General features: G+C 34.8%; 7 protein-coding genes across 9 annotated transcripts; 3 read left to right on the top strand and 4 right to left on the bottom strand.

Moving 5' to 3' along the window:
- Nucleotides 1-5,923: 5,923 nt before the first annotated feature.
- On the bottom strand, nt 5,924-7,551 carry LOC140892186 (uncharacterized). The gene is made up of 2 exons (XM_073300984.1): nt 7,212-7,551; nt 5,924-6,910 (listed from the first exon to the last, which is right to left on the bottom strand). The coding sequence occupies exon 2, from the start codon at nt 6,686-6,688 to the stop codon at nt 6,254-6,256; it is 435 nt and encodes a 144-aa protein (XP_073157085.1). The 5' UTR covers nt 6,689-6,910; nt 7,212-7,551; the 3' UTR covers nt 5,924-6,253.
- A 17,483-nt stretch (nt 7,552-25,034) lies between these two features.
- On the top strand, nt 25,035-27,887 carry LOC140890435 ((S)-ureidoglycine aminohydrolase). The gene is made up of 13 exons (XM_073298211.1): nt 25,035-25,210; nt 25,319-25,435; nt 25,537-25,624; nt 25,704-25,780; nt 25,856-25,895; nt 25,973-26,039; nt 26,247-26,332; nt 26,472-26,553; nt 26,633-26,689; nt 27,018-27,056; nt 27,310-27,380; nt 27,500-27,553; nt 27,632-27,887. The coding sequence occupies exons 1-13, from the start codon at nt 25,162-25,164 to the stop codon at nt 27,702-27,704; spliced, it is 900 nt and encodes a 299-aa protein (XP_073154312.1). The 5' UTR covers nt 25,035-25,161; the 3' UTR covers nt 27,705-27,887.
- Nucleotides 27,888-36,103: 8,216 nt separating this feature from the next.
- LOC140893139 (F-box protein SNE) lies at nt 36,104-37,107 on the bottom strand. Its single transcript, XM_073302205.1, has one exon. It carries the CDS (start codon nt 36,731-36,733, stop codon nt 36,251-36,253), a length of 483 nt encoding a protein of 160 aa, XP_073158306.1. The 5' UTR covers nt 36,734-37,107; the 3' UTR covers nt 36,104-36,250.
- A 4,840-nt stretch (nt 37,108-41,947) lies between these two features.
- Nucleotides 41,948-45,483, bottom strand: LOC140892205 (uncharacterized). Of its 2 annotated transcripts, none has more exons than XM_073301016.1 (4): nt 45,312-45,483; nt 43,960-44,260; nt 43,320-43,508; nt 41,948-42,463 (listed from the first exon to the last, which is right to left on the bottom strand). In XM_073301016.1, exons 2-4 carry the CDS (start codon nt 44,203-44,205, stop codon nt 42,380-42,382), a joined length of 519 nt encoding a protein of 172 aa, XP_073157117.1. In that variant the 5' UTR covers nt 44,206-44,260; nt 45,312-45,483; the 3' UTR covers nt 41,948-42,379. The 2 variants fall into 2 exon arrangements, with proteins under 2 accessions (XP_073157117.1, XP_073157116.1); XM_073301015.1 differs by having other exon boundaries at nt 43,960-44,242.
- Nucleotides 45,484-48,222: 2,739 nt separating this feature from the next.
- LOC140893465 (probable glycosyltransferase At3g07620) lies at nt 48,223-49,831 on the top strand. The gene is made up of 3 exons (XM_073302533.1): nt 48,223-48,458; nt 48,607-48,955; nt 49,077-49,831. Exons 1-3 carry the CDS (start codon nt 48,226-48,228, stop codon nt 49,746-49,748), a joined length of 1,254 nt encoding a protein of 417 aa, XP_073158634.1. The 5' UTR covers nt 48,223-48,225; the 3' UTR covers nt 49,749-49,831.
- A 2,228-nt stretch (nt 49,832-52,059) lies between these two features.
- On the top strand, nt 52,060-53,927 carry LOC140892462 (probable glycosyltransferase At5g03795). Its single transcript, XM_073301354.1, has 4 exons — nt 52,060-52,292; nt 52,405-52,613; nt 52,696-53,047; nt 53,196-53,927. Exons 3-4 carry the CDS (start codon nt 52,709-52,711, stop codon nt 53,865-53,867), a joined length of 1,011 nt encoding a protein of 336 aa, XP_073157455.1. The 5' UTR covers nt 52,060-52,292; nt 52,405-52,613; nt 52,696-52,708; the 3' UTR covers nt 53,868-53,927.
- Nucleotides 53,928-66,175: 12,248 nt separating this feature from the next.
- Nucleotides 66,176-68,513, bottom strand: LOC140890850 (uncharacterized). 2 transcript variants are annotated; one of them, XM_073298968.1, is made up of 2 exons: nt 68,394-68,513; nt 66,176-68,203 (listed from the first exon to the last, which is right to left on the bottom strand). In XM_073298968.1, exon 2 carries the CDS (start codon nt 68,172-68,174, stop codon nt 66,435-66,437), a length of 1,740 nt encoding a protein of 579 aa, XP_073155069.1. In that variant the 5' UTR covers nt 68,175-68,203; nt 68,394-68,513; the 3' UTR covers nt 66,176-66,434. The 2 variants fall into 2 exon arrangements, with proteins under 2 accessions (XP_073155069.1, XP_073155068.1); XM_073298967.1 differs by having other exon boundaries at nt 68,292-68,497.
- Nucleotides 68,514-72,089: the final 3,576 nt, after the last annotated feature.

Raw genomic sequence — 72,089 nt, 5'->3', positions numbered from 1 at the left:
TTCTTTTGGCGTCTTTACCAAATTCTTGGGAGCCGATGCGGGCAGCGGTTAGCAATTCTGTTGGAAAAGAAAAGTTACAATTCAATGATGTCAGAGATCGAATCATTGGTGAAGAAGTTCGCAGGAGGGATTCGGGAGAAGCAACATCATCGAGGTCTGCCCTAAATCTTGAAAACAGAAGTAGGGGCAGGACAGTGAAAAAGGTTCTAACCGATGGTGTGGCAGATCCAAATCAAGAACTGGAAAAGACAAAAATACATTTGAAAAAAAATTGAAGTGCTGGAGCTCTGGTGAAACTGGTCACATGAAAAAGGACTGCAGATCACCCAAGAATAATGCAAATGCTGTTACTGAGGATGCACATGATGCCTTAGTACTATCCATGGAAAGCCCGGTTGATTCTTGAGTTATGGATTCGGGAGCTTCATTTCATACCACCGGTGATCGTGATGTATTCAGTAATTACATTGCTAGTAATTACGGAAAAGTTTTTCTGGCAGATGGAAAACCGTTAAAAATAACTGGTATGGGTGATATCAGTTTGAAAATGTCAAACGGATCCATCTGGAAGCTCAATAAAGTAAGGCATGCACCAAAGTTGACCCGAAATCTGATATCAGTGGGTCAACTCGATGACAAATGTCATAAAGTGACCTTTGGTGATGGCTCTTGGAAAGTGAGCAAAGAAGCCATGATTATTGCTTGAGGAACGAAAACTGGAATCCTGTACATGACTTCCAGTTGCAGAGACATGTTAGCAGCTGTGGATGCTGGAGCTAACTCAAGTCTATGGCACTGTAGACTTGGACATATGAGTGAGAAAGAAATGAAGATGCTGATATCAAAAGGGAAGCTACCGGAGTTAAAAACTGTCGAACACAAACTGTGTGAAAGTTGTGTTCTTGAAAAGCAAAAAAAGGTGAGCTTTTCGAAAGGCGGTAGAGAACCGAAAGCAGCAAAGTTGAAGCTGGTTCATACTGACGTGTCGGGGCCATCTCCTGTGACATCCCTTGGCGGCTCACGATATTATGGCACTACGGTTGACGATTCGAGCAAGAAATTTTGGGTTTATTTTTTGAAAAATAAATCAGATGTTTATGAGACCTTTAAACAGTGGGATTTAGCCATGAAAGATGTGATGGATTCACTGTCATCCAATCACATGTGGGAGTTGTCAGAACTTCCTGAAGGTAAAAAGGTTTTACATAGCAAGTGGGAGTACCGGTTAGAACACGATGGTAGAAAGCGGTACAAATAAATCCTTGTTGTAAAAGGTGAAAAAGAAGTCATTGATTACACTGATATTTTCTCTCTGGTGGTAAAGTTAACTACTATCAGGACTGTACTTGGATTGATGGTAAAAGAAGATTTGCATTTGGAGCAGTTAGATGTAAAGACTGTGTTTCTTCATGGTGAGCTAGATAAAGAAATGAATCAATCACAGGGATTTGAAGTACGAGGGAAAGAGAAAATGATGTGCAAACTTCAGAAAAGCTTGTACGGTCTCAAACAAGCTCCAAGACAGTGGTACAAGAAGTTTGATGGTGTAATGAATAATGATGGTTTCTCGAGGTATCATGCTGATCACTGGTGTTATGTGAAGCTTGATGGTTCTTATATCATGCTACTGGTATATGTAGATGATATGTTGATAGCAGGAGTTTGTCTGAAAGAGATTGATAAACTAAAGATAAAATTTGCTATGAAGGATTTGGGTGCTGCAAAACAAATCCTTGGAATTGGGATCCTTAGAGATCGGGTGAATGGAGTCTTGAAGCTTGAGAAGATTCCTGAAAGTAAAAATTCTGCTGATATGTTTACGAAGGTGGTGACCACTGACAAACTGAAGTTGTGCTCGACTTCAGTTGGACTACAAGCGTAAATAAAGAAGGCATGAGCTGTTGCATTGACTGTGTGAAGCCATGATTGAAATCAAGTCTTCAAGTGAGAGAATTGTTAGGTGGAAAATGATGGTGATTGGTTGAAGTTGGGATGATGGCAGGTGGAAATAGGGGAAGCAATTAAATGCATCGGTATTTAATTGACACGTAGAGGACGTGTGAATGAGCTTTATAAATAGAGCTCCTTCCCCTTCAGTTTAGATATCCCACAGTGCAGAGAGCAAAGAAAAAGAAAGAAAAAAAGAGAGAGTTTCTTGGATTTTCTTGAGTGTTCTCTTGTATGAGTTAGAGAAATATTTTTTTCGGTAATACTCGGGTGTTGGGATCGTGTGAGAGATATAGTGTTTTGTATACACTTGTGATATTTCTCCGGTAATAAATATTTGCATCAGCTCCGTGGACGTAGCCTATATTGGGTGAACCACGTAAATCTTTGGTGTTCTTATTGATTATTTTATTCCGCAATTATTATCGTCATGATCACTCCGGCATAATCCATAACAATTGAATTCCTGAATTTCTTGAGTAGTAGAATATTGAATGTCGTGGATTTAGATTGAAATCGAGATGAATGATAGCTATAGATTATTTAATTTGGTATATATTTTATGTAATATTATATTTGTTGTGTTTCTACAATAATCAATGACAAGTATTCAATGAAAAATTAATAAATCATCGTCGAAAACTGAAATGAGTTAAATGACCAATTTCTAGTTAATCACACGAAACATAAATGATAAGAATAGAAAACTAAAAAACACTAAATTTACGTGATTCGGCTCAAAATTAGCCTACGTCCACGGGTGGAGAAAATCTTATTGAGAGACTGGAGTATTACAAGTACACCGTAAGTTACACCTTTAAGAACTTCAACACAAAACACAACTGAAATCAAAGCTTTGATTCCTTTGATTTCCATCTCAGTCGCTCGTGTTTAAACTGCTCTTGAATTCACTCACTCACCTGCTAAACTGAACTCTGCTTTTTTCCACACACTCTGTGCACGCGGCTATATATATATATATGTGAAAGGTGATTGATGTAGATGTGTAACTTCTTGAGTACCCTCCTGAAACATTATCTGACATTCTCTTGTTGCCCGTCGACAAAACTCTTACAATCGCCAACAACCTTGTGCTATCTACGCAGATGGACTGAGTAATCACTGGTTAGTTGACCAAACAGTCGAGCAGATGTCAACTGATAATTTTCATACTGATTTCCTCTCCTCAACTGACTTCAGCTTAGGAATACCAAGACTGATTCAGTCAATGTTATATCGATTGCTTTCCTTCTTCAGTTGAGTCTCTTCTTTCTTCAGCTACTGTCATCCGTTTAGTTTGGTGATCAGTTTCGCAATGAGTTTGGCTATCAGTTCAGTTCTGGGAAAGATACCAGTTCCCCACTTATCAGTCTATGTTCCTCAGTTCAGTTTGGGTCTCCCTCAACTGAGACCAGTCATCTTTGTAGACACGTCAGTTTAACAATATTAATTTGGTAAACTATTTCAGATTTAATTGATTATTGCAATAATAGATTTGATAGAATTTAAGAGAGTAACTCATTACGTAGGGAATAGTTACAAATTCAATCGGAAGGAATAGAAGAATTGCATGACAGTATAATAGATTAACCAAAACACTGATATATAATATTTTGTTATGAGGATGAACTTTAAATTTTGAACCACTTGTATCAACAACAACACAACAACTTAAGACTAGTCGAGGCGAGAGAATCTCTCTATCTGCAAGACGAAATTGTCCGTTAATAGTGCTCAACGTTGGCGGCAATCGTCTCTAATATACAACGACTTCTGGATGAGATATATCAGCACTGAAAATATCTCAAACTTCAGCGAACTAAAATAAGCAAAACTTTGTTTGAGAGAGAGTGGGGAGAAATTAGCAGAAAAACATAAATCTGATGTATATATGTTATCAGATGTCCAAGATACTTTTTTTTGCGTTATATCAATCACATATATAAACTGAGACTCCAAATAACACGTCTTATGGCCTAAGGATGCAACCCATGACAGAAGAAGCCAAAAAAAAAGACGTAACTTTTCGGAATACAGACAGCGCGCTTGAGCGGTAAGTTTTTATCGCTCGAGCGCCAAACGCTCTGACGGGCACTTTTCGGATGCTCGCTCGAGCGGTAAGATTTTACCGCTCGGGCGGCCAATCTTCTGTCCCGCAAGTGGAGTGTTGCGCTCGAGCAGTAATATTTATCAGCTCGAGCGGCAGGTTTGTACACAATAAAATAATAATAAATATTATTTTAACTAAATTTTATCCAAAAAGAATAATTGGATCATAAGACCCCACCCAACCTACCCGCGTCGAGCCGAGCCGGCCGCGTGCATTCTTGTTGCATCGTCTAGCGTCTTGTCTCTTTACTAAACATTTGGTGTCATAAGGGCTCAATCTCATAAATCAAATTTGGGTTATATAACTAGAGAAACTCATTGGAAATCTTTCAATGTGGGACAAGCCATTTCAAGTCATTTCAAACTCAAGCCCATTTCAAGCCATTTCAAACCCATAATTCATTCATTATTTTCCAACATATTTGACTAATGAATTTTTCCTTGAGATCTTTAATAGTTTTCGTTGGAATTTGATTGATTTCATTTCTTTTCTTTTAGTCGAATTTTCTCATTTTTCGTGGGTTAGTAGATATTGTCTAAATAATTTTATATCATAAAACTCGATGCTAATTATCTATTATTTGATTAATTAAGCGGAATAATTAAATCGTGTATTTAAAAATATGTCTTAAAAAATATCAGATTTATAGATAATCTTGAAAACATATTTGAATTTAATAACACATGGATATTTGAAATAAACTAAAAATGATTGAGCTAAGGATTTTTAATTGAATATTGAGATTTTAGAAATTTAAAATGCCTAAATAGTTGAATTTAAATGATTATAGAATTATGTTATGATAATAAAACTATTTAAATTTCAAGTTATTTTTCTAAGTTTATAAGAATTTAAATTATTGGTAATTGTTTGATTGAGGTACGTAAAGATCATTACTTTTAACGGTCTCAAAGAGGTGTGTGATGACACTGTGTATGATTTATCTGTTATTTTTTTAATTTTAGTGGGCATTATATGTTGAGTCATATATTATCAATTGGTAATTGATGTGTAAAATAATATAAAATAAAATAATTTTTTTTGTCCACACACACTTTTATTTTGTCAGACACTTCAGTGCCACTGAATATATCATATTAAGTTTTTCTGTCATTCACATCCAAATATATTTCGGTCGAGATCCCTTATATGATAGTATATCATGTCGTATAAATTTTGCGCACCTCGAATCGATCCGACTTAGGTAGTTGAATTTTTTGGTCTATATATCCTAACTTTTAACTTACTTTTCCCTTGTTTATTAATTAATGATAATTGTACAGTAAAAAAAACGTGATTAATAATGGACCCTCATTTTCTTCATCAATATGCTAAAACTTGATGCGGCACTCTTGCTTTTAGGATAACGGACCTCATTTTCTTGAGTATCAATAACCAAACAATCTAATAGGAAGCAGTTTGGTCACTGCAATAGCACTCAGAGCATTACCTTAATACTGATGTTGGATACATGAATCAGTGGAGCAAAACCTCCAAGAACTCATGCTGCATTTATACAAGAGAAAACTCAACATTTTATACATACATGAAACCAGATATTTCCATTTACAATATGATTATTGAATATTAGTTGCGCAGTGAAGAATGACCCATTTTGTTTCTCTGCCCACAACTCAAGAGACTAGAAAACACACGGTCCGTCCAAGTGAATTTTTTATCCGACAGAGATTGAAAGTAACCAGATTATATAAAGGTTAACTGATGATGAAAGAACGACATATGCTACAGTCGAAATTTCGAAGCTTGGAAAAAAGACTAATTCTTGCAACATTCAAGAATCATTTCAAATCAGATGTGTAATGCACTTCAGCTGCTATAGACATTAAAGTAAACTCATATATCATTGATCATTTGAGAAATATTTACAGTGAAGGCAAAACTTTATAAAGATAACAAGAAACTGAGATCGGGAAAGAAATAACAAAACTTCTACTGATCTAATCAAACCAGCCAACTAGTGTTGCTAAACTACAAGAGCCAATTCCTTATAATCCCTCCTGTGAACCAGATTTCGATTTTCAAACATTTCGAAAGCTCGCATTGAATTCCTTATCTTCTGTATAATCACAATATACAATCCACTTGAAACCCTCTGTACCCTAGCTAGTTTTTATTCTCAAGTTCCATCCAGCAGCCCATAAAAGTTAGAACTCTAAAATTGCAAATAATATAACATCAGTCATACTTCTCCCTCCAAGAATACACAAGATAGAGAACCCAAGAAAGTCCCAAAACAATGTCACCAACAACCAGTCGCAACCAATCCAGCCCGAGAACTTCAACCTTCCTCTGAAAGTATACTCTCCAAATCGCCATTGCGACATGGAGAATGACACAGCCTTTGGGGAAAAAACTATGAAACTCCCTGTCCTTCACAAAGGCCACCATAAACAACAGAATCCCAATAGCAAACAAGAGCAAACCGGAGAACGAATCGGATGTCCGAATCAACAGCTGATCATGGGGTGTTGAACCCAATAGCCTACTAGCATGCTCCTTGCCATGGCTAAACACAAACACTTCATCGCTATAGAACATCATCAGGCCTCCACAAGTTAAGGCCACCAAGGAATGGAGCATACAGATCAGAAAAAACCCGGGAGATGTCATTGAAACTAACAATTTTGTATCCTTCCGAGCCTTGTGTAAATCCACAAAAGATCCAATTTTTAGGCGTCAAACACGAAACCCAAATAAACCCTTATGCTTATTCCAAAAACCCAGATAAGTTTTCGCTCTGCCAACCTAGATCTAATATATCCACGTATAATTCTGGGAAAACAGAGGAGAAACTTCTACTTAACGAGTAAAGCTTGATCTCATTCAACATACCTGAACAAAACCAAGAAATAAACATTCCAATCAAGGGATTTTGGATTTAAAACACAAGGTACCCACAAGCCAGCTGATTTCTAAATTACAGTCTACGGATTACATGTAAATCAAAGAAATTGATATAAATAAAGGTGTTGAGGTGTGGTGTGTGTGGGAGAAGAATCCAATATATTGGAGCAAAATCATGTAGAATCTGAGGTGGAAACAGGTGGATAGAAGAATGTGAGCCTCCGAATTAGATAGCTTGTTCGAAGAGATGCAGAATACGATAAAACGAGAAAAGTTCAGGGGTCCTTACAGTTGGTGAATGGCTGTTCTTGCCGGGACAGTGACAGCTACTATGATACTATTATCTGCTGACAATTCACTCTAAAATTGAATATATGATAACTTTGTATAAATATAATATCATCCAAAAAGAAGATAGATGAAACTCAAAATAAAATAAAGAAAGAAAAGAAGATAGATGCGTTGGATCTTTCCGCTTTAAAAATGGCAGCGTAGAAAAGGAATCAAACCCCAATGAATCTTGATACTAATAAAAAAATAAATTACTATCTTCTGAAATTTGAAGATCGAAGGATGATGATGATATTACTTTGTAACGTTGGAAAGATATTTTTACTAAAACGCAAAGAAATCTTCCATCGGTCTCCCTTATCTACCAAATTGTGAAATCGACTTATATTTATAATGAAAAGTATTTTTTTATATAAAACTAATATTTTTTTGTTGATTAGATTGAATAGGATAATCATTTCATAAAATTTATCTATTAGATAGTCTTGAATAATATTTTGTAAAATAGAAACAAGTCATATCTTTTGATTTTAAAAAAAAAAAATCTTTTGACGAACACAATTGATACTACTTTTTAAAAAATTAATCTTTATCATTTTAAAATCTTACTACTAGTTAAAACAATTAATCTTTATCATTTGATTTTTTAAAATCTTGTAGTACGATATTCATTGAATTTTTTATACATATATTGGTTCCAAACGTTTTCAGTTCTATTTTTGGTCAATTTCCAATATAAACCCCAATGAAAGTTAGTAGTTGTTAACTTTATCAATTGAAATCAAATAATATCTAATATTTTCTCAAAAAGTATATTTATAAACACAACTACACAAGATTGATAAAATGATTTGGTTATTAATAAATCGATGTTCGCAACAGCTATCTTTCATTCTATTAGGTGCAATATCCCTTGTTAATCTTTTCCAATAATAATGATTATTACATTAATATTCCAATGTCTGTGAATAGGTAAATAAAACTTTCGATTTATGGTAAAAATATTGATCGCGTTTTAATAAAGTAATTAATTCTTAACTGCAACCTTTATCCCATTAATTCGAGACTCATATCACCATTTCCAAACATGGAGCATTTCAAAAATTGAAAGCATCCAAAATTTAAAGCTCTAATAAATTTTTGTGCCCAAAATAAAATTGGCTATAACAATCATTATTATATTTAATAGCATTAAGTTTTATGACGTTAATTTCAACCCTTTAAATTAAACTACTGTTGTTAGAGTATCATGCTTGGCATTTGTGGTGAGCTCAATTCTTTAGATGACGAGTGCCGAAGGATCAAGATTATTTGTCAACTTTGGAGAGAATTTTATTTGATTTTGTACTTTCACAATCTCAGTATCACTATCAATCAATTAAACCCTTCTTGTAGATAACGATCTCACGAATTAATTTTGTTATATGAATCTATTATTTAGATCACGTATGAAAAAAATATTACTTTTTGTTTGTCAAAACTTAGTTTTGTTGTAAATATGGATAGAGTTGGTCTTTTGTATTCGTGAAACTTTCTCAAAAGATACACTTACTCATTATAGATAGAGACGAAACAACAAATTTTTTTGGTAAGCTAAGTAAAATATAAGTCATAACTATGTATATAAATATAATTATGGTTTTTTTTTTCCAAATATCAATTATTCTCGTTCATTTTAATATTTTTCCAATAATTACTCTTTATCGAATTCAAACTCGAATTACATGACATATTTTCGTCTTCATCCGATTCAAATTGATGGAAAAATATGTCAAATAATCTTTTTTAAAAAAAATTAAAATTAAATATTATATGTTAATTTAGGCGGCCTCCAAGGCGGAGTTTGAGGCGTCTAGGTGGATATTAGGCGATCTAGACGGTTAATTAATGTAATAATTCCCAGAAGCTTCAACTATCCAAAAATCGGGACGGCGTTCTTTTAGAATACAGATATATAGTTCATTTAATTTGAATGAAAGCGAAAAATTGTGAATATATAAATATTTATAATTATGTTAAGGATTAAATAATTTCTATTGCCATTCTTTGTTTGGTTTATTAAAAAATTGGAGATAAAAAGGTTGAAGAGATAAATTAACGTAAAATAAAAATGTTAGGTTTCAATTCATCAACACACCAAATTATTTGATATAGTGTATCGATATATATGAATTATTTGATTAAAAAACTAATAAAAAAATATAGAACAATATATAAATGTAACATAATGGAATTATGTTAAAGATATATATATATAAATATTTTGTGGAGGCTAAACAATCTTTTCCATAAAAAAATGTTTAAAATGCACACTACTAAACATACCGATTAATCACATCTGACATCACGTCATTGCCCCTCCAAGTAGGGGTGTTCAAACTTCGGATAAAATCGAAAAAATCGTAAATTCAAATCGAAAAAATCAAACACCGAACCGAACCGAAAACTGAAATTTTAAATTAGGATATAAATGTAAAAAACCGAAATTTATTTGGTTCGGTTTCGGATTATATATCTCAAAATCGAACGGACCGAAAAAAATTGAAATTTTATTTATATAATTGTTTATATTATATATTTTATGAGATTATATCTATTGAATAAAGAATCATCTTTATAATTTTTAATTGATTGTTGTTTATTTAAGTCATTTAGACTTTGAATTTAAAGGTTTTACAAAGAATCATTTAAAAGATAGCATATTATATTTTAAAATATATTTATAATATTAATTAAAATAATTATATCTGTTGGGCTTTGGCCCAACTATCATTATAATTACCCAGCCCACTATCAAGCCTTGTAGTTAATCCCTTTTTTTCTAATATTCTAAGTGAGCGTTAAATTTATTTTCTTCTGCTTCTTTGTGAGGCAGCTGCTTCGTGAGAGATAATGCATGTGAGCGTTCCATTTTCCTTGTTCTGCTTCTGAGTGAGGCGTCCAAGAGAGTGATTGAGTGAGAGCAAGAAAGGAGTGAAGCATAGCGTCTCTTTGTGTGTGTTTCTTCTCTTTCTTCCTCTTTCACGTAGGTTTGGAATTTACTACTATGTGTAGTGAGGGCAATGGGCGTGTGGTGTAGTTGGGCGTGGGAACCTTTGTGGTCTTCGCCTTGGTTCTTGGTATGGTTTCGGAGAAAAGCGTCTGAGCCTCGGTATCCTTGAGGCAATCTTCATGTTACTGCACTTGTGTTGGTTTCTTTGTGTTTTTGTGTTCCACAGATTAGTGCCGATTAAAGAGAGAGAAGGCGATCGAAATCGAAAGCAAGAATGGGATGGGGACGTGTATGAATACTTAACAGTGGTATCAGAGACACGGGTTGAAGCAGTTCGTCGTCCCGTGCCGCTGAATGCTTGGTGTTGTTCGCCGCGCCGCTGCAGTGAGCCGCCGATGCCGTGTGTCGGTCGCTGGTCTTACTGGTTTGTTGGAATCGAAACTCTTGCGATGAGTTTTGCTCTATATATTGGTTGGAACCTCTTTTACTGCTTTAGTAGTATAACAGCTTGGTGCGGATGTTATGTGCTGGGATTATGTGTTGGTAGAATCATAGGATTTATTTTTGTGATTGGTTATTGTTGTGTTTCCATTTTTTGTGCCTATATTTATTTTCGTTGTGTTCTCTATGATTTGTGCGACTTATCAGATTTCTGTGTGAAAATTTATTTTGTGTGGTTTACTGTGTTTCTTTGTGATTCACATGTGTCTTTGTGTGTCTTTGTGATTATTTGTTTTTTTTTTCTGTGTGAAATCTGCTAGCTTGTTTTTTTCTATTTTTATGTGTGAAAAATAGCTATGACTGGATATTTTTTCAGAACTTGTCTCGGCTCCAAACAAGATAGAGCATTTACCTGATTCAAGTCTTGTTTCTGAAAATGTTGAAAAGTTTAATCTTTGTCTGGAAATTTTTAAACTTTGAAATTTTTTACAGATGTGTTATGTTTCAGTGCTTTGGTGTAGCTTACTTTGTGTTTGCTGCATATTATGTCCTTGTACTAACTTTGTGTTTTCTGTGTGGGGCGATGATAATGTTGTAGGTGATTCTCCAAAACCAATGAACCAGTGTTGGGCCAAAAGATGGAGATTGTTGGGTTTTGGCCCAACTATCATTATAATTACCTAGCCCACTACCAAGCCTTGTATTTAATCCTCTTTTCCCTAATCTGCTAAGTGAGCGTTCAATTTATTCTCTTCTGCTTCTGTGTGAGGCGACTGCTTTGTGTGAGAGAATTTGAGTGTTCCATTTTCCTTGTTCTGCTTCTGAGTGAGGCATCCAAGAGAGTGATTGAGTGAGAGCAAGAAATGAGTGAAGCATAGCGTCTCTTTGTATGTGCTGCTTCTCTTTCTTTCTCCTTCACGTCGGATTGGGATTTACTACTGTGTGTAGTGAGGGCAATGGGCGTCGGGTGTAGTTAGGCGTGGGAACCTTTGTGGTCTTCGTCTTGGTTCTTGGTGTGGTTCTGGAGAATAGCGTCTGAGCCACGGCCCACGGTAACCTTGAGGAAATTTTCATGTTACTGCACTTGTGTTGGTTTTTTTGTGTTTTTGTGTTCCACAGGTTAGTGCCAATTAAAGAGGGGAAGGCGATCGGAATCGAAAGCAAGAACGGGACGGGGACGTGTATGAAATCCTAACAATATCAAAATCGAAATAACCAAACCGATTTAGTAGAAAACTGAACCAAACCAAATGAAAACGGTTCGAATATCGGATTATATATTTCTAAAATCGGAAAAACTGAAATAAAAAACTGAAAATTGAACCGAACAGGCTGGTGAACACCCTTACCTCAAAAAATTTTCATTTCATCTAACAAATCTCATTCCAACCTCCAAGGAAGATCTCAATTATATTGGTGAACTTTGCACACATGTTGTTTGTATATAATGCAAAAAATTGAATTATTTTTTCTACATGTGTATTTAATAATTGGAGTAGGCGGTTTGACAGATAACATAATATTAAAAACGTAATTTTTTTAAATATGTGAATATTTGAAAATTTGAAAGTAGATGAGATATGATAGTTATACTTAACTAAATTTTTTATTAAATGAAAATATTAATTTTTGAAGGTGATAGGGGCATTTTTGTAAAAGCTTATTGGTGTCATCGGGGATGGATTTAGTGTATATATCACTCACTTTAGCATATTTACTTTAAAACCCTCTTATCATTTTTTTTAAAATTTGAAAAGTTAGCATCTTTTATTTTAAACTCTCTTGCAACTTTTTTATTTTTTATTATTTGAAAATTTACCAACTTTTATTTAAACCAATAAAATGTGATTGCCTTGTGTGGAGCATATTCCATGCTCTGGGGTTGGTTTGTTGTTCCCACCCTCAGGTCCCTGCCGCTCGTGTACATCCCTTGATTTAACCCCGTATAAGCCAATGTGTCTCTAACTCATGTGAAAAATGGGTCCCCTTCAGGGTCAACTCTTTGTTTAATAAAATGCGATTGATTTGTAATTACTTAAATTTATTATTTTGCTCAACTTCAATATATAACATCTTGCTCTATTTTTCACATAATTGATATCATTTTAAGGTTTGAGATTTTGAATTTTTTTGTTTAAACCAAGTTTGGTAAATTTTTGGTTTTTCGTAACATCAAAATCTGGTTATGTTTTTTCATTTGGTTTCGTAACTTCCTTAATTTATTTATTTATTTATTTTTTTTGTGTTCTATGATGTGTTTTATTTCTTTATTTCATCTTGATTTTGGATCTTGTAAATTACCGCTTGAAGTTGTGATAGATTAGTATCTTTCTGCATGCGTTGCTTGCATTTTCAATTGAAATAATTATTTAAACATATAATTTTTTTTATTCTCGGAGTAATAAATTTTAACACTTTTTTTATTAAGGGAGTGATATAACCATTTAAAATTTAGAAGTATAGATATAGATTTTAAAAATATTTGAATAATTTAAAAGATTTTGAAAAGTGGATAATGTTTCATCAAGACCAAAAGTTGTTACTCAACGGGCATGCTTGGTACAATATCATGCTTAGTTTAGCATTGAAATGAGAATGTTCATTTTCATTAATATGAGAATATTCATACAACCCATTTTGGATGAGAATGACCATTCTCACCTACAGTTCTTACTTTTGTACAATTTTTTTTATATATATTTATTTTGTTTCAAATAATCTACACTTATATAATAATAATAATATTTTATTATAATAGTATATCTAATCTAAAATTATAAATGATTATATGATAATTATTAATAAATAGTATTTATTTAATATTATTTATCGATGTTATGATTTATTTATTTAAATATAATTATTTATTAAAATATTAATAAAATTTAAGTATTATTATTATTGATAATTATAAATATTATTATTTACAATTATTATTATTATTATTATTATTATTTTAATTATTTATTTTTATTATCATAATAAAATTATTGTTATTATTATAAAAATAATAATGATAATAATAATATCATTATTATTATTATTATTATTATTACTATAGGTTTAGATTAGTTATAATTTTATAATATTTAGAGAATTAATAATTATTTTTTATTATTTAATAATAATAACATATTTGAGTAGCTATTATTTTTATTTGTATTTAAATAATATTTAATTATTAAAAATAGTTTCATTCCTTTCCTTTTTATTTCTTCTCGCAGGAATTATTAGAGCATGATTGGTACATTAAAATGGAATAAGGAAGGAATTGAATCAACTTTGGAATGAAATAATAATAATAGGAATGTAATGGTACTTTTATTTCATTCCAATGATTATTATTGAAAAAAATGAAAAATAATGGAATGAAATTATTTTAATTATCAAATATTTTTAAGCAAATAGAAAAAAATAATTACTACTCATATGTGTTGTTGTTGTTGTTGTTGTTGTTGTTGTTGTTGTTGTTATTGTTATTATTATTATTAAATAATAAATTAATAATATTATAAAATTATTTTATTTAATTTAAATAATAAAATATTTTTAATACAATAATATTTTTAAAATAATAAAAATAAATAATTATTATAATAATAAAAATAATATAATAATTATTATTTTATTAATATTATATACAAAAATAATAATAAATAATATAATATATTATTATTATTATTATAATAAATAAATAAATAATTTTTTAATTAATATTTTATAAATAATAATAATAGATACTAAATAAATAAATCAGAATACTAATAAGGATTTATACGTGATAATAATTATTATATATAATAGTAAAATAATTTTATAATATTTTTTTGTGATAGTGATTTGTGTGATAATATTATTATTTTCATGATTATTATTTTAATTTATTATCTTTATTATTAAGATATAGATTTATATTGGTGAAGCCAATAAGAAAAATATTTTATAAACATGGAAGGAGTAGGAGTGAGAATGACCATTTTCCTTGCAAAATGGATGGAATGGCTCTTTTCATTAATATGGGAATGAGCATTCTCATTCCAAAGACAAACCAAGCATTGGTGTAAGGAATGAAATGAAAATGTCCATTCCATTCCTATCTCATTTTCATCTACCAAGCATGCCCTTAGAATGAAATATAACTATAATTCAATTTATATTCTTATTCAATTTCAAAGTTGATTACATTCATATCTCATTTCATTCTAATGTACCAATCATGTCGAAAGGGTTCAGTTCTTTATAATATAGTAAAGATTATATAATATAAATGTGAGACATCGGTTCTAAACAACTAATCTCGGATAAAACAACAATTAAGCATACAAGATCCAAGACTAAAAGTAATAGAGAGATTTTTTTTTTAAATAGTGCCTCGCTCGATCGGTCGAATTTAACCGATCGAGCGAGCCCAAAAGTTCCAACTCTTTGCCCGGGATAAAACCCAGCACCGCTCGATCGGTTGAAATTCAACCGATCGAGCGCGCCCCGTGAAACAAAAACAAAAACATGGCAGATTGTCACTCGCTCGATCGGTTGAATTCATCCGATCGAGCGGTGACAGAACAGAGGCAAAAATATAGCAAAAACTCTCAATCCATGCTGAAGCCAAACATTCAAAACATAAACATGCATTACAATCACCATGTCTCCAAATAATACATGAAGTACTAGAGTCTACCAGCGGCTCAAAAGTACAGAACATGCATTGGCAACATTCAACCATAAAGCTTGCAGAATTCAATACAACATAACAACGAAGTTCGATATCTAAACATGTTCAACATAACTAGGTAGACATGCTGATACGACTTCTAAACCGAGTCCCACTCTATCTTCACATCCCCATTATCCATGCGATCTCTGACTCGGTCCTGCCCCACCTGTTGCCAAACACACATACAAAGACAAGACAACAGCCGGATAATCCGGTGAGAATAAAATTCCAAGTATAAGCAACAAACATGCAATATCATTCAATATATCAACTAACGATATAAAATCTCAAGCATGATACAAAAATCTCAGTCATGTACTTCAAGAAAGAATCTAAAATGAAATGCATGTCTTTAAATCTGGGATTATCAAGTCTGGATAATCAAAAGGTAATCAGCTCTTCTTTTCTTCTATTGGGATTCCGAGGATGAACTATCATACAAATCACACCTACTCTACACTCGGGATGGATAGTGTATAATTCAATCCTCTAGACTCTGAAGTAACTATAAAGGGTTAAGTCGGTCATTCCAGTAAATCGCTTGCCAATTCCCCCTACTATAATTCTCATATCGTCTAACTCAAAATGAACGAATCAATTGGCTCAATATAAATAAAATGCAAATCATAACTCAATCAACTCAATTAATCAAGCAAATCAATTAACATGCAAGTATGTGATTTCTCCAAAACACTCGAATCAAGTCGGATTCGAGTTAATCGTTTCATTCAAGTCTAAGTCGTCTTATACCTCTTCTTTGGTTCAAAGTAGCTTTCAATCTCGATCAAGCTACAACAAATAAGAATTCCAAATCAAAATTCCATTCCAAACAATAATCGACGAAGAAGGTAACTCAATACCAAACCTCAATCTACTCTTCGACGATTCGAATACTACAAACTCTGAACTCCAAAATCTCCAGTCAAATCTGTACGGATATATAAGAACATTCAATATCAATCAATCCAATTTAAGTCCATTCAAAGACTTAGTTCCAACTCCTAAAATCCGAAAATCTCAAACCGACGGCATAACGGCTATAAATTCAACCATCCGAAAACAAGGACATCAATATATCAATCTAAACAACTCCAAACAACCATAATTCATCCATTTCCATCAAATTCCATCAAATCCCAAAAACAAAATTTTCGAAATATACTTCCAAAAATCATAACAAATTCAAACGACGCTCTTTTTCAATTCCGTCTGAAAATAAACGATCTAACTTAGCTCAAGAACAATATATCCAAATTTAATTTGATTCTAACAACATCAAAAAATTGAAGTATACTGGATCGGAGAAAAACCTACGGCATAACGGAGCTCTCGCTGTCGTGATCGCTAATCTGCCTTCAGAAATAAATTCTAACAGACGGATCGAGCTCGGGAAAAAATCTGAAAGCTCAAGAACACGTTGGGGGAGTCTTCAATGGTGGAGAAGGCGATGGGGAGGAAGAAGAATGGGTGAAGACAAGTCAAAGTTCCTTAAATATCTAACAATCCCCAATTTTACATTTTAGATCCTAAAAATTCCGAAAATTGCAAAATAGTCCCTAATCGAAATCAAGTCGCCTCTTGAACTCTGTAATATCTGATTATCTCAAATAAAATCAATTAAGATAATTTCGTGGCATTACAATAGAGTTCTGATCTCCTGAACTTAACCATCGTGAGTACCTACGTGAGCACCGGCTCACGTGACATCCATTTATTGGATATACAAGATGTCACGTCAGTCAGTGCTCGTATAAATGCCCACGATGGTTGCCTAAAAGATCAAAATTCATATAATAGGTATAGTATAGATATATATTTATTATATATATATAGGGGAGTGTTAATTTTCAAAACTTACCATCCATTCTTTTTTACATTAACTACTATAATAACTATATTATAATATTTAATTGTATTTTTTTTTATCTTATATATATAATAATAACCCAATTATTTAACTATATATAAAATATATGTCTCTTATTTCCAAGGAACATTCTCAATTTTTGCTATCTAACTTGAGCTCTCTTATCTTTGGAGAATATCATTGTGCCCTTTGTTGATTTGAGCGTTGGAGTGGCTATGCCGTGTAACCCACCCGATGCCATTGACGAGTGTTCGTGGTGCAGGTGACGATCCACACAATTACAGCTTATGGGTCCACACTTACGAAGTTCTGACTTACGAAGCTTGAACTTACGCAATATGTTTGAAATAAAATGTCGATTTATTTTTCGATTTGGTCATTACGTTCTATTTTATGTATAATATTGGTGAATGATGCATTCCTCGGAGAAAAGAACAATCTTTGTTAATGGCCAATTGGAGAATTAATAAAAATTCACCGAGTGGTTCTAGTGGAGGTAACTAAAATCGTCAATATGGATTAGGCATGTCGAATCGGCCCGCTCTGCCTCACAATTTAAGTGGATTGAGTTAAAAAATTTTAACCCAACTAAAGGTTCGCCTAGGCCCGCGATCCATGCGGGTTAGCCCGCCGCGGGCCTGGATTGGCCCGCGAGCCTGGAGAATTATTATTATTTTTTTACTTGTATTGTGATATATGTATTTTTTTAAATAAAAGTTATTATTTTTTTGTATTAATTACTTTATATAAAATTTACATATATGAAATGAATAATTAAAATTTTTATTAATATGTTTCCATTAATATTTATTTATTAAATTAAATTTATAATTAATTATAATGATTTTATTTTTCGTGAGCGAACGCACGGGCCGGCCTGCCTAACTTGCAACACACCTTCGGTTGGGTTGAAGATTTTTAGTCCGTCGGAATGGTGGGCCAGCCCGTCCTCGACCGGCCCCGCCATGGGTTGGCCCATCCCGTCATAAGTTGGCCCGTCTGACAGCTCTTGTCGTAACTTTGATCATTATTTTGGCCTTAAGAGTCCCTCGGTAAACGACGATCTTGAGTCGAGCAAAATGTTGAAGTGTAGTGATAATAGTTCTTTGACTTGGCATGATGGAGGGTATCTGCGTGAGGTGTTGGGTATACCTCCTGAGTGTGACCTTAGGATTCCGGAGCCGGGAGAGGATTGTCATAATCCGCCGTCAGGATATTTCACTGTTTTTCTTGAATATTTTAATAGTGGACTGTTATTTTCCCCTCGACTTTTTTTTATATTAGAGTTAGTAAAATATTTTGGAAATAGATTCAGTCAGTTAACTCTAAATGACATCATAGAATTTACGGTTTTCTGTCATAATATGACCGAAATACAAATGCCTTTGAGTGTAGAGTTGTTTCATTCCCCATTTTTAGTGTGTCGAGGCCAACCTGACTCGCACGTCTACTTTCAACCTCGTAAGGACTGCAAATTTTTATCCAGAATTTCATCCCTTGAGACTTTTAGGAGATCACATTTCTTTTTCGTTCGGGATTGTGGGTGGGGGTACCCATAGTTTGGATTTCGTGACTTCGTGTGATCGTGGTGAGAGAGAGTCATCACACCATTCAACTCCAGTGTCGTGCCCTAGGTTTTTTTGCCGACTTGTTTGACCCTAGGAGTTTACTAGTTCCTTGTATTTTCACGTTCTTTTTGTTAGTCATGTCTTCGTGCTTTGTTTCTTTATGACTATATATATTGTTTATCTTATTGTTTAACATCGTATTGTTGTTTCTTTGTTTACAGATGGCAGGATTGATTTAACATCTGTTAGGGCTCGTAAGGCAACTCTAGGGAGACGTTCTCTGGTGGCGGATAATAGCAGAGCCCCTGTGAACCGTGTAGCTCATACATCACGTGATCTCATTCGTAGGGAGGTGTCGCCGATACACTTAGAGTCTGCGCAAGGTTCGGAGCCTTACGCTCCGAAGAAGGCGAGTGCCCCTGTGTCACATAGGGACTCGGATGCAAAAAATGCGAGAGGCGATGGAGGAGAGGCGAGGATAAGAGTATATGACGAGGCATAAAAGAAAACTAAAGAAGAAAAGCTAAGACATCCTAAAATTAATCGTGTAAAGGACCCTCGAGCATCTTCCAAGTCGTCACATGCGAAGCATATTTTCGTTAATATGATACAAACAGTACCTGACAAGAATCAGCTTCCGCTTTATGGTTCACCCCATTAACGAAAATATGCTTTCATGCGACGACTTGGAAGATGCTCCAGGGTCCTCTACACGATTATTTTTAGGATGTCTTAGCTTTTCTTCTTTAGTTTTCTTTTGTGCCTCGTCATATACTCTTTTCCTCACCTCTTCTCCATCGTCTCTCGTATTTTTTGCATCCGAGTCCCTATGTGACACAGGGGCACTGGCCTTCTCGGGAGCGTAAGGCTTCGAACCTTGCATAGACTCTAAGCGTACGGGTGGCACCTCGCTACGAACGAGATCACGTGATGTATGAGCTACACGGTTCACAGGGGATCTGCTATTACCCGCCACAAGAGAACGTCTCCCTAAAGCTGCCTTACGAGCACTAACAGATGATAAGTCAATCATGCTATCTGTAAACAAAGAAACAACAATACGATGTTAAACAATAAGATAAACAATATATATAGTCATAAAGAAACAAAACACAAAGACATGACTAACAAAAAGAACGTGAAAATACCAAGAACAAGTAAACTCCTAGGGTCAAACAAGTCGGCAAAAAGACATAGGGCACGACACTGGAGTTTAATGGTGCGATGAATCTCTCTCACCACGATCACACGAAGTCCCGAAATCCAAACTATGGGTACCCCCACCCACAGTCTCGAACGGAAAAGAAATGTGATCTCCAAAAAGTCTCAGGGGATGGAATTCTGGATAAAAATTTACAGTACTTACGAGGTTGAAAGTAGAAGTGCGAGTCAGGTAGGCTTCGACACACTAAAAATAGGGAATGAAACAACTCTACACTCAAAGGCATTTGTATTTTGGCCATGTTATGGCAGAAAGCCATAAATACTACGATGACATTTGGAGTTAACTGACCGAATCTCATTCCAAGATCTTTTACTAATTCCAATAAAAAAAAAGGCTGAGGGAAAATAACAGTCCACTATTAAAATATTCAAAAAAAACAGTGAAATATCCTGACGGCGGATTATGACAATCCTCTCCCAGCTCCGGAATCCTAAGGTCACTCAGGGGTATACCAACCCCTCACGCACATACCCGACATCATGCCAAGTCAAAGAACTATTATCACTAAAATTCAACATTTCACTAGACTCAAGTTCGTCATTAACGAGGGACTCTTAAGGCCAAAATAATTATCGGTGTTACCACCACTAGAACCACTCGGTGATTTTTAATTAATTCTCCGGTTGGCCATTAACAAAGAGTATTCTTTTCTCCGATTAACGCATCCTGCACCAAATATTATACATAAAATAGAACGTAAAAACCAAATCGAAGAATAAATCGACATTTTATTTAGAAAATAACGGAACCCACTGACATATCACAAATTCACAATGCTGGCACATTAACTACAACAATAACACCAACAATAGCTGAAAATTTTTACCCCCGTCGGCCTTAGTACACCTAAGAAGAATACAAGTCAAGCCTTCCGTGAAAAGACCTGTCAGCAGACGACAAAAGATGAAATTCACAATTACTATCGATAATAATAATAAAAGAGTAAAAGTTTCAACCAATAAAAATTCATGATAAAGGTACCAATTTTCTCACCTTTTCGTAATTCGTACAGGCACCAACGTTTGGAGTCAACCTAATATTATATATATATGTGAGTGTGGAAAGCAAAGACTAGTCAAGCAAAGAAAATAACATCCACACGGCAATTACATATATCATGTCCTTAATTCAAACGATTAGCCCATATAATTAGTCAGTTATCCTTATTTAAATACATACACTCGAATTCCATATATATTATTTCCTTCATAAAATCGATCTTCCCATAATTTCCGCAGTCTATTTGGATACATAAATTTTTTCGTCAATTTTATTCTCCAGCATCTTCATTACATAAACTTACTTAAGAGTGGGAGATTAATTTATGATGAGATAGAAGTCAAATATATTAATTAATAAAATAAGCTCTATTTTATAAACTCAAGATACAAGGGTCCAAGCCTGTTAAGCACTCTAAAACATTAATAAATAGAGGTGTCTCCCCTTTCCAAGTACATTCTCATTTTTTGTTCTCTAACTTGAGTTCTCTTATCTTTGGAAATTATCATTATGCTTTTTGCTGACTTGCGTTGTCTACCCGGCGTCTTTGACGAGTGTTCGTGACGCAGGTAACGACCCACATAGTTACAGCTTACGGGTCAACGCTTACGTAGTTCTGACTTACGAAACTTCGACTTACGCACCTTACGCTTGCTAGGTTTGTAATGCCCCGATTTTATTATAATTGAGTTTAATAGAAATAATCAGAGTTCTCAGTATTTAAGAATCGTATTGATATTCGCAGGGGATTATTTTGCAAACTTGGAGAAATAAAGGGCTGAAATGCAAAAGTTGGATTTTTATATATATTAAGATGCAAGTGGACAATCATTAGTCATCTCCTTCCTCCCCTACTCCCTCTCTCGATTTCTCTCTCCCCGAAAGCCATGAGAGGCGATTTCCAAGCTTTTTTTTTTGTCCGATTCGCACGATCCGACCGTTAGATTTTCATTTCGAGTTGAGATTGACGATCACCGCAACGAGGGCTTCATTCTGACGTAAGTTTTGCTACGATCTCTTGAACTTCGATTTTGTTGAGTGGTCAAAATTTGATAATATTGGAGTATGTTACTCTTGAGCTAGCATAGATCGTGTATTCGAAGTCGGTTTGGAAAAAGAACGAAGTTTGGATTTTATATGATTTTAGAGGTGAAATTCAAAAATGGTGATTTTGATTGAAGTTGGATTTGAGTTGTTTTGATGGATTGTGATGATGATTGAGTTATTGTGATTGTTATTTGATGGTTTGTATTTCCGGATAGTCAATTTATAGCCGTTATGCCGTCGAAATCGAGTTCGAGTTATCGGTTTTTGGTTCGGTTTAGTTGAATATCGAATTTGATTGAGTTTGAATTTCGAATTGATTTTGAGTCCGTATTCGATGTTTTGGCAGTTGATTGAGGATTTGGGAGTTGATCGAACTTGGGGACTTATTTATCGATTGTAGAATTGAAGACGGTATATTATTGATTGTTGTATCGACTTTGAGTTTGTTATCCGAATAGACTATGATGGCAAGTTATCTCTTGTTGACAGGAATCACTTGAAGCTTCGAAAAAAGGTAAAAGTCGACAATGAAACGAATGGGAACGAATACTCGAGATCGACTTATTCTCGAGTTCTCAAAAATCACATACTACATGTTTAATTGCTTAAGTGAATTTGAGTGTTATTCTATTTTCACTTGCATTCCATATTGAGCCGATTTCTCGATTCGTTTTGAAATTAGATGATTTAGGGAGCTATATTGAAGTGGCTTTGAATTTTGAGTTTTTCCAATTGCCAGAATACTTCTTATAGTTGCTCTGAAGTTTAGGGGTTGAGTTGAACGACGTCCACCCCGAATGGGTGTGTCGGTGAGTTGTTGTGAGGACTTGGCCCCGGGATCCCAACCGAATAACGATTGATATTTCGATTATCTGATTTGATAGTCCCGAGTTTTGAAGTCATGTATTCATTCATGCTCATTTTGATTTGTTACTGATTATTACATTTCAATCTGAGGTGTTTACTTGATATTGCATGTATGTCTCTTTTACTTAGAAATTATATTTCTAACCGGTTTATCCGGTTGTTGTCTTTGTTTGTATGTGTACTTGGCAACAGGAGGATCAGGAGCTGGACCAAGTCGTTTGGGTTAGCTCGGGGTGTGATGATAGAAGTAAGACACCGTGTATCTTAGGGTCGTAACTTTTGGAGTTGTACTGTTTTGTTTAGTCGAACGAACCCCTACCGTCAAACTTGTACTGTTAAACATCATTTTGTTGGTGTTTCAACTCCTTAGATCTCATGTATTTATGATGTTTGAACATTGGTTGCTTGAGTTTTTGAGTTTAGTTTGTTAGACTTTTCTTTTTTGCCCTGGATTTCAGCAGTTTGAGAGGGCGGCGCGGGCGCGCTGTTGATTTTCGAAGCGAGGGCGCGGGCGCGCTGTTCTTGGCGCGGGCGCGTTGTTGATTTTCGAAGAGAGGGCGCGGGCACGCAGTGCTTTTAAAAAAAAAAATTTGATTCGTTTTCCCCAGTTTATTGTATTCGATTATGTTTATTTATTTGATAATAGAGGATTAGAAACGGGGTCTCACAGTTCAGCTTACATATCCTACGCTTACGAGATTCCGCTTACAAACCAGTTGGATTTCATACTCTGATTTACGTAAATACTTATTCATGTAATGAGGTCGGACCACTAAGAGTCTCAACCTTTATATATACTGGTGTTCTTCTGCTCGCGTTGCTTGCTTTTATCGTTGAAATAATTATTTAAATATGATAATTTTTTTTATTGTCAAATTAAAAAAATCTAACACTATTTTTTTATGGAGTGATATAACCATTTAAAATTTAGAAACATAGATACAGATTTAAAAAAAATATTTGAATAATTTAAAAGATTTTAAATGGTGGATAATGTTTTACCAAAACACAAAAGCAATTACTCTAATAGTCTAGTGAGTGTATAAACTAGGGATGTAAATGAGCCGAGCTATTTGTGAGCATCTCGTGAGTAGTTCGGTCAAAGCTCGACTCGAGCTCGAGCTCCAGTAGCTCGAGCATACAATCGAGCTCGAGTCGAGCTTTGAAACTATGTGATCGAGCTACTCGATAAGCCACACATATAAAAAAATATAATATAAATAAATATATATAATATTATATTTATAATATTTATATATATATATTATTTATTTATTATATTTGTATATTTATTTATTTTATAATATATATAATATTATATTTATTTATTTATTCATATATATATTTTTATATATATATATAAAATTTTCAAACTTGAGCTCGAGCACATATTTTACTATTCGATCGAGCTCGAACTCAAGTAGTAAAATATAAGTCGTGCTCGTACTACTCGAGCTCAGCTCGGCTCGATAACACCCTTAATATAAACGTACTTAAGTGAGACGAATCTTGTATATTTAATATAGTAGATAGATTGAAACTTATTCTAATAACACCATATTGGCATAATCTTTTCAAAAGATAGAAAAATCTCGGAGGGGCGATGACGTGGTTTGATTAAACGGTGAGTTTAGTAGTATGTAGTTTAAATATTTCTCATCTTGGATTTCTATGTTTAATGGGTTGGACTTGGACCGTTACACCCATCTTACATATATATTTACTCTATATTTTGACATCACTAATTTTTAATTAATATTATATTATAACAAACAACAAACAACAAACAACAAACAAAGCAATTTAAGTTAAGATCATACTTCTTTTCAACAAAAAAAAAGTTAAGATCATACTTGCTACAAAATCAACTCGATCAAATTAATGGCTAATTGATCAACATATTTTCTCGAATACTATATTACCTAACCCGTACCCGGAAGGACGCAAAAATTAATGCCCATAGTCGATACCCATTTTTCATGGTCATACCCGCCCATATTATTCGAGGACCCGTTAGCCCGGATCAATTTACATAGAAACAAAAAATAAAACCAAAAAAACAAAAGAAAAAGGTGATTCGCGGACACACACTCGCACTCCCAGTCTGATATATAGTTAAAATCGAATGCAATACAAAGAACATGTGGTGTCATAGTAATTGGCAGCTGATTCATTTCCCATTTAAAAGGAAGATGAAATTTTGAGCAGAAGTGAAGTTGTTGGATAAGATGGAATCTTTTTCAGTTCACTCTCTCTTGCTTGCATTATTCCTTCTCTGTAAGCATAATTTCGTCTGATTGGTTTTTCCTTTTTTTTTTTTTTTTGTTTGGGATTAAATTAGATTCGGCTTTCGCTTTGTGTATGCTAACGTGAAATTGAATTAAGGTGATTTGGGAATCTCATTTTCGCAACAAGGGTTTTGTTCTGCTCCATCAATCTTGGAATCACAGCCACTTTATTGGAAAGCCACCTACCCCACTCTTTCACCTGCTCATCTTCGAGGTGAGTCCCTTGTTTTTGTTGCTTGTGAAATAATGTTCAAATCCATGTGTGCGGATGGATTTGATACAGCCTCTGATTTTCGTTTGTGTTGGTTTTTTCAGAGTTACCTGGATTCACCCGCAGTGTTTACGAAAAGGACCATGCTCTGATTACTCCTGAAAGTCATGTGTTTGGCCCTTTGCCGGACTGGTACAATCAACTCGGTGATTTATTTAGTTATTTCATTCATTAAACAAGCTTGATCTTCGAGTTTTGGTTGGTTTCGCAGGATTAACACTCTGGGTGCTTATCTTATTGCTCCCCCCATGGGCTCACATTTTGTAATGTATTTGGCAAAGATGCAAGGTGTGATTTGTAAAATTCTTGTACTCTATTCAGAAAAAGAATACTTCTTTATTTGATTTTTGGGAATATTTGCAGAAAATTCGAAATCTGGACTACCTCCAAGTGATGTTGAGAGGTCAGCAAAGCTTAGCTTTTGTTAGTTTTTGGTATATTGCTTTACCTTTAATGAACACTACTGTGTTGAAAAATCAGGTTCTTGTTTGTCCTTCAAGGCGTGGTAACTCTCAGTGAGATGTCTGGCATAAATCACAAGCTAGAGGTAATGCAAATTGTAGCTCATCTACTTCATGAGATGATCAGCAACCATCAGGATTTTGCGTCACACGCAATATATAATAAAAATATGTGGTAATCATGTGCATTTAAAACATGTAAAGTCCTTTGCATATTCGTCGATGTTATGGTTAAACAGTCTTTGTATGGTTTCCAAAGAAACATATGCTGATGTTATCTGTAAAACTTGTAGGTGGACTCGTACGCCTATCTTCCTCCAAACTTGGAACATTCCTTCATATCTGACAATTCTGCCACTCTTATTTTATTCGAAAGAAGGTTTTTTTTAGTTGATTCTCTCGTTTACCATATCGATTTTTTGCTTCAATCTCCAAATTTATCGGGAAAAAATGACTGGTGCAAAAATTTATTAAAATTACTCGTTACATTGTCACATGTATTGTTCCTTTTATCTCAGGCATGCCTATTTCGAAAACCATAAGGCTGAGCTGATTGTTGGTTCAACCGATAAGCAGCCCCTTCTTGAAACCCCAGGCGAGGTAGATTTATGTTTAGGGCATATGATCTATTTTGATGCCACATATTATAGTTCTGACCCGCCACCTGATATTCCTTCAGGTTTTTGAGCTGAGGAAACTTCTTCCGACCTCTTTGGCTTATGATTTCAACATCCATGTAAGTTGTGTCTTATACAATGCTTATTTGATATTGCAAATTACATTCAACTTTAAAATTCAGCCAACGATAATTCACCAAGTAATGACTTTCAATGTCCCTGCATTTCCTGCCTGATGTCTAATGTTTGAATTTTAAGAAACAAAAGATTTCCAAGTAATTTCACCTCTTAGGTTAATAGATTTTGGTTTCTTCGACGCTTGCCTCATTTTAGTTATGTTAGTTTTTCTGCTTCTAATTTTAAATTCAATGTATATTTTTGATATAATCTTTATCCTTGTTTTCCTTCTCGACTCTGTGTTTTACTGATATTTTTTGGTGGGTGCAGATCATGGATTTTCAGCCGGGTGAATTCCTCAATGTTAAGGTATAATGTTGATCTGTTTTTTGTAGGGAAAAATATATTTCTTGCATATATTTTTCTGTGAAGTATTATACACCTATGTATACAAAACAATGAATATACAATCCCTATTGATCAGAAATTACTGATACTCTCCTCCCAAACTTAAATAAAATCAAAATACTATCAAATTTTTATTTAACTCGATCCCAGTCTTCACAACTAATATTAAATCAGTATTTTTGATGTTTTAATTGGGTGTTTTGCATATTGGCAGGAAGTTCACTATAATCAGCATGGTCTGCTGATTTTGGAGGGGCAAGGAGTATACCGCTTAGGGAACAGCTGGTAAGAACACGTAAATGAAAACTCGTGTGTGTATGTGTGTATAATATATGTATGTATTTGCTTGTTTTGGAATATATTTGTTGTGGTAATAAATTTTCATAATTCCAAATGTGTGACAGGTATCCAGTTGAAGCGGGTGATGCTATATGGATGGCCCCATTTGTTCCTCAGTGGTAAGTGGTGAACAAATATGATCTATGTAGGGATCTTTATGATGTATCTCACTTCAATTTCACATAATTGCTATCCAGGTATGGTGCCCTTGGCAAGACCAGGACCCGCTATTTGCTGTACAAAGACGTCAATAGGAACCCTTTACTGTGATAATTGTCATTATACTTGAAGATGCATTGCTAGCTTGCATGCGCTTACACAAGTACATGCATGAACTGAAATTCTTATGACACCAAGTGCTTAAGCTACTGTTTCATTTGTTTGCCTTCAAGCTTTGCGACTTGCATGACAGTTAGTACCCGCAATTATTCATGCATCCCGATCTTGCAAAGATATATGTTGTTTTCCTATTTTGCAACAAAGCTTCCCTTTGCCTGACAACGATGCTGTAAAATATCAACCAGCGATTTACGACTTGGACATAAGAATGAGGAGACAGAGGAGTGTCTAGTTTGATGGTTCAAAGAAACATTATTCCAGGCTGATTTTTTCGTGGATGACCAAATGATAAAGCGAAGCTGTAATGTTTACAGACAACAGGAGGACGTCGAGAATGATCATTCTCTGTTCTTCCTGGACGCTCATTGTTATAAAGCAGAAGTTCATCGAGGGACGTTGTGGCAGGGTCAAGATCCCCACAACCACTGGTGCCAATTGCCATGGACTTTTAAGGGACAAGATAGCACATGGTGAGAAAAACGTAACATCTCTTTTCTTGGAATAATGTTTCAAATTCTTTGTTGATCAAGTTCTCCCTTCAATACACTTCTTAAAAACCATCCAGTTTAATCATTGGAGTCACCCAGGCGCCATTCCCTTCAGAATAGTCATCGAACCATCTCATGATTCCATTGTGGACAGTAGACGTAATCTTATGCTCTTCATTTTCGTTTGTTTTCTTTGCTCTATGTCGGGTTGATTAAAAAGAAACGTGGATCTGGGTAGTACCTAAAATTCCCGAATAATATCCGGTCCACGAGCTACCTGAAATGATATATATATTGTAGACATTTTCGGATTGATGCCTAGATAACGTCCACGAGGGGTACAACATCCGTTAATGGATGTTGGTTAAGTTTATGCGTAAACCCCAGAATGAGCATTTGCAGACCCGCAGGAGTAATATGAAAAAAGAACCATCACCATGAGCTAACCCAGTTTCAACCGGCGTATCGACGCTTAATGTTACCAGACATCGCTGGTTCACATATTTCCCGACATGTTCATAAAAAATGAATCGAGTCTGCCACCAGCCCCAGAATAGTACCCGGCTCGAAACTTTCTCCATTGATTGTAAGAGCTTCTTTTCAACAGTTTCTCTGAGTTGGACTCTACCTCAAATTTCAAATTCCAAACCGAGCTTTGTAAGAAAATGTATACTTCATAAAAACTGTGTACATCTATTTTGCAATATTTTGAAATTATCCTTAATTTGCTTCTTTTTTCACTTAATTTTATCTTTTTATGTAAATCGTTTTCCAATTTTTTTTCTCACATTCACGAAATCATTTAAAACAGAAAACTTTTACCAAAAATCACAATTTCAATTATTGTTGTATAATTTTATAAAATTCCTTTCCCCCGCGTGAACTTTGAGGGAAGTGTTGGACCATCTATTTATTTTGTAAAAATGAACGAAGTATACATAGTTAATATAATTTTTAAAACCCTATAATAGTAGTAATAATTAGTTCTGTCACTAAAAGGTTAAACTTGTTGTGAAAAAGTAAAAATTTACGGTAAAAAGTAAATACTCCAAAACTCAAAATTTATCAAACTCTACACTTTATAATATTTTTCTCTCAACTCAATTGTATTTTTCATCACAAATGAAGACCTATTTATAGATCCACATTTGAGATTAGTCCAAAAATAAATACATCATCATCTACATCATCACACACTAATTTTCCACATTTTACAACTCAATATTCAACATTCAACATTCAATATTCAACATAATATTAATAATAATAATATTTTTCAACATTCCCCCTTGTGATGATGATCGTGATATGATGACTATTTTCATTACGTGTTTTATACTGCATCGTTAAAAACCTTACTAGGAAAAACCCAGTGGGATAAAAACCATAGTAAGGGAAAAAGAGTGCAGCCACGTAAACTCCCCCTCATGTTAACATGAGTGATTCTTCACATATTCCGCAGATTGCGCATCTCAATGTTGTATATATGCTTTCTGAATATCGTCGTGGGAAGTGTCTTTGTGAAGAGATCTGATGAGTTCTCACTTGATTAAATATAACAAATATCAATATCTTTATTCTTCTCAAGCTCTTGAGAGTAGGCAAAGAACTTTGGGGGTATATGTTTTGTTCTGTCACTTTTGATGTATCCATCTTTTATTTGAGCAATACATGCAGCATTGTCTTCATACAACGTCACAGGCTTCTTGTCTACTGATAATCCACAAGAAGTTTGGATATGTTGTGTCATTGATTTTAGCCAAACACATTCACGGTTTGCTTCATGTAGCGCAATAATCTCAGCGTGATTTGATGAAGTTGTTACGAGTGTTTGTTTCTGTGAACGCCAAGAAATTGCGGTGCCTCCACGAGTAAATACATATCCGGTTTGAGAACGTGCCTTATGTGGATCAGATAAATATCCAGCATCAGCATAACCAATGATACTTTGATTGGTGTCTTTTGAGTACAAAAGTCCCAAATCTGTTGTTCCTCGTAGATAACGAAATATATGTTTAATTTCGTTCCAGTGCCTCTTTGTTGGATATGAACTGAATCTTGCCAATAAATTTACAGCAAAAGATATATCAGGTCTAGTGCAATTTGCAAGATACATAAGGGCACCAATGACACTTAGATATGGTACTTCTGGACCAAGAATAACTTCATCATTTCCACATGGACGGAATGGATCTTTTCTATGTTTAATGATCTTACAACCATTGGAGTACTTAATGAATTTGATTTATCCATATTAAAACGTTTAAGGATCTTTTCTGTATAATTTGTCTGGTGAACAAAAATTCCACATTCTTTTTGTTCGATTTGCAAACCCAGACAATACTTAGTTTTTCCAAGATCCTTCATTTCGAATTCTTCCTTTAAGTACATCATAACTTCTTGAATTTCTTTATTCGTTCCAATTATGTTTAAATCATCAACATATACAACAATAATTACACATCCGGATGTTGTTTTCTTGATGAAAACACAAGGGCATATTGGATCATTTACATATCCCTTTTTCATCAAGTGCTCACTTAGCCGATTATACCACATTCGGCCAGATTGCTTTAACCCATATAATGATCTTTGCAATTTTACAGAATAAAATTCTCTGGGTTTTGAACTTTGTGCTTCAGGCATCTTAAATCCTTCAGGGATTTTCATGTATATATCACTATCAAGTGATCCGTATAAGTAAGCTGTAACAACATCCATAAGATACATTTCAAAATTTTCAGACACTGCCAAACTAATCAAATATCGAAACGTAATTGCATCCATAACAGGAGAATACGTTTCTTCATAATCAATTCCAGGCCTTTGAGAAAAATCTTGTGCAACAAGTCTAGCTTTATATCTGACTATTTCATTTTTCTCATTTCGCTTTCGAATAAAAACCCATTTGTATCCAACAGGTTTTACACCTTCAGGTGTGAGGACTATAGGTCCAAAAACATTGCGTTTATTCAGCGAATCCAATTCAACCTGGATGACATCTTTCCATTTGACCCAATCATAACGAGTTTTACATTCACCAAAAGATTTTGGTTCATGATCCTCATTTTCATTTACGATGTCACAAGCCACATTATAAGAAAATATCTCATCAATATCTTCTATGTCTTTTCGGTTCCATATTTTTCCAGTATTAATATAATTGATAGAGATTTCACGATTTTCGTCAGTTTGTGGTTCTGACAGAATATTTTCATCATCAGGTGATTCTTCTGGAACACCATTTTTTATTTTATGATCGTCGTGTTTCTTTATGCCTTTTTTTCCGAGGATTTTTATCCTTGGAACCGACTGGTCTTCCACGCTTCAAGCATTTTATGACATCATGAGTGTCTTCAATTTGTTTCTTTGAAATTTCAATTCGAGCAGGGGCATTTACAGCATGTATATATGATTTTGTTATCCCTTTTGTGTCTGCAAATGCATCTGACATTTGATTTGCAATTCTTTGTATGTGCACAATTTGCTGTACATCTTTCTCACATTGTTTGGTCCTTGGATCCAAATAAAACAATGATGTTACATACCATGTGATTTCTTTTTCGATGTGTTTCTTTTCTCCCCCTAACACTGGGAAGATTTCTTCATTAAAATGACAATCAGCAAAGCGTGCTGTAAACACATCGCCTGTCTGAGGCTCAAGATATCGAATGATTGATGGACTATCATAACCGATATAAATACCGATTTTTCTTTGTGGACCCATTTTTGATCGTTGAGGTGGTGCAATAGGCACATACACCATACATCCAAAAATTCTCAGATGAGAGATATTTGGTTCTTTACCAAATGCAAGTTGCAATGGGGAGAATTTATGATATGCACTTGGTCTGATGCGAATTAATGCCGCAGCATGTAAAATTGCATGTCCCCATATAAAAATAGGGAGTTTTGTTTTCATAATCATTGGTCTAGCAATCAGTTATAGACGTTTAATCAATGATTCAGCTAATCCATTTTGCGTATGAACATGAGCTACAGGATGTTCAACAGTGATTCCCATTGACATACAATAATCATTGAAAGTCTGGGATGTAAATTCTCCAGCATTATCAAGTCTTATTTTCTTGATTGTATAATCGGGAAATTGATTTCGCAATTTTATTATTTGAGCCATCAATCTTGCAAATGCCACATTCCGAGTTGACAATAAGCATACATGTGACCATCTGCTAGAGGCATCGATCAATACCATAAAGTATCAAAATGGTCCACATGGTGAATGAATTGGCCCACAAATATCACCCTGAATACGTTCAAGAAATATGGGTGATTCAGTTTGGATTTTAGCTGGCGATGGTCTTATAATAAGTTTTCCAAGAGAACATGCTTTACATTGAAATTTATTATTCTGAAAGATCTTCTTGTCTTTCAATGGATGACCATGCGTATTTTCAATAATTCTTCGCATCATTATTGAACCAGGATGTCCCAATCGATCATGTCAATTTGTTAATATTGAAGAACTATTAACCACCATATTTGATTCGATTGGCCTTATATGTGTATAATGCAATCCAGTAGGGAGCATTGATAATTTTTCAACCACATATTTCTTTCCTGATTTATATGTGGTAAGACACATATATTTCTGATTTCCATCAGTTATCGTCTCAGTATCATACCCATGAGAGTATATGTCATTAAAACTCAACAAATTTCTTTTCGATTGTGGTGAATATAAAGCATCATTTATCAGAAATTTTGTACCATTAGGTAACAAAAAATGTGCTTTTCCACAACTTTCAATCAAGTCTACAGGACCTGATATGGTATTCACCATTGGTTTTGTTGGTTTTATTTCCAAGAAATATCTTTCATCTCGCAGAATAGTGTGTGTTGTACCACTATCTGGTATGCAAATTTTCATGATATTATTTCCATGTTTGCTCATAGCATTTTCCATATCAAACTTCACAAAAAAATGCAATAAAGAAAAATTAAGTACAACACAAATGCAAAATATAACATGCTTTATAATACAAGAATGCATGAAAAATACAAATTTGTTACAATGTAGTCCCACCAATATTTTAATCAATGTCTTCGAAATCATTCAAAAAATCTGCAGCATTGAAACTAGTTGAACCAATTAAACGGTCACTATCTTCAACAAAATTTGTCTCTTTTCATTTTCCCTTTGTCGATTCTTTATAGAGCTTACATTGGTGCTCAGGGGTTCGACAAATATGTGACCAATGTCCTGGAGTGCCACATCTATAACAAACACTCTCAGATCTTTTTGAGTGATTTTCATTTTCACTCGTATTTTCATGCTGCTTTTTTGGTGGGTGATTCGTGACGTTCTTTTGAGATGAGTTATTGAAATAACTACCTCGATTATTTTCATATCCACGGCCACGACCACGACCGCGATAATTTTTACGTCCACGTCCACGTCCATGTCCACGCCCATTTCCTCGACCTTGTCCACGACCAAAATCTGGTCTATGCCTTTGATTTTGGTTTTCATTTTTTATTACGACATTTGCTTCAGGAAATACCGTTGATCCAGTGGGTCGGGATTGATGATTTCTTACTAACAATTCGTTGTTCTTTTCCGCCACAAGAAGACATGCGATTAGTTCGGAATATCTCAAAAATCCACGCACTCTATACTGTTGTTGTAGAGTTATATTCGATGCGTGAAAAGTGGAAAATGTTTTCTCAAGCATTTTCATCTCTGTAACTTCAAGTCCACAGAATTTTAATTGCGAGACTATTCGATACATCGCAGAATTATAATCACTGACTTTTTTAAAGTCTTGGAATCTCAACGTATTTCATTCATCACGGACGGTCGGAAGTATCACTTCCCTTATATGCTCAAATCTTTCTTTCAGCCCTTTCCATAAAGTCATTGGGTCTTTTTCTGTGAGATACTCACATTTCAACCCTTCATCAAGATGTCGGCGCAAGAAAATCATAGTTTTTGCTTTATCTTGTGAGGTTGATATATTATTTTCTTTGATGCTTTCACTTAGACCCAATGACTCAAGAGCATCTCAACATCAAGAGTCCATGACATATAATTTTTTTCAGTGATATCGAGTGCAACGAATTCAAGCTTTGCCAAATTTGACATGGTGGTACTAGAAAAATAACAATGCATTTTATTAGTTAATTTCTATTAGTATGATAATACAAAATAATGGAAGGACGAAAATTACAAGTGCGTATATAAATAGATAAAAAATCTATGGTGGAAAATCGTCGGTGAGTACAAAACTCGTGAGCATGATGATCATAGTCGTTATGAAAAATAGCCTTAGAAAGGTCAAAAACTCCATCTTCTTCTTTTTCGAAAAAAAACCGAGGAGAACATATTTTGAGAGAAAGAGTGAATTTGGTGTGATTGAAAATGAGTTTGAGTGAACATATTTATAGGGCAAAAATTTAGCCGTTTGTGACCGTTGAGGGTAAGAAAAAATGATTATGTGTTGAATAAAAATTCGTGATAATGATGCAATGCATATAATGATAATCATAATTAAATAATTATGTATATCATATCACATTATTATAAGGTCGGTGTCGTAGACAACTTTTTATATAATAACATGAGATTATACAAATATGGTTAGTATATAAATACATAATAATATATATCATATCACGTTATTATAAGGTCAGTGTCATAGACAACCTTTTATATAATAACATGAAATTATATATTAATATAGTTAATATATATACATAATAAATATATATCATGTTATTGTTTAAAAACTTTAGAGGCTTTTATACTTGTCGTATCCCTTACCGGGAGTGTGGGATGTCGTCTTAACATCCTCCCAGGATTTATAACAAGTTTTGAAAAAAAACTTATTTTTTTCATAACATGATATTATATATTAATATATACACAATAAAAATATATAAACAGTAAAATAAAAATTCTTACTTGTTGAATATTTTTGACTTCTTCTTGTATTTTGGAGCATCGAAAAATATAGAGAACCTTCGAGCGATCGTGCTGATAACGTGTTGTGAAAAAGTAAAAATTTACGGTAAAAAGTAAATACTCCAAAACTCAAAATTTATCAAACTCTACACTTTATAATATTTTTCTCTCAACTCAATTGTATTTTTCATCACAAATGAAGACCTATTTATAGATCCATATTTGAGATTAGTCCAAAAATAAATACATCATCATCTACATCATCACACACTAATTTTCCACATTTTACAACTCAATATTCAACATTCAATATTCAACATAATATTAATAATAATAATATTTTTCAACAAAACTTATATTCTGCGTCTATTATTATTTTATTTATTTGTATATATAGAAGTGAAATAAAATGTTGTATGGGCAAATGAACTCTCATTTAATTTTAAGCTCTCCAAATGACATGTCAAATTTATTTTATTTTATTTTTAAATAAATATCTTCCCTTTAAGATTCAAGTTAAAGTCTTCCCATCTCTTATTTTTTCACTTCTAAATAGATATTAGACTTGTATTGTGAGTTCATATATTTTAACTTGAGTTTTAATGAAATCAGTTCTTTTTTTTTTTTTTTTTTTCTAAAATATTAATCATACACACGCACGCAGACGTGATTCAATTGAAACTGAGAAATAAAAATATTAAAGAAATGGCTCAAACTTAAGATTCATTATTACAACAGCATATATATAATTATAAATTATATGTTTTAACAGAAGTTACAGAATGATTGAATTCATACTGCTGGGCTTACTTTCTTATTATTGATTATTGATTGATAACTACTAATTAAGAGAAAATAAGAAAGGGTACAACATTACAGAGACATTAATTATTGGGAAAAAAAACATATTTATTTGGTTTTATCAATGAATGAAATGGAATAGAATAGAAAAATAAACATTAAACGCGATAATAATAATAATAATAATAATAATAGAAGAATATTAAATTTTTTAAAAAAATAATTAAGTTCTGTAAATATTACACTTCCATTTAATCCGCGCATCAAACGTTGATAGGGTTGCACAGAAACATGAGCGATGAGGAGGGCGCCGCCGCCGCCGCGGTCGAGTCACCGCCGATTCTGCCGCCGCCGCCGAGCAAAAACCTTTCATAATAGTCGACACAGAACAACGACAAAGAGAGCTCCACCTCATGCCTACTCCACTCGGCGTCCAACTGATCCCCCCCTCCGCCGCCGCCGCGCACCTTCAGCACCGGCTTGACGCACACCATGTACAGCCTCCGGTATCCTCCCAGCGCCGCCACCACAGTCCTCACGCCCTCCGGAGGCGGCGAGAGGTGGCGGAAACACAGATGCATCCACAGGGAATCGTTGCGGGTCAAGCCACACCAGAGGCGGCACACGCACGCCGCCACGCCCAGTGAACGGTCGTCCAGCCTTTTGAGTATCTCGATAAGCACGTCCATGTTATCATTTATGCAGAATCTGACCTTCTTCTCCTCCACTCCATGCACTTGCATCATCTACGTTTCTTGAATATTATACTTTGTAATATTATATATCTCTTTAATTAGGAGAGGAGAAATGAAAGAATTATTGGCGAGTATTTATAGTTGGCAAGAAGAAATAATCTCTCTTCCTCTGATAATATTATCAAGTGTGTGAGAGAGGAGAGGGAGAGGGAGAGGGAGAGGGTATCGGAGGAAGAACGGAAGAGGCCAACGAGGAAGATGACAGTGGAGGCACTGGAATCCAAGGTTTTTTTTATATATAATATTATATTTATATATAATATTAAATGTCATTCAATAATATTGTTTTGTTGTTTTTGCACGTGTGTGTGTGTGTGTTATATGTATCTGTGTATGTATAGAGAGAGTACCGTTAGGAGTGTGAAAAAAGTAAACGTTGTGTGTGTTTTGAGGCTTGTGTTTGTTTGTTTGACTGAATTGGCTGATTTTACAATGAAGCTATCTATCTATCTATGTCAAACAAGTCTACTTATTTTTATTTTAATTTGCATAAACATATATCATTGTGTTGTTTGGTGTATAGATTCCATTCCAACGTTTCTAATTATATATATATATATATATATATGTAGTCCAACCATCATTATATATGATTAATGTAATTTCACAAATTCCGTGATTGTAGCTACTTTGTTTTATTATTCTTTAATACATTAATAACAAGAATAATTTTTTTTTTTAATTATGTGTTGTAAGAATAGGGCTATATATTTATAGTTTCATCTCATGCATTTTAGTGTGTAAAGTTTTTGTGAGCGATCACTATGCACTAAAATCACTTAGTAGTCGCTTACGAAAATCTTGTACATTAGAGTGCACAGATCAAAACGCTCACGAAAATCCACATCAAAATTATATATATAATTTGTTGACCATCTTCTATCAAATTATGTAATACTAGTATTTCGTTGCACGCGTTGCATGCTCGTGCATTTCGTTTTTTTAACGAAGAAAACAAATAATAAATTGTAAAATTAAAAAATATAACATTTTTCTAAACAAATATTCACAAAAAATATATATAGCTTATAAAGTGAGTGTCATTTTTGTAAATAAAATAATATCAAAAGGCACAGAGTGAGCTTTTAATGACTAAAAAAGAGGAAACCGTATAAAATGACTATTTTGCCCATAATTTTAGTTTTATTGAAAATTAAGTTATGAGATAATGATAATTTCAAATCAAACTTCACCAATTAATTGAAAGTTTGTTAATTAGAAAATCTCTATTTTAATAATATAGTAAGATATATATATATATATATATATATAAATATATATATATATACAAAATTTTAGGAGGAGAGGGTCCAATCAAATCGACAAATAAAATGGTGAGATTTTAGTAGTAGTTTACGAAAATTTTGTAAATTAGGGTGCATGGATCCGAACGCTCGCAAAAATTTTATATATATATATATATATATATATTGTTTTAGGAGGAGAGGGTCCAATCAAATCAAGAAATGAGATGGTACGTAGCATTTAGATATTATATTATATAATTGTACATTTGTTGTCATTCCAATGATCTACATCTGATTTGTCTTATGGTGTTTGATTTTGATCCTTGGAGAAAAACCCCAAAGTCCATGGGACAGAAAGCATGTGTCCGATACAAATTACACATCTATTACAATTGACATTAGAATTTTCTTCAATACAAATATCACAAACATATGCATGTATTGGAATACAAATTACTATTCATATACATTCGAACTCCGATTATATACACATGCCCGCTTTATATTTCGATGAATTTGTCTCCATAGATTGTTTAATTAAAGATCAAACTATATGGAATAATTATATTTTCCTTCCCCAAATTACATATATATATATATATATATAATAATATTGTATTAATTAAGATATATATATATATATATATATATTGTATTAATAATTAAGAGAGAAAAATAAAAGTGTGGGGGAGTTAATTTGTCAGAAAGTGTATTGTTTTGTATTGTGTGGAGGTTTATTGGTTGATTTTGATTCGTGGAGAAGGAAATTTGATGGTAGGAAGCTTACAAGTAGATACGGACCCGTAAAGTCTGCTGAACCCTTCACTCACTTCCCCATCCTCCACCCCTGTGTACACTCTGTTTCTTGGTTCCATTTTTTAGTAAAAGTCAAACATATCATCAATAATATTACATAGTTTATTTATATTTATATCTGAATGAATTAATATTACATACCCGTGATTTTGTAATTTTTCTCCAAGAAATTCACGTGCGTCACGAAATTTGATTTGACATCTTGAAAATAAATCATTGTCTTTTTAACAATATAATATTTGATTTGACATGTAATAAAAATGTATGTGTGTGTGTATTTAACTTTTGCTTTGACGCCTTCTTTTGGGCCATTTCTTAAAATTCTGGGGAGTGTTCCTAATTGGTCTACATGATCTCAGCTTGTAAAAAACAAGTGACTAAAACTTGGATGAAAACTGAACAAAATATGAGCCACCAACAGATACAGGCTAAGCACAAAATGTCTTTCTTCCCAAAAATATAAATAAATTCAATTAAAATAAAATGGTGCACATGAAATCCTAACTACTCTATAATGAAAACAACCTCTATCGATATTTTTCTAAGTTAACTACTCGCATCATCGCCAACAGCTACACACATACAAATAAATAAAATATAGGTTATGAATTCATACAAATTATAAATCTATAAATTATAAAATCATTAATGATATTGTTTTTAGTATATAGCAATCTCTTGCTTGATTGATCTTATTAACAATAAACATCTTTAATATTTGCGGATATTCTCGATAGATAAGTTTATGTCATTTTGGTAGTCCTCCTCAATTTTTAAGGGTGAACGAGGGATAGGGCCGTAGGGGTAGAGGAGTCTGTGGAGCATGGTGGGGGTGGGGGAAATTGGCCAAATTTTTTTATTTATTTTTCCTTTTAAAATTAAAATATATATTTTAAATAAAGATTAAAAAGTTAAAAGAAATAAAAATAAAAATAAAAATTGTACATTGAAGTTTTTTATTTTTATCTAAGTTATTTATTTTTTGTTTGACGATTTTTATTGTGTTGAAGTAATATTTTGTTCTATAATTATTTTTGTCTCGAAATATATATGTTTGTTCATCTTGCTAATGGTTCGAAAAAACGGTCACGGAACGGGTGGAACTGTCCTTTCGGAACGGGAACGGGAACGGGAACGGAAACGGCAGTTGTCGCGACAAAGTTTCGGGAGAAAAATGATTGATTAATATAACACTGTTTTTACTTAAAATATCGGCGATTTCGCGAACGTCGCGAAACGAAACGACGATTTCACGGATTTTGCGGCCGTCGCAGAACGTTTTAGGTAATTTTTTCAATTAAAATTTTAGCAAATTATATAGTTATTTCTATTTTTATTATAAAAAGACCTCGTGACGATAATCGCAACCGTTCCGTGAAATTCCAATGAAATTGGAACGACAATTTCCGCGACACTCTTTGCGACCGCAACTGCGAACCATGATCTCGCTCTCTATCTAATTTTTCTGGCTCCGTCCCTGGTAGTCGCGTATAGGTTTTCGTGCCAAAAGAAATAGTGCTTTGTTGGGTCCTTATCACCCATGTCTCATCTGTTTGAAAAAAAATAAATGATGCATACATTCCAAAACAAATGCATAGTATACAAAAGTCCATGCATGATGGGTCGCAAGTCTACAAAATTACATATCCAACACTTACAAGTCATGCTAGCTAGACGTGCCCCTACCTATACATGATAACGCGAATCTCTGCAGGTCCTATTTTTCTTCAAATTAATGAAGATGTGATTGAAATTTTATTATTTAAAGCATTATCTATATGTCACGTATATATATTAACTATTGTATTGTTTAAAGATTTGATTGTGTGTGTGTGTGTGTGTTTGAGTATTTAGATGGCAAAGACTACAAGACACGAGATCAAGTTTTTGTTTGTTGTTAGACATTTGTGCTCGGTGGTTAGAAAAGGAGTGTAAATTATTTAATTTTAATCAGATAAACACAAAAATTGCGGTTTCACGAATCAATTTTGTTGACGAATCTTATATTGTCAAAATTATTACTTTGTAAACAAGAGACTTACTCTCAATCTCAGATAAATATATCACATGTCAATCTTGGATTAATATTTAATATTAATAGAAAATTCTCATGAGTCACATACATTGGGCTACATACGATGTACGAGTAATCCAATATATATGAACAATATAAAAGAAGAATTTTTCGAGAAATTATATTTAAAAGGGAAATTGCAATTTGGTGCTAAATGTTTATTTCTTTATGATTTGATCACCCGTGTTGTCCAATTTTAGTTTTAGTCCTATAGCACCGCCACATCAATACCATGTTGGAGCCACATATTTGCTGAATATGTCACATCGGCGTCAGATATGAAAAATGACTAAAATTAAAAAATAACAAAAATAACGAATCAAGATTGAAATTTAACGATAAAGATGACCGAAAAACATTTTTATTATTATCGTCAGGAAATCAAATGTTACCTAGCTTTGACTCAAGGCCACCCAAAATTTCTTGTATGTTATGGAATTTCAAGAAGTCAATCGATAAAAATTCCTTGAGTTATTGCAAGGGCCGAAACAATTAAGGTTTGGTACTCATCTCTTCTCCCTTCTTCAATATAATATAATATTAATAATTTTTTTATTACATGGTGTGTTGGGTTCGAAGTTCGAACTAAGATTTATTTCTTTATTTGAAGTGATTCGTGTCTTCGCATCACAAATGAGGTTGCATAATATTAATAAACTTGACATACAAGTTTTGTACGCAATTTTTTTTTTTTTTTTTGGACATTTCAGAACTTGTTCTTTTGTTTTGTTTCATGAGATATAAATAGGGAAAATGCAACATAAAAAATATCGAGTTATTGTTATCTACCTTTTGAAGATACTAAAAACGGTATAATGAATTGATAATATGAGATCTGGATCAAGTATCGATTTGAGATCCAACAGTAACAATTTTCACGTCCAACTTTAAAAAAAAAACTATATATAATGAAGTCAAAAAATAAAATTTTAATAAACCTGAAGAATGATTTAGAAGGAACTGTAATTATTTTGAAGAAAAACAAACTACCATCTCCAGATTAATTCTGAAAAGGAGAAGCACAAAGTTTTTTTCTAAAAAAAATAAAAAATTAAATGGTCTTCTTGGTAATAACACGTAATAATTTGTAATCAACGATATGTCCGAGGAGTTGTCTGAGTAAGTTCATCAACGTAATTAAAACATTCCTTGGGAATCAATGATCCTCAAAATCGGAGATTTCAAGGAGATTATTTGCAACAAGTACTGAGACTGAGAAGAAATTGTCAGCATAACATGTCCGAATGAACGTTCGACTTCTTTACAAGAACAGCAGTGCAGTTCAAATAACAAGACGCTGCCTTTCTATTTTCATTTAGTGTTGCGCGATATAGGACCCATTAGCCATTACTTCGTGCTGCAACTGATATGCAAATACGCAAGGACTGAGCACACGGTTTTCAGCTTTTGAAGACACAGCAACCCGCAAGACAAGAAAAATACTGTAAAATGTTGCAACAATGTAGTGCTTAAACGAAAAGTGACATCTGTTAGCTACAACTAGTTGGATCCACGTCTGACAGTTTCCTCAGCTCGTGTGAGGCCATCTGTCAACACGTCCACAGTCCAATCCTTCAGATCTTCCTGCAAGATTACCAGAGAGCAATCAAAGTTTTTTGGATGATCATATGTACGAGCAAACTTGAGTAAAATATAAGGCTACAAGTCAACAAAGCGGCACGAGTCAGAGCAAATGCTGAATGATGCAAGGTGGTTTCATAGTTGCAGCATAGGCATGATTTCAAAGGAAAATCGGTCTACATCATGTGTTACACACAACTAGATAAAAATCGTGTGTGTGCCTGTTATTGTGGATGCGTGAAGGAAACAGAACTGATGCTGGCTTGTTGACAAACGACTGTGTATATAAAATTGCTTGTTGACACATCCACTGCACGCAATGTTTCGGTGCCATGTCCTGTATGGTGAGGTCTGTCAGACCATGGCTCGGGGAAGAAAAAAGTATTGAAGTTTATCCAAAGAATGAATTTCCTAGATCAGCTGCATTTATGAACATCATGTAGCTCGTTCGACCATTAGCTAGACACACCCATCTAGAGATAGTCAACTGAGTTTGGTTGGTCTCTGGCACTTAGAAACAGTCTCACCTCAAGCTGGCCGATATTTGTACTTTCTTACACAACCCTCCAGGGAACTAGCTTTTAGGATTGAGTTAGGTGAAGGTCCAATTCTATAATCATGTCAGATACCAATTAGGGAATTGTGTACTAGAAATCGTTCTTATTTTGAGTCATTTTATTTCAGGATTTACATACTAGTACATGTCCTGCCAAGTCTCCCACCTAACGCAAGTGGCTAATAAATTAGCATTTAAACCACAAAATTTGATTTGGCAATATGCATAACACATAAAAATAATACATAATAGTTTTTAACACCATATCATATCAAGAAAGTCAGAGAGAAAATTTGTGTTTACCAAGTGCACAGGTTCGCCCGTCCTTATTAGTGCATTTGAACGAGCAAGCTTGGACTCAAATGGAGTCCGTGGCGGAAGATCTTTAATTACTTCCCACTCCTCACGAGTAAGCATTCTAACTGTTCCCTGGCCAGGAGGGGCATTCTTTATCTTTCGCTCGAGTCTTTCCTGGGACGTGGACTCGTCGTACTGCAGGCAGAAAAATATAGCTATAATGCTTGCAATTATTCCAACATCTCAATGGGCAGCACAGGGAACAGAGAAAATCAACAAAGTAGTAAATTATTCCCATACAACCACTGGTAAAAATGTCAGGTAAATAAATAGTTTGTAAAAGTACAAAATGAAACCTAAAAAATTTGACGGGTTTACATAAACAAATACAGAAAATTCCAAATAAATTCAAACAATTTATTAATCCTGAAAATCCTGAGGGTTTTTCAACAAAATCAAGCGCTAACATTAATATTATTAGCTAATAAAATTATGAACTCAAAAGCCCGTCCATGCTTGTGAATTTTAAAGTGGTAAGATCAACAGCAAATAGAATGAATTTTTGAACTTTTGGGTCGTATTGACCAATTTTCAGAGCATGTTTCAAATTTTCTCAACGAGCAACAATTTACAATCTAAGAAATACCATCATGAGGAGCTTCGTGAATAGAGCAGTTCCCACAACCGCGAGTATCATTGGCATGCTTGGTGTGTCCAGAAAAGATCTAGACTCTGGAACTTCCACAAAAAGTTTGTTTTTCTCTGGAGTTTTTGTTTTTTTGTTCTTCCGCATCTCAGCAACCTTCATCTTCAAGGTATTACTGGGCCTATCACGGGGCACTGTATGCAGTTGTCTACAAATTCGTTGAAATGTCCGGTCAATTCCACGCATTTTTTCTCACCCTGTGGTCTCGTATATCCCTTGCTTGCTATGACCAATGAAGCATCTGAATGTCAATAAGAGAAATAGGCAAGTCCAAGTGATGCATAAATGTACACACACAAATATATGCCTGGATAACACGCTTAATCAAAATTTGGATATCGAGCTCTAAACTTGGTTGCATTGCTTGTACAATTATATAAGACTTTGAAAATATTATTGATACAACCCGAAAAGATTGTCATTAAAAAACAATATTTGTTCACAAGTTTTTTGGGAAGACCCTGAAATCAAGCTTTTGGGAAGACCATTTGTTTGCCTCCTGACAAGATTGTTTCTGACCAGAAACAGGGTTTTTCGGCAACATCGACTTCACAAGACAGTGAAGTATGTGATTTACTGCGTAAAAGTGTGCTGCATGAATTTGTATGCGTATTACATGTGTGTGTTAGGTGTTTGTGGCAAAATCTTGATGTTTATGCTGTTTTAAGATGAACCCTTTTCTTGAGTACAGGAAAATCATCGTGGCTTGATTTCTGTTTCGTGATTAAAAGAAAAGAGTATCTGAATTTGGGTATTGAGTTTGGTTTTGTGGTGTTCTAGTAAAGATTGTCGAGTCTCCGTTTTCACTTAACTTAATGACAATCTTTTGGGAAGAGAAGAACTTACTGCTTTCGTCTCATTTAAGATTTAGTGTTCCTTACAGTTGTTTGTTTTTTATTCTTCCTCTGGATCCTGTTTTTTCTGAGCACTTGGTTCCACCCTATACCTCATGATTTGATCAGTGACTCTGAATGGCATGAAAGGCACGTCATATTTTTTCATGTGATGCTATATATTGGTCCAAGTTTGACTATTTACCATCACTGGTTCAAGGGTCGAATTAATCAGTTTCTAAGAATGCTGTACATACTTTGACACATATCTTGTTCGAGCAGCCGTCTATAAAGCATTTCATCGAACATGTAGAGTGCAAATGATGGATCACAGATAACACAGTAACCAGGATAGCTGGTTCGCATTCAATAAACTTTGATAATAGCTACTTACGCCTATTGGCAGCCTCTATTCCAAAGAAAAGACAAACTAAGGAACAAAAAAAAAATCATCAATACCTGGATACAATAGTAAAGTTGAATACAGGGAGTCCGCTAGAAACCGTTAGTTGATGATTTTTCAAGCAAATCCAGCCAAAATCTCCATTGTAGTTGCACAATTTTTGATCAAGGCACTCGTTTGAGAGCACATCGCCAAATGCGATCATGCCAATATATAGGGTTAATCTCATCTAATTAATGGGCGCCCTTTATATATAAATTATGAATTTTTTTTAGAAAGTGTTTATCTAATCTTCTTTCTTTCTTTTTTTTTTTTTTTAAAGAATTTATGTAATCTAATTTTGTTCATTCTTATATGACCAATTTAGTTTTTTTTTTTTTTTGGTTAGAGTCTTATATGTTTTATTTCTTATTAAATATTATGATTTTAACTCAAAAAATTCTTACCTTTTTTTTTTCGTCTTTATTCGAAAAAATTAGGGAAAAGAAAGAACTAAGAAGCCTTCTTATATTAAAATAACCATTGTCTCAAAGTTCGGATTTATCATTAACTTTTAAATATAGAAATAGAAGGTGTGTGCTTGATCAAAGAATCATGTGCGTAATAATTCGCATGCTTAAAAATTTAAAGTTATGAATTATGGTCTATAAATTATTTAATTATTTTTAAATGTGCAAGCCGTTTCTTTCTTGAGACTCATTGATCTGTATTTCCCTTACACTTACACATATGGAGATATCAGAGAACACCTTGTGTTGAATTTACAATTATTATTTATTACGTGCATATAATTAAAAAAAATATCATTCAACAAATTTGGATATTAGTACACTGCAATAAATAAATTTAAAGTTAGAAGTTAGTAGTTGGTAGGATGGGCTTGTTGGTATACAGAGAGGAGGAGCCCGTCAGATATGGGCTATTCAAAACCAACTCACCATTTTAAAACTAAAGAGAACCATTGGGCCTCAAAGAGCTGAGTAATACTTCAAGATCAAGCTTTGTTGTCATAGAATCCAACGGCCATAATGAGATCTTTGAACCTGCTTGTAGGCCTTTATCCATAACAAGGCTCAATTCGTAAGCGAGGGGAAGGCCCAGTAGACTTTGACAATCTTTAGAGCCTCCCAGAATGTTAATATGTCCAGTGATCATCAGGGTCCACAGGCCCATCTCTTTATGACATATAAAGTATAAACCCATCAGCAGCAATCTGATGAACTACTGGGCTCCACATAATGGGCCACATAGGGGGCAATGACATGCATTGCCCCAACACCTCAACCAACCCCACGGCCAAACACCCTCCTCCCCTTATAGTATATTTAGGAAAAAAAAACCCAAGTTTCAGAAAAATAGGGTTTTTAGGCCGAGGAATCAAATGCGAATTCGACCACATACATGTCTTATTTATGCATGCAAACTCGAGAGAAAAAATGTTTTTGCCGTGAGAATCATCAATTTACTCGCTCGTTTGCGCTACGTGCGGCACGGGGCCGCCCACCCATGCGCGCGGTGCTCCCAACATGGGCACCCATGGCGGCACGAATCCAACACCTTGATGCATTATTTATGCATGAAAACTCGAGAGAAAACAACATTGTGCCATTAGAATCATAGTTTTGCTCGTCTTTTTGCGCTACGTGCCGCACGGAGCCACCCGTCCGTGCGCACGGTGCTCCCAACTTGGGCACCCATGGTGGCACGAATCCATGTTCCGACCGCACGCACACGCCGACGTGCCCAAGTGCCAAGTGCCGTACACGCGCACGTTTCATTTGTCGCTCGTGCATATCCCTTGATTTAATCCCGCATTGGACCTTTGACTCATATGGGATGAGTACCATTCAGAATCAACCCTTTTTTCATGTATATAGAGAATTATCACAACTGGGATAGAACGATAAGATGTTATATAACATCAGTGTTTTTGGAATCGGATCGGACCGGTCGGTTCGATCGGTTCGACCGGGAACCGATCGCCGGACCGGTCCGATCCGACCCCGAAAACTGGAAAACCGGTCCAACAGGTCAGAACCAGTCAAAACCGGTCAAGAACCGGTTGGACCGGCCAAGAACCGGTTTTTCGAATTTTTTTTTATTTTTTTATTTTGAAAATTTAAATTTTTTTATTTTTAAACCTTAGATTTAATATTTTTATATATAAATACATTATTATTTGAAATTTATACTTCATTTAAATTTTTTTTAAATAATTATTGGTTTTTTTAAAAATAAATAATTTATTATTTAAATAATTTATAACTATAATTGATATTTTAAATATATTTACATATTTATTTAGTTTTTAAACTATGTTAAATATATATTTTATATCTATTTATATAATTTTTGAGTTTTTAAAATTCCAAAATATATTATTTATTATATTAAATTATATAAACGGTTTTCCGGTTCGACCGTCCGGTTAAAACGATCCGACCAGTTGAACCATTTTTTTAAATAAACCAGTTCGATCACCGGTCCGGTTATGAAAACACTAAATTACATATCAGAATCTTGATAATCTGATTTTATCTCAACAACGATACTATAGCGACAGCTAATACCAAGCTACTGAATAGGATTAATCCATGTATTCGATTTCAAACTCCCATCAATCTCTCTCCCAATGAAGGGGATCTTTAGATCCATCAGCTGTAAATGCAACAATCCATGCATCACAATCTTTTCTTTAATCTGTTTACCTTTGCTTTTGGCTGCTGTAATCACAAATCTCTCATATTCTTCGTTTCTTGATCGTAGACATGATTCATCGCCATGGCCATGGACCACTACTCCTCCATCCTCTTCATCTTCTTCTTCTTTTCCCCTTTCTGCATTCTACTCGCCAAACCACAAAACGGATGTATACCCCACATTCAATGTATGCAATCCCTTTCCATGCTAGATCCATCGATCATACATATAAAGTACTACTGATCTATTTGATGGTTGCAGAATCCGAAAATGCAGACGGCGGTGGAGGGTCTGATGGAGGAATTGAATGCCGAAAGCGCGACGAGAAATGATGGGAGGGAGAGGGATAAAAAGATGGAGAGGGTTGAAGCAGGACTTGTTAAGGCTAGAGCGTTAATCCGAGAGGCGATTCGTGAGAGTCGCAGTTCTCATGTGCATGTAGTTGAAGACCAGGATTATGTTCCTCGTGGGAAAGTGTATAGAAATGCCTATGTTTTTCAAAGGTAACAAAGTGATCAATATTATATATGTAAGTAATTTTAATTTCCTATTGAATATATACTTTTGCCAATGAGTAGTGTGTTGCATGTAGCAAATTAATAACCAAATCTTGGATCTGAAAGCTCACAAGCAATTATTGATCATTTGTAGGAGTTACTTGTTAATGGAAAGTTTGATCAAGATATATGTATATGAAGAAGGGGAACCCCCTTTGTTTCACTGTGGCCCATCGAAAAACATATATTCCACGGAAGGAATATTTCTTGGCCTTATAGAATCCAATACTCATTTTCGAACCTTTGATCCGGATGAAGCTCATGCATATTTCCTCCCATTTAGTGTTGTGATGATTCTTCAATACCTCTTTGATCCTATCGAACGCGACAAGGCTGTTCTTGAACGCGTTGTGGGCGATTATGTTGGCGTGATATCTGACAAGTACCCGTATTGGAATAGAAGCTTCGGAGCTGATCATTTCATGCTCTCGTGCCATGACTGGGTGCGTATACTAATTGATCTCAAGATTAATCTGTGGCTAGCTAGTTTTACTTTTCTTGTGATTCATATAATTTTTTTTTGTATGTATGGATCAAATAATGATAACATACATATGCATGCAGGGACCACGAGCAACATGGTCCGTTCACAAATTATACTTCACTTCCATGCGAGTTCTTTGCAATGCAAACACCTCAGAGTTCTTCAATCCTAGAAAGGATGTGTCATTCCCAGAGATCAATCTCCCAACAGGAAATCTGACAGGCCTTGTCACAAAAACGTCGTCGGAAAATCGCACCATCCTAGCATTCTTCGCCGGTAGATTACACGGCCACATCAGACCCCTACTATTCCGACATTGGAAGAACTACAGGGGTGATGACATAAAAGTGTTTGAAACAATCCCAGAAAATTCACCCTTATCCTACACACAAATGATGGAGAGTAGCAAGTATTGCCTGTGTCCAAGTGGACACGAAGTGGCGAGTCCTAGGATCGTCGAGTCTATCTATGCCGGATGTGTGCCGGTGTTGATATCCCAGGACTATGTGCTGCCTTATAGCGATGTTCTTGATTGGGACGAGTTCACGGTTCGATTAGAGGTGGATGAGTTGCAGTATTTGAGGAAAATATTGGTGGGATTAGGGGATAGCAAGTATGAGAAATTAGTTGAGGGAGTGAGGAATGTGCAAAGGCATTTTGTGGTGAATGATCCACCAAAGAGATATGATGCGTTTCATATGATGATTCACTCTTTATGGCTCAGAAGGCTGAATCTCAGAGTTAAATACTAATGATATATGCTTTAAACTATATATGTAAATAGCTAGCTAGCTTCTAATTTTGTCTTGAAATCTTTTGGGATTATCGTTTTCAAAATAGAAAGAGAATGGGAATTATAAATTTTATTTCGCATGGTGCATGATGCATATATGTGATCTACTTTATGATCAGCTAACAAATGTTTTCATAATTGACGAATTAAGTCTTTTTCGATCCACAATCAGTGATAGGGGGAATTTCAATTTTTGGTAATGTAGCATGTATTTGGTTTTTGATGCATATATGTGATCTACTTTATTTGCCATTGTTTTCAATCTTAATTAGTCATTTTATGTCTGATGTCGCGTATAACCAGTGGTGCAAACGAGCCGAGCTACTCGCGAGTAACTCGTAAGTAGCTTGGTCAAAGCTCGACTCGAGCTCGATTCGAGTAGCTCGAACATCCATCGAGCTCGAGCTCGAGCTCGAGCTTTAAATATCTGTGCCCGAGTAGCTCGCGAGCTATTCGATAACACATAAATATATATAATATAATATAATATAATATATATATAATATATAATATAATATAAATATTATATTATATATATACTTATTAATATATATATATATGTATATATATATAATTTTCGAGCTCGAGCTCGAGTACTTGAATTATATACGAGCTCGAACTCGAGCACGAAATTTACTACTCGAGCTTGAGCTCGAGTAGTTACATATGAGTCGAGCTCGAGCTTGAGTAGTGTGCTACTCGGCTCGGCTCGGCTTGACTCGATTACACCCCTACGTATAATCAATGACAGATTCAGGACAATCTGGTGATCAATTGATCATCAATTCATAATCCGGCTCAAGATTGAATGAAGGGTTTGAAATTAAATTCTTCTTTTTTGAAGGGGGAAAAAAAGAAGAAAGAGATTTTTTGTGTTTGTTAAATGACTGATTATTCGAAAACAAAAGGTATGATGAATAATTTATTGCTTCGAGATAACTAAGTTTTTTGTCCAGTTATTTTAACTCTTTTTTCTTTCTTTCTTTCTTTCTTTTTTTTTTTTTTTTTTTACATTTGGTCATGTTAACGGGAATTTTTATTTTCAATCATGTAACTTGTAATTTGGTTTTTTTTTTGTTTTGTTTTGTTTTTCAATTTTGGTCTTTGTTACGGTGAATTTTATTTGTAATCTTAACTTGTATATTGTTTTCAATTCTAGTTCTTTAGCTTGTCTGTTATTTTTATTTTGATTTTTATCAGAGTCTATCGTGTTTTTCGGTCATAAAAAGATCAAAATTGAAAACAAATACAAATTAAATGATCAAAAATGAAACTTCACCTTTAACAGGATTAAAAAATATATAAAATAAAATAAAAATATACAAGTAACAAAACCATATAAACGTAGCTCTCCCTTGTTGTTTTACTGAAAAAGATGATAGTTCACTTTAAAATGACGTTATTTGCCGCATCAGATTTTCTAAAACATTAATATATACTATCCAAAAAAAGGTAAAAGTAAAAAAATCGAAGGGTTGATTTTCTTTGTGTTTTTTTGTGAGTTTTATTTTAAATATTTTAAACTAAATACCAATCCCCCAGTGCACATAAAGATATGTGCCCGGTGCCTCTTTCTTAATTTATCAAATTTGACTTGTAGAGAATCGATTATCAATCTCCCATCTCAAGCTTATATATATTCTACAATAATCTTGGATCGATCGATGACCATCAATTTTCTTTTGACATATCGACAAAGTTATACACAAAATCTAACAAAAAAAATTTCAACCCTTAATATAAGGTATGTGTACAATTGAAAATATGAAAAAAAAAAAATCCACCTAATTGCATGCAACAATAGAATTATTTTTGGCCAACACATATAATATATTAATATATAATTATAATTGCATTAAATTCCAGTTTCTCACCCAACACATATAATATATTAATATATAATTATAATTGCATTAAATTCCAGTTTCTCACCAATAGAAAATATGCAATGAGTTAATTTCTAATTAGATCGGATCATGAGCCCTTTATTGTGGAGTAATGAAGAAGAGGCTTGAAATTTAAGTAACTTGTGCATGGGAAGTTGAAGATCCCCATGAACTGTAAAAAAAATTGAAAAAGCTGCCCTTTCGGCTATTTGAAGAGTATATTACCATTACGCAGCAAAGAATAAACTTTTTTTCTTTTTTCTTTTCTTTTCTTTTCTTTAATGAAATGAGTATTAATAAGTACTGATCTTCTTCTGCTGGGCCATTAGCAAGAGACAAGAAAGAGATAGCTAGCTAGTACTTAATTAACCAGCATGAAATTGCATGGGTCTTTATATATAATTTCCTTCTCCCCTTCTTCCATTTTTGTAGTTTTCATATTTGTGATATTTACTCCTTTGTTTCTGATTACTTGCACTAATTTCTATCCTGATATTAAGCATATTCCCTCTTCATGGGCATGCAAGTCTTTTGGTTTCTTGAAGGAAGATCACAAAAGCAATTTCAGTATATCAGATTACCTGGTCTGGAGTGGTTCTTTGCATCAGCACAAACTAGTAATATTTTCATTTCTTTATTTCTGAATTTTCAATAAAATTACTTGGTTTAATTGGACTTTGGAATATGGTTATATATATTTATGCATGTTTCTGCCAAAAAAATTATTAGAGAAAGGAGAAGCGAGTATTCGTGAAGCCGGAGTACTTATCAAAATCAGAGAGGGTGGAATCCGTTTTAGCCAAAGCTCGATTTTCCATCAGAGAAGCGGCTCGAGAACTTAGAACATTCAATATCTCTTCAGCTAATCATGAACAAGAGAATCATCATGATTATGTACCTTATGGCCCTATCTACCGAAACTCCAACGCGTTTCATAGGTATAGATTAAGTACATATTCTGATCATCGTATGTACATTTTCTTGGTTATTTGGTGAATATATGATTGTGTTATATCGTAGGAGCTACCTGGAAATGGAAAGGGTTTTCAAGGTTTACGTGTACGAAGAAGGAGAAGCTCCAATCTTCCACAATGGTCCATGCAGAAGCATATATTCGACAGAAGGAAGATTTATCAACCAAATGGAGAGGAAGGGAAATCGTTTTAGAACCAAAGATCCAGAAGAAGCCAGTGTATATTTCATGCCATTTAGTGTGGTAGTAATGGTTCAATATCTATACGAACCTGGAGCCATGGACATGCATGCAATTGGAAACACCATTGCTGATTATGTGAATACCATTTCTCACAATCACCCCTTTTGGAATACAAGCCTTGGTGCCGATCATTTCATGCTTTCATGCCACGATTGGGTACGTATATATATATATGTGTGCGTACATGTCTTTTTTCTTTCTTTCTTTATTTTCCAAACACAATTGGTGCTTAAACAGAGATCTCTTTTGCATTAAACCTATATCAGTATCCTCCATCTTTGTTTTTTCACCTATATATATGTAGGGTCCGTACACAAGTTCATATGTGCCACTGCTATACAACAACTCCATCAGAGTTTTATGCAACGCCAACACTTCCGAAGGCTTCAATCCTCTCAAAGACGCCTCGTTACCGGAAATCAATCTGAAAACAGGGGAACTCACAGGGCTTCTCGGTGGCTTCACGCCTTCGCAAAGATCGATTCTAGCCTTTTTTGCAGGAGGTTTACATGGGAACATAAGGCGCGGGTTATTAGACCATTGGAAAGCAAAAGATCCCGACATACTTGTCTACGAAAAACTACCCTCAAACTTTAATTACGAGTCAATGTTAAAGAAGAGCAAGTTTTGCCTGTGCCCCAGTGGTTACGAGGTTGCTAGCCCACGAGTGGTGGAAGCCATATACGCAGAATGTGTGCCTGTTTTGATATCAGATGGATACGTACCACCTTTCAGTGATGTGCTGAATTGGAACAAGTTTTCGGTGGTGGTGGCAGTAGAGGACATACCAAATATCAAGAAGATTTTGCTGAATATCTCAGAGGCCAAGTACTTGAAAATGCACAAGAGGGTGAAGCAAGTGCAAAGGCACTTTGTCATGAATGGGGATCCTCAAAGATTTGATCTTTTTCATATGATTCTACATTCTGTTTGGCTCAGGAGATTGAACTTGCAATTTCATCATGCCAGCTTGTAGATTAAGATATATACTTGTGTGTTGTTTTAAGTATTACTTAACTTTGCAAGTAAAAGAGATATCTTCAAACACGAGACCTTTTCTTGTGGTTGAGTTTTGGGTTTTGCGTACAATATATTTCTGTTATTGGCACTTCGTCAGATCACTTTTACCATTTGTTACTACATAATATATATGAAAAAATTGTTTTTTTAGTCATGTATCTTTTTGACTTAGTGATTTTGGTCTTCTATATTTTCATATTTCACTTTTAATTTGCTATTTTTATTTTTTTTGGCAATTTTAGTCATTTTTTTGATGTGGTGCTGATGTAGCATCAATGCAATGCTGATGTGGAGCTGACGTGTACAGTGACACGTAAGCATTTTTGAATAAAAATGACTAAAATTGCCAAAAATCAAAACATGCAGGACTAAAACTGAAATACAAAACATAGAAAACCGAATCACAAAGTGACAAACATAAAAAACCAAAATTACAGTTTTTTCTATATATTATTATTAAGTATTTACCAGTTTGGATCATGATGACCCAGCAGTCATATATATTCTATCCATATATGCATTAAAAAAATTAATAAGCCTAAAATTCTCACATAAAGATCTACCTACGATACCTTTTGAGTTGTATTTTTAAGCAGCTACGTCTGAGGATGTAAATGAGACGAATAGTTCACGAACTGTTTGGGTCTTGCCTCGTTAAAAGTTCGTTCGAGCTCGTATAATGAGACTCGTTAAGGCAAACGAATCAAGCTCGACGTTTATTTTATTAAAATATTCTTTAAATAAAAAGAAAAGGCCTAAATTTGCCATATCGCGTCCACAATCGTTTTCTGCTCATTTCTTCACCACACACTCACCATCTTGAGATTCTTCACAAGAGAACTTTGGTTCCGAGTTCCATCTTTCGACAAGTAAGTTAACTTTGATTCTCTCGTCCCGTTTCCCCCCACTAAAGCTCATCAAATTACTTTACCTTCTTGGTGTTCATCGGAGGGATCTCAAATTTCTAATCTTTTTTTTAGATCTTTTGGTTTCGTTTCTCTTGATGTTGAAATCGGGTCTTGATTGTTTTTCCTGTTTTGATAAAGATCTTGCTTGCTTTGCCCCTTCTGCTAGTTAGAATCTTGAAGTGAATGAAAGATGGAGAAAAAGAAAAGGAGAGAAGTAATAAGTAAAGCAAAGGCTGATTCTTTATTAGGAAATCTCCTCTTGTTAGAATCTTGGCGTATTTTTATGTTGATCCATTGGTGTGTATCAAATACATCAATTCACCCTTTCTGTGGGATAATAGGTTTCATAACTATTTGATGAACTTTAAATAATAAGATCCCATCTTGGTTTACAATTGTAGTTTCTATCTAATTTGTTGATTTTCTTCTCGGGAATCCGGCAAAAAGTTTTTTTATTTTTTGGTTTGCAGATCTGGTGTGTTGTGTGTTCTGGAAAGAACTTTTATCTTGACAAAATTACCTCTTTTTACTGTCAGTAGGAATTTATTTAAAAAGTAAATGTATGTATATTGAACTGTTTGTCTTTTGCACTGGGTCAAATTTGGTAAGATTTCTCGTATACTATGATGACTTTTCCAATTTTTTTGTATAGGTTGTCCTGATAATGGCTATTTCATCTTATCCAACTCCAGCGGATGCTGGAGTTCTTTGTATAATTCTAGCAAATGCAGCAATATCCATCTCCATCTTCAAGGAAATCGTGCGCTCTGTGTTGCATGTGATTGGCATCCATGTTGCACCACGGGAGGGATTCTCAGTGGAACCGTCAAATGACTCATCCAAATTTCGCAAGAGTCCCTCCGAAACATATATGGAGGAGTTCAGAAACCGAACACCAGCAATTTTCATGTGTGATTCCTGCTCTGAGCAGGAGTGCTCTATTTGCCTGATGGAATTCGGGCCGAGCACAGAGATTAACTGCCTCTCTTGTGGCCATATTTTCCACAAGTCGTGCCTCGAAAAGTGGTTGAAGTATTGGAACACCACATGCCCCCTTTGTCGGGATTGCATGATACCTCAAGACTCGGAAGAATACGAGTGTCCTATGTGAGTAATACAACAGAATCCTTCAGGTGTACTTTGTAGTAGAATGTGTAGAGTGTCCATTATATATCAAGCATGTATATGTTAAGCTAGCTGCCAATATTTTGCGTCCTCTTGTAGTGATGGGTGGTCAGCGCTGCTAATATATGTGTCTTTTGATGTACTTTGAAGTGGCTCTGGAATTAATCTATGTATCTGACTGTTAAATGGATGATTCCATTTGTTCCTTGAAAATCATCATGCTTCAACTTTGATGGTATCCATGAGAAACTTCTCAGCCACTAAATTTCCATCAAAGTATTATATGTAGAAAGATAATGCTGCAACGAGAATCTTAAAGAAACTTTGGGATTCGTAGAATCTTAACATGGTAATAAACTGGATGATATACAAGCTATAACAATATGCAAGTACAGAGTGATATTGTTACAACCACACATTTATATATATAATAAAAGATGAACTGCTGAAAATAGAGAAGATAACCCTGAGAAAATATATGTACTCTAGCCAAAGCTAGTCCCTAGCACACACTAGAGAAGATAACGGGCCGGGCTATGCTACATCGAGTGTCCTTCACCCGGTGTAGCATCTGCCCTTTATTGTGTGGGTCCCGTGCCCAATGAAGGGCCAAAATCCCACCGGGTGAAGTACACCCGGTGGAGCATAGTCCCAGCCGAAGATAACCCAGAGAAAATCTATGTACTCTAGCCAAAGCTAGTCCCTAGCACACACGATAGTTAACACTCAACAAAGAAAATGAAGTGAATCCTCCCAACTCTCCTTCTTTGCATATTTATTTAATACCCTCTTTCTAGACTCTTTTAAGCCTATTGGACTATTTAGATCTAGGCCCAGATCCCTAACAACACCACTATCTTCAAAATCTATTTACATTCCCTGTTAGGTTCGTAAGAATGCGATGCTCTCGTCGTGGCCTGACCCCTTGTTCCATCAGCACCGCGAATTTAGAAGTGGCTCCTACAGGTTCAAAGCATGAATTTCGATATATATTTTTTGATGCACTGAAACTTGTGAACTAGTGATAGGAATATATATTTTGGACATCTCTTGGACATTCTGAATTATGATTTGTGTCATCATCCTTTAGAGGATAAACATGTAAGAAACTAATATTAGTTAGCCACGAAACGCATAAATGAATCAAGTGTAATTGAGTTATGTTATTTTTTATGAATGTATGAATTCTGTTATGATATGTATATGTATGTGAGACTCTGTTAAAACGATTTAAAAGTTGGGATGATTTCTCTCATTTACTGAGTGACAATCATATCACTCCCCTGCCAAAAATCGTCTCTGATAAGAGCGAAGAAGAAATCGAGGAAGAGAAAGAAAACCGGTTTTGAAGATGGTGAAGAATGGCTCAAGATTCTGCTGATTAGTTGATGTTCAGTTTTATTATTTTAGCTGTTGCATTAAAATATGTTTTCATTTTCATTTGTAAAGACCGTTTTATTCTAGTTTTATGAAATGCGATGTAATTCAATTATGAATAAATAAACTGGTTTTATTTATGAAATGTGTACTTCTGATGCTTTTTTTTTTGAATGAACAATTTGAAAACAACACTGGTGTCAATCAACCTTGGTTTTGGGGCATGACATTGAAGTGGTATCAAAGCCTAAACAAGGTTTCATATTCTCGGAGAGAGCCAATAATCGAATCCAGTAGAGAACTGAGTATGTTATAGCCTGACTGAAACTGGTAGTGCTGATATGTCTCGGAATGTGATAAACCAGTTAAGTGTATATACCTTTGTGAGTAAAAAATGAATATAAAGAACAAAAGGAAACTAGTCAACTGAGAGGAACTAAACTGGTGGACATCAGTTGAGTAAATTTTCAGTAGCAAAAATTTCAATCGAGTAGATCAATTTGGTACAAATCAGTTGAGTACCAACTAAGCTGAACTAAACCAGTTGGGTACATCAGTTGAGTGCAAGCTAAATTGAATGAGACCGGTTGAGGAAGGTTTCAGTTGAGTGGATATCAGTTGAGGTCAGCTAGACTAACAGAATTAGTTGAGGAACCAACCAAAGGAAATCAGTTTATGCGTTCAGTTGGCTAAGTGGATATTTGACTAAGCTTATAAGCTTTACAAAACAGCTTATAAGTTATTTCGGAACTTATAAGCTCTTCAAATATGTTTGGTAAAATATTTTCCAGCTGTTTGGAAAAAATTAAGGTAACCCCTATTTTTTTAGAAATTTTTTTATATATTTTATTTTCCATATTATCCTTATATATTTCACTAAATACCCTCCATGCTCGCTACCCATCATTTTACATAATTTATCAATTTTTAAAAAATGAAAATATAAAATAGTTTAATTTTTTTAATATATTTTTAAAATTTATGATAAAATTCTAAAACTATTATATATATAATTATTCACATTACTTTCATAGTATTATACTTTTATTTTTGGTAATTTTGACGTTAAAAAGATCGTATAATATCAAACACATCAACATGTTTAAGTTGTTAAAAATAATTTCATCCACACACTTTAACATCTTATTTTTAAAATAAGATCTGACAGCTTATAAGCTCCTAAAACAGCTTTTAAGCTCTAGGAGTGTAATAGCCCGGTTCCATTTTACAAGATTAAGTTGCTAATCATGTTTAAATTTAATAAAACATGATTAAGGGATTTGAATAAGATCTAACGGACCAAGGAATTAGGTTCAGAATGTCCGAACAGTTCGAAGGATCTAAACTAGGTTCGGAGGGTTCGACCCAGGATAGTTCGGAGGCACAAATGAAGTTCAGAGGAAGTGTGAGATCGGATGATTTGATCAAGGGATCGGACGGTCCGAACTCACCAAAGACATGTGTCTCAATCTCGTGTAGGAGATGACGTCATGGTTGATGTCACATGGCCAGATCGGACGATCCGATGTGTAGGAACGGACCGTCCGATGTGTCACCAGGGCATGTGGCAAGAAGGATTGTACAAGTGTTTCGGACGTATGAGATCGGACGATCCGAAGAGGGATTGGACCGTCCGAACTTGGCCTACATGCAACGTGGTAACCATGCAAAGATCGAACCATCCGAACCGAGGATCGAACCGTCCGATCGATGCCTATAAATAGGGGTCCGAGGGCTCACATTTGAAATGCAAATCATTCCTCTAATCTCCCGTAATGGCTCTATTTTAAGGGCTTTGGAACTCTTTCTTTAAGAGTTGGAATTGGAATTAGTATTTTTATAACGGACAGTGTCCGTAGTAGTGACGAGGCGGCGGAGCTCTGGCGAGGTGTCCAGGAGTCGTAGCTAGGCTGTGCCCAAGCTCTGGGGGCATGCGTCATCAGCGGGCTGACGACGGACGAATGTATGGTTCTGGCTCCTTATAGGAAATAGGGAGTATGTTATAGTTTAATTAAGGCTTTTAGAGCATGATATGTGATGTTTGGCATGCTAGATAATACATGGTATTTATGTATTGTAGTGCTGCATGGTAGGTTTGAACCTAGAGGGAAGCTTCTAGGATCTTCCTTAGTAAGGTACGGAAGTATTATTTGAGATATCCAGATTGAGTATGCATGTATTATGTGTTTTGCATGTATTATGTGATTGCATGATTTATATGATACAACATGTCATAATTGTATGTTGCATACATGAGCATATTGATCCAGTATCTTTGAGATATCCTGTAGTAGTAGGGCGTTCACATTACGAGTTGTGGATGGTTGGATACGTAAGTCTTGTATCAGGTCACCATTATGGTTGGACACTTTTACTAGTATCAGGTCACCATTATTCACTGGGTATATGAGTCATCGCCTGAGGCGACGACGCAGCGTGCTATATACCTTAGGCCCGGTCTATGAGCTAGTTTCTTGATCTGAGTGTCTTGGTACTCAGTTTATTTGCATACATGCGCATATAATAGTGTATACTCATACTCTCGTACTGAGCTTGTTAGGCTCACTTTCGTTTATTTCCTGTTGTCTAGATACCTCATTCAATGGGGCAGATGCAGTTAGTTCTCCTGAGGACAGGTAGGTTAGGTGGCGACCAAGGCTGGATGGCAGGGTTGACCACTAGGTTTTGCTTTTCTGGAATTGATTTATTTAAGTTCCGCAAATTACTCTGATTAAGATTATTTATTGATTAATTGTATGCTTAAGCTTCTGATTAGTAGGTGATCACAGTGCGGGTCACTACAAGGAGCTTATAAGTTTTTTTTTAATAAGCTTAGCCAAACACCATAAGTTAACCAGAAAAGTAAGGTGTTTTGTACACAAACTTCAAATGGCCATAACATTTGATATCATTCTGTCACACCTTGGGCTCAGGCCCGCGACTGCACAATAGATCACTATATCAACTACTTCGTATTCGTTATCGCTTTACGAAAATGATTAATCCAAGTTACTATAGAAATCCATTGTAACTCATTATAAATTCATTTTAAATCTTCATTTTTCTCATGTGGGATATGTGTATCACATATTTATTGTTATATTATTATTGCTTTTGGAATTGGTTGATCTTTTTCGTGTTATATATATACTAGTCGGATCCGCACATTTATTGTATGTGTTGTTAAAACATTAAAATTTATTGTTGTTGTTATATTTTTATTTTTAACATATTTAAATTTAAATTAAGGCATGAAAAATGTAGAAAATCATGGACATATGAAGTTTTAAAATACAGATAGAGATTTTTGTTTTTTTTGTAGGATATTTTAGATATTTCATCTTTGATTTCCCCAAATCAATTTTAATTGAATTACTAGGTGGTGTTCTCCTAATTTAGTATATAAGATTGCGCTTGGATAGAAATATTTCAAATCCATGAATTTCGATTATGGTTTAGTGTTAACAATTAAATATAGAGATATCTTAAATTCATAACTTAGTTATTTACATGTTTGTTAGATGGATTAAAATAAATTCCAAATGACCTCTTGGATGAACTTAAAATTTATCTTAATTATCATGAATTACTATGCAAACATAAAAGAAGTGGATTTGATGTTTATGATGTTACTCCTCTAAACAACAATAATACATTTGAATCAATGGATTTAAAATACTTCCATCCAAACATAACCTAAGATAATTTGGAGGCAATTAGAAAATTAAAGAGCCCGCGTTGACTCGGTTAATTTTTATGTTTCGGTCTAGTTTTGGAAGTTTTATTTAGGAATTGATCTTGCTCTGGGCTCCATAGAGATGAAGTTGGTCCAGACTTCACCTTCTCCAGGGCCAATTTGGCCCATTATGTTGAGCCCATCAAGTCCCCTAATTTGGGGGCACACAAATTATCTAGTCAACAGAAAAATACGGAGATGGGTTTTGATCTCTTCCAGAGATGGGCCTGTGGACCCTTGTATTCCCAGGACATAGATTCTGGCATCTAAAAAATTGCTCATAGATTACTGGGCCTATGAGCCCGGTCTTCCAGTTTGTCCTTGTTGTGATTGAAGGCCTGGAACAGGTTCAAAAAATATCCTTATGGGCCGTTGGATTTTTAAGCCTGCGATCATCTGGATTATTATTATTCTATAACAGCCAAGCTTTGGATCCTGCTCTATTACCCAACTATTTGAGGCCCAATGGTCCGCTTTAATTTTTTCATCTATAGTCACGTACTAATATTTTGTTTGAACCATATAGGCATGTAATAATTGTAAATACAAACGCAATTTGAAGACAAAAACAACGTGGTTATTGTTATAAGATAAAGTTCGATAAACTTCCATTTATTTTACTATATTTTAAGTAAAAATATTGTCTAAAAAATGAACCTAAATCCTAAAAGCACTAAAGGAGTGTTTGCAATAGATTGTGCTTTTGTAGAAGTGATTAATTTATAGATTATAAAAAAAGTTAAGAAAAATCAAAAGTTGATAGTGTTTGAAAACAAATATGAAAATTTAAAAATCAAAGTTGGGTAGTGTTTGATAAATAAGTGATTAGAGTGATTTTAACAATGATCTTCTTATTAGAATCACTTTTGGAAAATCATAATCACCACATGACTAGATTTTGGATTTCAATTAAGTTAAGCATAAGCTAACACATAATCTAGATTTAAGAAACACACAAAAATAATTTTTTAAGCCAAAAAACTAACAATCACTTTTTTAATGATTGCAAACACTCCCTAAATGATTTGATTATGCGAATGATATCGAATAAACTGGTTTCAAAAGGCATCAAATTTCTTTAGTATGAATTTGATAATTTTAAAACTGAAATAATAAATAAAATATTGAAAAAAAATTATGAGTTCGAACTATATAAAATATATTTTAAAGAACTAGAGAATTAAAATTAATCAGATATAAATAGCCATGAAATCTAATCTAATATAATTAATTATATCCTATTTATATAAAACCGTTTAATAAATCAATTTTATAAGATCAACATTTTACTCGACTTAATTTATATTTTATATCAAAAATATTATTTTTTATTGCAATATAAAGGTACATACATATGACTAGATACCAACTATTAAGTCTTAAAAAATACTAGCCACTAATGCATACGCAATTGCGTGTGGAATGAAATGCATAACGTAAACACAGTAATTTTTACAATCAATTTTGGTGTATTAAAAAAATGAAAGCAAATCTCAATTAACTGTTAAACAAATGTCGGTTTTCTCCATAGATTTACTTACACATCAATTGAAGCAAAATAAAAGCACATAGAGGTTTTCAACTAACAATTTAGGGGAAAATGAAGTGGTGAAGAGAAAACCGTGACAAAAAATAATAAAAAAAAAGGAAAAGTTATTTTATTAATTAACACATTTAGATCCAGACAAAAGCAGCTCATTGTCATATCACACGTACCAAGTAATCATTTTCAATCTATACATCTATACATCCATACAATATTATAAACGTCGAGAGCTACATACTAATTCTCGACATACTAATTGCTTTGGATGGTTAGTGACCCACCAAATTTTTTTTACCACTCATAATGTTATTTTTTTTAGATTTAAAATTTAAAATTAGGCTATAAAAAATGATTTCTAAAATTCTAACTATGAGAGAATTACATGAAATTTTTTCTTAAAATAACCAACAGAAGCTACTAAAATAGAAAAGAAAAGAAGAGAAGATAGAAAAGATATATCATAAACAATAGAAAAATTGAAACTTGAAAGGTACTGAAAACTGAAAAGGCCTAAAATTAAGATATTGCCATATCGCGTCCAAAATCGATTCCTGCTCATTTCTTCACAACAGACGCACCATCTTGAGATTCTTCACAAGAGAACTTTGGTTCCGAGTTCCATCTTTCAACAAGTAAGTTAACTTTGATTCTCTCGTCCCGTTTCCCCCACTAAAGCTCATCAAATTACTTTACCTTATTGGGGTTCATCGTAGGGATCTCAAATTTCTTATCTTTTTTTAGATCTTTTGGTTTCGTTTCTCATGATGTTAAAATCAGGTCTTGATTGTTTTTCCTGTTGTTTTGGTTTGCTCAAGATCTTGCTTGCTTTGCCACTTCTGCTAGTTAGAATCTTGAAGTGAATGAAAGATGGAAAAAAAGAAAAAGAAAAAGAGAGCAGTAATAAGTAAAGCAAAGGCGGATTCTTTATAAGGAAATATCCTCTTGTTAGAATCTTGGCGTATTTTTATGTTGATCCATTGGTGTGTATTAAATACATCAATTCAACCTTTCTCTTGGATAATAGGTTTCGTAACTATTTGATGCGCTTTAAATAATAAGATCCCATCTTGGTTTACAATTGTACACGTTTTCTATCAAATTTGTTGATTTTCTTCTTGGAAATCCAGCAAAAGGTTTTTTTTTTGGTTTGGAGATATGGTGCGTTGTGTGTTCTGGAAAGAACTTTTATCTCGACATAATTCGCTCTTTTTACCGTCGGTAGGAACTTAAAAAGTAAACGTATGTATATTGAACTGTTTGTCTTTTGCACTGGGTCAAATTTGGTTAGATTTCTAGTATATTATAATGACTCTTCCAATTTTTTGTGTAGGTTGTCCTGATAATGGCTATTTCATCTTATCCAACTCCAGCAGATGCTGGAGTTCTTTGTATAATTCTAGCAAATGCAGCAATATCCATCTCCATCTTCAAGGAAATCGTGCGCTCTGTATTGCATGTGATTGGCATCCATGTTGCACCACGGGAGGGATTCTCAGTGGAACCGTCAAATGACTTATCCAAATTTCGCAAGAGTCCCTCCGAAACATATATGGAGGAGTTCAGAAACCGAACACCAGCAATTTTCATGTGTGATTCCTGCTCTGAGCAGGAGTGCTCTATTTGCCTGATGGAATTCGTGCCGAACACTGAGATTAACTGCCTCTCTTGTGGCCATATTTTCCACAAGTCGTGCCTCGAAAAGTGGTTAAAGTATTGGAACACCACATGCCCCCTTTGTCGGGATTGCATGATACCTCAAGAAACGGAAGAATACGAGTGTCCTATGTGAGTAATACATCAGAATCCTTCAGGTGTACTTTGTAGTGGAATGTGTAGAGTGTCCATAATATATCAAGCATGTATATGTTATGCTAGCTGCCAATATTTTGCGTCCTCTTGTAGTGATGGGTGGTCAGCGCTGCTGATATATGTGTCTTTTGATGTACTCTGAAGTGGTTCTGGAATCAATCTATGTATCTGACTGTTAAATGGATGCTTCCATTTGTTCCCCGAAAATCATCATGCTTCAACTTTGATGGTATCCTACAGAAACTTTTCAGCCACTAAATTTCCATCTAAGTATTATATGTAGAAAGATAATGCTGCAACAAGAATCTTAAAGAAACTTTGGGATTCGTAGAATCTTAACATGGTAATAAACTGGATGATATACAAGCTGTAACAATATGCAAGTACAGAGTGATATGATAACAGTAAACCTATTTGAAATGTCAAGTTTCTTCATATTTTCGCGGTTAACTCGGAGAGCTTGGAACCAACAGAGGTGCCATTGTGGGAAAGACCCTCGTTTCTGTGGTATCGACACCTGAAGGAACCAGCGTGCGTAGTTGGTGAACACAAGCAGCTGTATTTGGTGCTGCCCGACTTCCTCGTGGCCACTGGTGAAGTTGGTTGCGAGGATGGGGAGCGGCAATAGTTCTTCTTTGTTACTTGCAATGGTAATACATTTATCTTCGATTTCTCATGCTTTTCGCTTGGATGTGCTTGTTCTGCCATTCTTTTCCTGAATATAAACATACATACATGCATATATATAATCAATCGTTAGAAGAATGTTTCCATATATTGGCTAGCATGAAATTTTTTGTCTATATAACTAACATTTACGTTTATATAGGTTATGTTTTCGAGCCTTTGCAACAGAAAAGAGCAATAAAAAATCGTTAAAAGGAACGTAAGAATCAATGTTCATTGTGATTATTCGTGCATTGATTCTTGGAAACAGAGGGAAGAAGAAGAAATAGTATTTTGTATGCTAGACGATATCGAAACAAAGAATAATTGGAACATGCATCACGAAAGGATGTAATCATGGATTGCATTAATCATGCTTATATATAATTAATTACCTTGACAGATTTTGAGCTGGAAGATTGTTAGAAATCTGGTAAGTTTGTTCTTGTAATGTCAATGAAAGAAGAAATTGTTTTATTGACTTTTTCTCATTTAGATTTTCTCCCAGGTTGTTGTTAATCCTAAGTTTTAGGCCATAAAATTGCTGTGTTTATTATTGCCTTGAAAAAATTGTATTGAGGTCTCACACGTGGACAAATTGTATTGACTTATATTTTTTTGTCAAATATTTATTTCTTTTCGTTGGTAGTTTTGTATTTGATAAAGCAAAATATAAATTAATGTAAGTCAAAATGTACATTGTAAAGTGTACATCCAGAATTTTTCAAGATGAGTATATATGACAGTCTTTAATGCTGGTTGCTTACAGATTGTTTAATGTAAGATTCTATTTTTGGTTCTTAATCATGTAATTTTAGTTTTATTTACTCAAGTACCACAAAAATTATGAACATATATAGTATATACATCGGTACATTTTTCAGCTGCCTACTATTGTTCTCTTGTGCTTTTAACCAAAGCTACGGATTAATGCGAGATTACTAAGCTTAAATGAAATGACAGCTGAAATAATTGGACCAATGATAAATTTTTTACATAGAGCATACTGCATAGGATCTCGTTTATAATGGCAAGAAAATTAGTGTCATTAAGAAACTACTAATACAAATGTATAAAGTTTGGGACAAACAATAACATATTGCAGAAAGTACAGTCTAGCTTCTCAATTTCCAGGAAAACAACAAATTCAAGAAATAGTGGAAGAAGTAGCACAAGAAGATTGGAAAGCAAAACACCAGATACAAAGACTAACAAAGGCCGCAATTTGCATCTGAAATGCTAGTATTAATGGAAAATTATTGATTTAACCTATCATTAAAGGGGGAAAAAGAAGTAAAAGAAAAGCAACACTTAAAGAGTACACATGGCCGAAGGTTCGCGGGAAATATGGGAATACTAGCTAGCAGAGGTGCAGGTATTGATGCCATCCTTGCAATCTTTTGTGAGATCGTTAAAAGTTTCAATCTGTACTTTGCCCCTCAAGAACACTTCGGTGTCCACAGAAACTCTCATGTATCCATCAAACTCAACTGGATTTCCCTTATTCAGCTTTGTCATTTCTTCATACCAATCACTATTTTGATCCCACAGATCTTTGTATTCATCAAGAAAGTGTGTGGAATACTTGTCCTTTAAAGGATCAAAGAAGGAAGTCTCTGGTTCGTTTGTCGCAATATAAAGGTTCCTTCCGTCTTCAATTTTGTCAGGTAAACTGGCCAGAAGAGCTTCTGGTGAAGTATCTCTATCCACATTAGGCCACAGCTCCTTGTTGCTAGCTTTCTCACCTCTCTCAACGTGAACAGAGTCAAAATCCCAGTTCATTCTTGACGCAATAGCTGATGCCACGTCCAACAACCTTCTACTCTTCCAAATCATATGCCATGGCCGTTGAATAACTGACTCCGCTTCACCTTCACACACACGGTACCAGTAATTGTCAGGTTCCACAGAGCCAAACTTCCTCATAATTAGCGTATCCTTAACTGCAGAAAGCTTCGTTGGTGTGGTCCTGAAATCCTCCACAAGATGCAGATTTAAGCCATCTTTTTGCCGCCACTTGTTCCAGTCCAACCAGAACTGATTCTGGTCCAGCACAGATGCCGAATCCATCAGGTGCTCGAAGTCAAAGTAAAACCTGAAATCTTTTCCTTCCTCATCCTGACCGGACGAACTGTATATTTTAGACAAGCACAAACTCAAATCCATGACAAGAGTTCGATTTAGATATTGAGCCTCCCCCAACATACACATGAAACTCCACAAGTATTGTTGCATGCTCTTACATCTATCCCCACCGCCAGAATAAATCAAATACTTTCCACGACTGAACGAACCCTCCGACTCCACCTCAGGAAGTGCATCGTTAACAGTTTCCCCAACTTCTGGTAAGGCAATAGGGTTAGGCTCCACCTTTGCCGGCAACTTCTCGAACCCCTCCTTGTCCTTCTCCTCGTCCTTTCCCTTCCCCTTCCTCTTCCTCTTCCGGGCATTCCCACCGGAATGATAGTCACCAATCTTAGCAACACTGAGAGTGCAATTATCAGATCTCTGAAGCATGAAACTCCTATAATCCTTATAAAACGCAGCAGCCTTGCCTTCCTTGGGCCTGAATCGCCATGCCATGTGACAATTATTTTCATAATTCCCCGGAACAGGCTTCCCAAACCGGTAAAAGTGAATGTCCTTGAATTGCTCAATGGCAGATCGCATCATTAAATGGAAGACATCTGGATCACGACAGTCAATGGGTTCGTTGACCCTGCACACAGTTGTCTCAGAACCCATATCATGATCTCCAACTTCACTCAGGACAGCAGATTCAACATCAGTCATGTTTATAAAAGTTGCAAATGCAGTTTGATTGGAAGCTACAAAGTCTTCCCCAGTCTTCACTACAGCAATATCAGATTTAAAGGTGGCATTGGATTCTGATGTGAGGAAAGAAGTGATCTTCGTGGAAGGGTGGAACAATGGATCTTCAGGCTCATACGTCGCCGCAATTATAGTGAAAATCAAGACCCCAATCACAAAAAAAGAGAAGCAGAGGTTCCCTATCATCGCCAACGCATTTTGACCTAAGTTTTCGGGCCTGAAACCTCCACTCCTCGGAAAAGTAAATGAAGAACGACTCCACATTTTCTCCCCCTCGATCTTTTTCCCTGATGCTACAATCACCAAAACATAAAATTTGAAACTGAAAATGCAGAAACCACAAAATAGGGCCCAATTAATCACAAAAATATCCAGAAAAACCTTGGGCTTGACAGATCTGTTACGGCTGTAGATACATTAGATCCGTAACTATGAGACGGAAGATCTCGTCACCTGCGGCGAGGAGATTTGGGAGCAGCTCACCTGAATTCCTCGATCAGAGATTTCGCCGGAGCGGAGGGGAGTTCAAGTGTGGGTCGTTGAAGCCGAGCTGTGGTAGTGCAGTGCGCGTAGTGTTTGTTTCTAAAATGAACGGTGGCTGACACATTGACTGCTACAGACACCGACAGCTAACAAGGGTAGGATTGTCATTTAACCCTTATTAACAATGTTTTATTTTACGCCCCTTGACAGAATATAACCATTAAAAGTTTCTTACTTTTTTCAAAAAAAAGAATCTCACTCACTATGCAAAAATTATGGAAAATATAGATAAAAATTGTCATCAGGTCATAATCAAGTTTTGAAAATTATCATATGACTCCGACCAATTGTTAAATTATCATAGGAGTTCTTTCAATTTTGATGGTTATTGTATTTTCTTACTTCTGTAACACTTAAATGTTGATAACATCACATTTTATATATCGTCAAAAAAAACATCATATTTTATATCAAATTACAAATCACCCATAATCTATGGCTAATTACAAAAAATATTACAAGAATCTATTGACAGAACGATATCAGAGCAGATCATCGGACTAAACATCGGGAAGGCGGGAACCACCTCTTTAATATAAGCACATATACTAAATTAAAATTTATGTTTTTGGTCGGAATTTTTTTCTTTTCTTGAGCTAATATGTAGTGGCCCGGTTTCATTTTACAAGATTAAGTGATTTTAAACATGTTAAAAAAATAACATATAATTTTAAAAGTGTCAAAACATGTTTAAGGAGTCCTTATTTGATCAAAATAAGTGGAAAATCAGATCTGAAACGTCCGAAAATGGTTGGGTAGGTCCCGGGGGTCCAAAAACAGTAAAGAAAAGGGTGTTCACTTCGGAACCACCATTGTGCAGATCGGAGCTGCCGGTGCAAACGGAAATTCCGATGCAGTAACGGAGCTTCCGATTTGGTGTCTGAAGACGTGGCGATGAGGATTGTACACGTAGCCTCATGCAACACAACGGATCTTTCGTTGGCACCATCGGAGCTTCCGATTGCAGCTGTATGCAACGTGGATTCCATGCACAAAACGGAGCTTTCGATGGCACTATCGGAGCTTCCGATTGTGCTCTATAAATAGTGGCCGAAATGACTCATTTTGAATGTCCAAAATCCTCTCCTTGGCCCATGTTAGTTCGTTTTACGAGCTTTTGGGTACTCTTATTTTAAGAGTTGGAGTAGGTAGTGGTTTTTATTTAGCGGACAGTGTCCGCAGTAGCATCCAGGTGGCGGAGCTCTGGCGAGGTGTCCAGGGGTCGTAGCTAGGCTATGCCCAGGCTCTGGGCATGCGTCATCATCGGGCTGACGACGGACGAAGGTATGACTTTGGTTCCCTATAGAAAATAGGGAGTAGACTATAGTTTAATTAAGGTTTTTAGAGCCTAGTAGGTGATGTTTGGCATGCTAGGTAATGCATGGGTTATTTATGTTGTAGTGATGCATGATAGGCTTGGACCTAGAGGGGAAGCTTCTAGGATCTGCCTTAGTAAGGTACGGAAGTATTTATTCGAGATATCCAGATGAGTATGCATGTTTTATGTGTTTGCATGGATTATATGATTGCATGTTTTATATGACTTTATAAACAGCATGTCACGACTGTATGTTGCATACATGAGCATATTGAGCTTTTACCTTAGAAGTATCCTGTAGTAGGGCGCTCACCCTACGAGTTGTGGATGGTTGGATACTTAAGTCTTGTGTCAGGTTACCTTTATGGTTGGACACGTGTACTAGTATCAGGTCACCATTATCCACTGGGTATATGAGCCACCTCCTGATGCGACGACGCAACGTGCTATATACCCTGGGCCCGGTCTTTGAGCTTATTTCTTGACCTGAGAGTTTTGGTACCCAGTTCACTTGCATACATGCACACATAACATCGTATACTCATACTCTCGTACTGAGCATGTAGGCTCACTTTCGGTTATTTTCTGTTGGCTGGATGTCCTATTCCATGGGGCAGTTGCAGGTAGTTCTCCTGGGGACAGGGAGGTTAGGTGGTGACCAAGGCTGGATAGCAGGGTTGACCACTAGGTTTTTCTTACCTGGTATTTGACTTACTTTAATTCCGCAGTTACTCTGATTAAGATTATTTTATTGATTAATTGCATGCTTAAGTTCTGATTAGTAGGTGATCACGGCTCGGGTCACTACATTTATGGTATCAGAGCATGCAATAAGATTCTTTGGGACATAGTATTGATATTGAGTTATCCTTTGTAGGATTACAATTTGGATTCAATATCGATAGCAGTATCAAGAATTGGAATAGCAAGATATCTAGACTTTTCCAAATTGTAATCCTACAAAGGATAACTCAATAGCAAGATATCTAGACTCTTCCAAGATCGTCATTGCCAAAGTTGGCAGCAGAAGTTTGTATTATGTGGATCCCAGCAGGATGGAGCTGGAAGAGAAGATCCAATTTTCAACGCTAGGTGCTTCTCCAGGATGAAAGGAATGTGTGACATGTAGTCATCCATTCTGAGTTGACCAAGGAAGCCACCCCGTTAGATCCTACCAAGAGGATGTCTTAGGAAGCTTTGGACATCTCTAGTAGGATATATTTTTATATATCTTTGAGATCTTGCGAGGTAGAAGTTCTGCTGACATGAGTGGCAGACAGGAAACTTCATGTTCAAGATAAGTAGACGGAATGAAAGACTTCCGTAGAAATTTAAATACTGTATTTTGTTATAAACAGTATTTCAGTTGTAATCATATGTATTAAAGATTTCAGTATTTGATGTACTTAGTTATTGTTGTAATGTACATCTTTCAGTGTACTCCTTTGATTAAGTTTTGTATTACATGTGATTGTAATAAAGATTGTATTGGAACCTGGATTTGTGGTTCAAGTATTGTAATCACTGAAGATTAACTTGGTTATATTGAATAAAAGATTGATCATTGTTTAAATGTGTATCTGAGATTTTGCATGTATCAGATGAATAGTTCTAGATATTTTACCTAGAATATTCTAGTAAACCATATATTTTCTAGAGATGATGTGATTCATCAGGGGGCATGAGTGTTTGTTCTAGGCGGGTTTCCTTAGAGAAATTGGTTGTTTTGATCTTTTTAGGTTGTTACCTAGTGATGATGGATTTTCATCAGGATGACAGACTAATTAATACCAAGAGTTGTGGATTGTGACCAGTACTAGACGTGAGGAGGCGCAACCCTTAGTCGGTATTCCTTTGGAAGTTTCCATACTTCAGATATTGTTTGGAGGCCTTGGTGCTCCAGGAACTATATATGGAAGGCTACTAAGTCTGGAAATTTGGCAACAGTCACAAAAGGATATGACTTTGGATAGGACAGATACCAGGTGTGGTATCAAGGTTTAGATACGGATGTTATAACCCCGTGATGGGTGAGCTATATATTCTTTTGCATAAAGAACGATTGGAATTGTTCACTTTTTGGTAGACTGATAAGATGAGTATAGTACTCAGAAAATCAGTTCTCAGAAACATTCCTGCAATATTACTGGGATTATATTATCACCAATTGCTCTAGCAAGTGTTGGAATTTCAAATGAGTAATATCAAGATAGCATCAAGTGTTTAGACATGGAAAAAAGTACAACAGCTGAGATCTAAAGTTACCAGATCTAGCAGGATTGTTGTCACTGATTTTTTTTGGATGTCTAATGGATGCG

Source organism: Henckelia pumila, chromosome 3 (assembly GCF_033568475.1).
Source record: "Henckelia pumila isolate YLH828 chromosome 3, ASM3356847v2, whole genome shotgun sequence".
Taxonomy (NCBI): Eukaryota; Viridiplantae; Streptophyta; class Magnoliopsida; order Lamiales; family Gesneriaceae; genus Henckelia; species Henckelia pumila.
Note: the sequence above shows the minus strand (reverse complement) of the source record. Positions and strands in the feature narration are given on the sequence as shown.

Bases quoted from the DNA above. Each gene is read 5' to 3' on its own strand.
- LOC140892186 (XM_073300984.1), bottom strand. From the start codon at position 6,688: ATGACATCTCCCGGGTTTTTTCTGATCTGTATGCTCCATTCCTTGGTG.
- LOC140890435 (XM_073298211.1), top strand. From the start codon at position 25,162: ATGGAATCTTTTTCAGTTCACTCTCTCTTGCTTGCATTATTCCTTCTC. The intron at 25,781-25,855 runs GTGTGATTTGTA...GAATATTTGCAG, and splicing joins GTATTTGGCAAAGATGCAAG to AAAATTCGAAATCTGGACTA. The intron at 26,040-26,246 runs GTAATGCAAATT...TAAAACTTGTAG, and splicing joins GCATAAATCACAAGCTAGAG to GTGGACTCGTACGCCTATCT.
- LOC140893139 (XM_073302205.1), bottom strand. From the start codon at position 36,733: ATGATGCAAGTGCATGGAGTGGAGGAGAAGAAGGTCAGATTCTGCATA.
- LOC140892205 (XM_073301016.1), bottom strand. From the start codon at position 44,205: ATGCGTGGAATTGACCGGACATTTCAACGAATTTGTAGACAACTGCAT. The intron at 43,509-43,959 runs GTATTTCTTAGA...TTCTGCCTGCAG, and splicing joins TCACGAAGCTCCTCATGATG to TACGACGAGTCCACGTCCCA. The intron at 42,464-43,319 runs GTAAACACAAAT...GTAATCTTGCAG, and splicing joins CGGGCGAACCTGTGCACTTG to GAAGATCTGAAGGATTGGAC.
- LOC140893465 (XM_073302533.1), top strand. From the start codon at position 48,226: ATGCAGACGGCGGTGGAGGGTCTGATGGAGGAATTGAATGCCGAAAGC. The intron at 48,459-48,606 runs GTAACAAAGTGA...GATCATTTGTAG, and splicing joins AATGCCTATGTTTTTCAAAG to GAGTTACTTGTTAATGGAAA. The intron at 48,956-49,076 runs GTGCGTATACTA...ATATGCATGCAG, and splicing joins TGCTCTCGTGCCATGACTGG to GGACCACGAGCAACATGGTC.
- LOC140892462 (XM_073301354.1), top strand. From the start codon at position 52,709: ATGGAAAGGGTTTTCAAGGTTTACGTGTACGAAGAAGGAGAAGCTCCA. The intron at 53,048-53,195 runs GTACGTATATAT...ATATATATGTAG, and splicing joins TGCTTTCATGCCACGATTGG to GGTCCGTACACAAGTTCATA.
- LOC140890850 (XM_073298968.1), bottom strand. From the start codon at position 68,174: ATGTGGAGTCGTTCTTCATTTACTTTTCCGAGGAGTGGAGGTTTCAGG.